The sequence below is a fragment of the Tuber melanosporum genome (genome assembly GCF_000151645.1).
Source record: "Tuber melanosporum whole genome shotgun sequence assembly, scaffold_41, strain Mel28".
Lineage (NCBI taxonomy): Eukaryota > Fungi > Ascomycota > Pezizomycetes > Pezizales > Tuberaceae > Tuber > Tuber melanosporum.
The window spans coordinates 611,340-665,078 of NW_003299086.1; the positions used below are offsets into that span (position 1 = coordinate 611,340).

Below are 53,739 nucleotides of genomic sequence, written 5' to 3' on the forward strand. Positions count from 1 at the left end.
ACGCCCACAGTTCAATAGCCCTCCCGCCCCGCGCTTGTCGCGCCAGGATAGAGACAAAGATAGCTATCAGACAACCAGAAGGCACCTATAGTCGAATTGTGCCGCATGGTCGATTATCTATCCAGGATAATCTTATAGTCAATGCCGAAGTTATCGATGCTGACTATACAGGTAAGATCAAGGTAGTATTGGTCAACTTAAACAATAGGGAGTATACGCTATCTAAAGGAGATTAGATTGCTTAGTTGATTATCAAGAATATCAACCATGAAAAACTCTAAGAAGTTAACAACTTCAAAGATATGAAAAGAGAGAACATGAAATTCTGGTCAATAAACATATACAAAGAACCTAAAGATCAGTAGGACAGAAATCAGATATGAGAAATTATGGCAGAAGTATTTTGTGAGGACTATAGGGAAGGATCCTATACCAGAATACTCAGGTGAAACCTAAGCCTGCAATAACTAGAACAGGCTGAAATCAATATCAGCACTGCGTTGGCCATACAAGACAAGTTACAACAGAGACAATAAGGCTGAAAGGTTGACATACTAATACAATACCATAAGTTGTATGACCTATTCAGAGAAGCAACTGTGATCAAACTACTATCACACATACAAGAGACTGGCCTAGCAATTGACCTAAAACTCAATAAAGACAGATCAATAAACCGAGATATACCATGAACAACAGTCAATGGGCTAAGTGAAAGCAAGTTGGGTAAACTATGAATTGATAATGAAACCAATCTAGACAGAAGATTGATAAGGGAAATCAAAAGAGCATAGAGGTTTCAAATAATATTCGTTAAAAAAAAAGATAGTAAAGTAAGGCTACATGTAGACTACCAAGCACTCAGCTCAATTATGAGGAAAAATCAATATCTGCTTTCCTTGATAGGTGAAGTCATAGATAAACTGAGAACAGCATAATATTTCATAAAACTTGACATCAAATATACATACCATAACATTAGGATCAAGAAAGAAGAGAAATAGAAGACAACTTTTGCATCCAAATACAGGTTGTATGAGTATCTGGTCATGCTGTTCAGACTGACCAATACACAGGCAGCTTTCAAAGATGGATCAACCAAGTGTTAAGGAGATGTCTAGATAGATGTTGTATTATCTACCTAGATAATATACTCATATATTCAGATACTATTGACCAACATATCAAGGACCTCAGTAAGACTATAAAATCCATCCAAGAATCAGGAATAAAGATCAAACCTATAAAATATGAATTCAACAAGGAAGAACCAGAGTACCTAGAATTCATTATCAACAGTCTAGGAGTTAAGGTGGACCCTGTCAAGATGAACATAATATAGAAATAGAAGGTACTAGGAACCAGAAAAGATATCCAATACTTTATTAGATTTTGCAACCTCTACTACAGGTTCATAGAAGGATTTAGCAGGATTGCAAAACCTCTCTATAACCTCACCAAAAAGGACAATAAATAGAGATAGAACAAAGAAGAACAAGAAGCATTTAATGGCATAAGACGAAGGCTGGTGAGAATATCAATACTAGTTCATTACAATTCCGAATGAGAACTAGTAATCAAAACCGACATGTCCAAATATGTGTGCTCAGGAAGGCACCGACAGAAGTGAACAGATGGTCAATAGTGACTGATTGCATACCACTCGAAGAAGATGACACTGGCAGAATACAACTACAATGTGCATGACAAAAAGCTATTAGCCATTGTTTAGTCCATTAAGAAATGAAGACGATATGTCTGCAACACTAAAAGCAAAGTGAAAGGACTATCAGACCATAAGAATTTAGTACTCTTCATGAAAAACAAGGTACTAAATGACTGACAAATGCTATGGATAGAACTGAGCCGGTTCAAATTCTGAATTAAATACTAATCAGGAAAGAAAGGCGGGAAACTCAATGCCCTTATACTATTATTGAGTGACAAACTGCAGGATGACAAAGACAAACAGATTACCAGAAAAATTCTAACCTTACTACCGAAGGATAAATATTTCGAACTAGGTTGATTCGAAATAATAGAACTTATCAAATTTCCCTTGAATAAAGAAAATACTATTGAAAGGATAAACAAAGAAGACAAGACAATTAAGGCAATAAAGGAAGAGTTAAACAAAGAAAAGAAAGAGCTAAAAGGGATAATACTGAGTCTATACCAGCAGAACACGGAAACATGTGGTACCATGGCAAACAATCAATCCCGAAAGAAGAAGACATAAGAATAAACATTATACGACAACAACACGATATCCCAACAGTAGAACATGGCAGAATAGCTAAAACTATACAACTCATCACATGATCATTCAATGGGCTCATATTTTACAACAATGTCAAGATATATGTCAAAAATTACCACATATGCCAACGGACTAAAACAGCTAACCATGCACCATATGGAATTTTCAAATCAAGCAAAGTACCAGGACTGCCCTGCGAAACAATGACTATGAACTGCATGATAGACCTATTTTGATCGGAAAAATACAATAGCATTTTGGTTATAGCAGATTACCTAACCAAAATAAGCCATTTTGTGCTGGTTAAGAAGGAAATAATAACCAAGGTCTTTATCTGGATATTCTTCCAAGAAATCTTCTGATTACACAAACTTCTGAAGAACATAATTACGGATCGAGGATTTCTATTTACCTCACAAGTATGGAGAAAGATAATGAGAGAAATGCGGTTACAAAACCAGCTGAGTATCATATTTGATGAGTAAACTGACGAACAAATAGAAAGGTTATATGCAATGCTGAAACAATATCTACACATATACGTCAACTATTAACAAGATAACTGGCACAAATTATTGCTGATAGCCAAATTTGCCTACAATAATGGAAAACAAGAAAGGATAGGTACAATACCATTCTTCATGAACTATGGACAATACTCAATAAATCAGACCATAAATCATATGACTAGTGAAATAATTTTAGGCAAGACAGAGATGAAACAATTAGATGACATGCTACGATACGAGATAGATTATGTACAACAATAGCTAAAGGAACAATACGACAAACACTGAAGACCTGATCTGAACCTACAATCTAGAGATATCTTGTGGTTGTTACTATATAATATCAAGACTATTGTCACGAACGTGGCTTAGCATGAAAAAGGTTTTCACGTGACACATGGTTATGAGTCACAGGTAAGTTATTACTTCACACATATGACTCATTCGAGTCATATGATTTGTTCTATGTGGGATTTGTGATACTTTCGCACATGGCTTAAATATGAGTCATAGGACGTGCGCCTGGTAAGTATGCCTTGCGAGTGTGCCTTGTGGGTAAGCTTTACACATGATTTATGTTTCACACATGACCTCGTTATGAGGTCATGGGTTTTATGTATATGACTCAGTCGAGTCATATGACTTGTTTATTGCGTTATGATTGGTTTATGAGTTTTCGCACGTGACCTCACTATGAGGTCATGGGTTTTGAGTATGTGACGACTTTGGTCACATGACTAGTTTGTTATGATTTGGTTTTGCACATGTGACCACTTTGGGTCACATGACTATGGGCGGGAAGAATACTATATAAGGAGGCCGATGCGGCCGAGGAGGATAGGTTCTTCACGCTTTGTTCTAAGTACTTTTCCTACTTATTGCTTTAACGAATATAAAATACCTTTACGATCTTTATCTTTATTGCAACGTTATTGTTACACTAAGGAAATTTCTTCACGAAGAAGAGTTAGAGAAAGCTTATAATAGGCGTCTCCGATAGAAGACAAAGGTCTTGTACTATCGGTAACGTAGGCAGAGGCCTAGCGCTATCATAAGACGAAGGAAGAAGAAGTAAGAAAAGAGAAGTATCGTTCCCTATCGCCAAGAACTAACCATCCGAGAAGGGATTGTTACAACTATACAACCCTTTAAGAAATTAAAATCTAAGAAAATCAGGCCATTTCAGATACTAGAAAGTTCTGAGATGAGAATTGAAGCTTGTAATGTATTTGCAAGGTGCTAATCACATTTCAAGATAAGGTACGATAGTTAACAGGTCACCTGCTATACTGAAGAGATGGTAGAATATGCGAACTAAAGCACGTTTCAAAGGTGTACTGGGAAAACTAAGATGTAACAGTTCAACCAAGTATATTGAAATACTGTTTGTCGAAGTCTGCCTTTCCATTGTAGAATCAGGCAGTCTTAAATACACAATTCTCTTCATTCTAGTATGAATGAAACTAATCAAAGGTATCAACTAATACTCTTTGGTAAAACAACTGAAGTATTAAAAAGATACTTAAAACATAATTATAAAACAAAACCAAGTATCAAATGATATTTAAAACAAAACATAAAAACAAAACCAAGTATTAAATAATACTTAAAACAAACCAAGTATTAAAGCAATACTTAATATCAAGCTTAAAACAAAACCCTTAACCAAGTACCAATGCTGGTTACAAGTCAGATAATTTGTTTATGTTATAATTTGTTATGTTTTAGACATGACTCTATTATAAGTCATGGGTTTTGTGCATATGACTCACTTGAGTCATATGACCTGTTTATGTTATAATTTATTATGTTTTGCACATTACTTCATTATGAGTCATGAGTCTCATGCATATGACTTACTTTAGTCATATAATCTGTTCATATTATGATTTCTTATATTTTGCATATGACTCAATTTATAAGTTATGGATTTTGCACACATAACTCACTCATGTCATATGACCTATTTATGAAGTTTTACATGACTCTAGTTATGAGTCATTAAGGTTAAAATTAACAAGGAGAGCACTATATAAAGAGGCCAGTACTGCCAAGGAAGATAGGCTCTCCACACTTTGTTTTAAGTAATTTTCTTACTTATTACTTATAAGAATTTAAATCATCTTTATATTTTTTATTCTCTTTATCCTTCATGAGCCTAAGGGTGATATCTTTATCTGTTTACAATGATAGATATTACCCAAGTAAATTTTAGTAATATATGCCAAAGGGTCTAAAAACTATCAAAGAAAAAGTGTTAAAATATATATATATATATATATATAGAAAGGTACTGTTGCCTGTCGCTATATATATTATCAAGGATTTAGGAATATTACATCAACTGTCAAACATTGTCTTCCCCTCTGAGCCGGCACCCTACTACTGGCTAGTATCCTACTGTTTTTCTTTCCTCATCTCTGAGCTATGGACCCTTCATTCTAGTACACTTTAGAGGATAGTCAAGGCTTCTTCATACTGCCATGTACTCATCACTTCATCTTGAAAAAAGGTCTCTCCCTACTTCCTAGTTTCCATTGCCCCTACTGCTGGACTATATATTTATTAATATATTTATTCAACTTAGTTCTTGGAATTGGCTTTTGATGGGTTTTTGGAACTATGTGTGATCAGTTACCTTAACTTATAGTTTTAGACACATGTCCTTAGGTTATAAGAGTTCCTATATTCTGGAGCTTTTATTCCCTTTATGTTGAGAGGTGTTATCTGTCGGAGTAGGAGATTTTCTTGGTTTTGAATCCTTAGATCTCATTTTCTTGCTATGTGTACTACGCATTACTGTTCAGGTGAGACTTTTCTCTCTACTTACTTTAGTAGTATAATTTTTCTTCTGGCTGTTGGGAACTAAACAGGTGTGGTGCCATAGTATAAGTCTATTTATTTTCTGCTAACGTGAACTAGATACTTTAGCTTGTCTTAGAATATAAATGAAACTAGATCAAAAAAAATCAAAAAAACACTGTTACTTTATATTTCTCTTAACTTTTCTATCTATATAGAAGAATTTTCATATCAGCTTTATATCTAATTCTAACAGTATTTGATAATTTCTCAGAGACTTTCGCAATTCTTAGAGGTTATATAGACTAATACAGATAATATATATAGTATTATAATATAATTCTTATTAAGATAACCTTAAAGTCTAGGAATACATTTATATTAAATCTCGTTAAAGTATAAATTTTCCTCATCAGAGCCTTATAAGTAGGTGTTAATTATTTGAAAAATTAGTATTTGTCTATTATTACTTTATACAGGCCTGTATACAGTAGTAACTGATAAGTCCTTGTATAATTATACAAATTATGTTTTATTTCTTACCTAATTAAGTCTCTGTTTAGCACGCCAGAAATACTATTGTATTTTCATTTTTATGACAGATTTTGTACAGTATTTTTATTTTAGTTTGATCTAGTGTTTGACAATCCATAAATACTAGAGTATTTTTCTAACAATACTCTCAAATTCTTTTACTATGGAATTTTTATATAAATATATATGTATATAGACTTTGTTATATTATATGAAATAATATAAGCTGTAGTGTTTAATTCTAGTTGATCTAATTTAAATTTTATTAACTCTGAGTACTTTATTTTATATGATCAAGCCTTTAAATATCTCATATACAAAGAAGAATTCTTTAGATTTAATACTTCCCTTCAGTACCAATTGATTATAGACAACAATCAGGACACTATGGATTACAACAAGCTACCTATAGCTCTTTTGTTTAATAACCACTTTCTGTTTAATATTACTATAGCAGTATTCCAAGTACCAGGCTCCAATACCTAGGAACCACTCTAAGTAGGGTAACTCCACTTGGAATTGGAATCTCTGGTCTCCAACATCCTCCTCCAGCCCTCTTATGAGGCCCACATGTCATTATACATATCTATCTCAGTTGTGTCCTGTGACTATAATGTAACAGAAGTGAAGGTGTGAGAATAACATTGTCTACATCATTACTGTCTGTCTGATCAGATCCTCTTCGCAGGATATATGAGAGGGAACCTTCGGCTAGGTCTGGGAAGTGGAACAGAGTATATCTGTCAACTACTCAGAGAGTTGCTAGGCTTCAAATATAGGTTATTCTTGGCATATATTGCAAGTAACAAGAGGTTTACATACAAAGACATGACATTGAAAGTTAGAGAAACTTTACAATGAATTAATACATTCACATCAATGCTATAATATTTAGTGAGACTAGAACTCCTATGTGATACTACTAAAGAAGTCAATAGACTTTGTAGAGTGTTACAACTAAGTCACAGGATGGGTCATGGTTGCAAGAATTATCCCCAATACCAAACAACTACTAAAGCAGTATTATGTAGAACGACTATGAGTTACTGATCAAGGGATTATCTGCCAATTCGTAGAATAGCTTCCTGTAAATCAGTAGGAAGTTATACAGAGGATATCAGTAGATTGGATTAGAGGCTGTAGAGGTTTAATGTCAGCAACCTAGGAAGGTTACATCTACGACTACTCCAGTAGACAAGATCTGCAGATGAAACTAATCATTTTATCTATAGGGGAGACAATTGGTGCCAACCCAGTTTGACTTGAAAACTCAGCCATAAGTCTAATAACTCAGAAGATCGAATAATTACTATTGGAAACAGTACAGTTCCCAATTGGCCAAATAGTAATTACTGAAGAGGATGTGATGGTTGTCAGGGCCTTCTGGTGTTTGCACTTCAGGAGAATAACTGCTATTGGGAGTTATAGTTAAAGAAGTATATAATTTGTATGAGAGATAGATGTAGTCTGTAAACACTCAAACACAGATCATAAATATCGAAGTGCCTCTCAAGCTTTTAGACATTATCAAGTAGTAGAGAAGGGACCTTAATAATGTAATATTGTTCACATGATTCTATTCTACCTTACTTTGCTCTTCGTAGTTATAAATTAAACTAGTAACTCTTTGAGCCTTTCTAGACAAAATCTCTGTCTACAAAATAAATCTCGATTGGCCTAGACAAATCTTAGTCTATACAAAATGTCTTTACCTAATAAGCAGTTACCAAGGTTGCTGGTATATAATATGAGGTTTAGCCATGTTGACACTCTGTACCAAGTACCAAAGATTATATTAATGAGCTGCTTGTCCCATTAACTATTGCAGAATGATTCATGGAGGTATCAAAAATAAATCTTTTTTTTTTTCATGCAGTATTTCTTCAGCTCTACAAATGCTTGAAAAAAGAGAACTTCTGACTTCAACTAAATTTATTAAAGTTGAAAAATAAGTTGTAATATTTATTGGAATAGTTGAATGAAATGTCTTTAATCAGGATGTTCAAGAGAGGTTTCAGTATAGTGATAACACTATTAATAGGTAAACTTCATTGTCAGTTTTTAATATACTTTATTAAGATTCATTCTAATTAACTATTACATTAATAGTTATTTCAATCTTGTACTAAATAGTTTAATAAAGCTTTATACAAGCTTGATTATATTGTCAGCTAATGTGTCTCTATGTGAAGTAGAAAGAAACTCCAAATTTTACTCCTAGTTCAAGAATACACTGTGTGCTATTGATGAACTCTGTATCTTAGCTCATATACCAGGAGAACATCAGGGACTATTTTGAAATCATAAGGGTCAAAAAATGCAAAATGTGATAACTCCTGTACATTTAACCTCCAGTTTTACTATATATTAGATGACTGGAAAAGATAAGCAAATGATAGCAAAGTTTTAAATGATGCATTAATCAAGGGATTTGTAATTTCAAAGAGAAAAGTACTATCTGTGTAATGCTTGTATAATACTGGTTTTGTATTAAGGAAAAAATATTTGACATCCTATTGTAGAGTTCAATAGCATCATTATAAGTAGTAAACTAATTATATAACAGATATGATTTATCTAGTATTTTATTCTTTCACAATTTTCTCTCCTATGAGTTGCTACATAGCAAGTAAAGTAGATTTATTATAGGTAATAGATAAATTCATTATATATCTTAGACTGTGAAACAAGGAAGAGTTAGACAATTTATATTATTCTCAACTGAAAAACTCAGTACTAGAACAAATATTTGGTATACTGAAGTGTAGGTTTCCTATTTTGAAAACTGCACTGGAGTATATATTTCAAAGTTATATCAAATTGTTCTTATTTGACAGCTTTGTATAACTTTATTAAAATCAATGAAGCAATCTATGAATTAAATTTAAAAGAAAATATAGAAGATATAATTAGTAGGAATGAAGATCATAGTGAGGAGTTATTATCACAAGTAAGGATTGGAACAAGAAGAAGTAATTCAGATATATATTCAAAATTTGTATATGATTACTATGTTAACAATAAAAAAATTCCAGTATTTGAGAAATCAGGACAGATATTCTGCAAATAACAATAGATATGAGTTTGAATAAGGAGGAAGAATAGAAGATAATGAGGACTTAGGAAGTAGAGGAGGTAGAAATCATAACCTGGTAATTATACAAGACCAGGTTGTACCAGAGATGTGACATGATTATTAATTGTATTTAGGTAGATATCAAGTAATGTAATTTAAGTGATTTTTTAATCAAAATTATTTATGGTTAATTAATTGAATATTAGAAATTCTAGAGTCAAATCTCAAGTAATAGATATTTACAGCTACTACATATATTAAGAGTTAAGCTGTCTTGTAATCTAATTGGTTCTAATACTAAAATAGGAAACAATTGCTAAAAAGCCAATTGTATTTTTTTTCTCTTACAGGATAAGTACAAGCTTTAGAATTTCTGATTTAGTATACTCATTGGACTCTATATATATAGCTCAAGAAGCTTGTTAATTATCTTCTTCTCTGCACTAGTCTGACTCTGCAATCATTGTTTAATAGCCTTATCACAAGTGACTAAAAGGGTATTTATAAGAGCTTATTACAGAGCATAGTACAAATGAATACTCTGATTACAGTGATCAACTTCTAGTCTATCTTGTGAGTCCTGACCACTTTTATCAGAAATCCCACTATGACTATAAGTCAGAGTCCTAGGACCTTAGCTACTTGAAGAAGCCTCAATTGGAGTACCTTTAATAGCACTCTTGAATAAAATAGTCATACTAGTACCTGCTATTCTATTAACTCCAGAGTCTAGTTCAGCCTAACTACTACTAGTTTTCCCATCCTCATAGATACTAGCCAAACTCCTCACTCATAATTTTAATTGTAAAGCTTCATCTAATTCTGTTTCGAACTTAATTTCTCCAGTTTATAGGAGGTATTTAGGAATAGCAATACCAATAAATAGTTCTTCAAGGAGCTCACAGTTGGGCGATTCTTTATGGTAATACTTTGCTACTTCTTTATCTGCCTATTAATATATTTTTTTGAAACTCTATTAGCTTCTATTTTAAAACTTACTATTTACTTACAATTAATCAATAAACTTACAGTGGTATACTCTTTTTAGATAGAGGCTAGAGCAGTTGGAATGCTTTTAAGAAAATCCCATCCAAATTCTGAGTTTGCTCTAATCTTACATACAACTTCAAACTCCTACTTTACATATTTAAGATTGATTTTCATAATAAGCAACTGAACTTTACATCTATTATATTTAGATAATTATAAAGATACTACTTTATGATCAAAGTTAAAATACTTACAATAACTTCCTTATTCTTAACTTGTATAACAGTGATAGGCTTGGAAAACTCTTCTACAAATACTACATTGAGCATAGCAATAATTTTAGTTTAAACAACCTTTTTGAAATCATTTTCTGCACACTCACCTTACTGAATATGCTTTAGAAGAGCCTTAAACAGAAACCTCTTAGAGGTAGAGATCTAAATGCTGTTTCCTATTTTGACTTAAAAATTATTAAATGCTAACGCTAAATTAGCTATACCTTATCCAATTCTGTAGAATACTTATAACCTATGCTCAAATGATTTCTTAGAAATACAGAAAAAGTGAACATAGTAACAAACAGCCATGTCAAGCAAGGAATAGAAGTAGGTGGAAAATCAGAATTGGAATACCAGTGTTAAGAATATTTTGAGACAAACAAATACAGAAATTCTTACTTATACTATAGTCTAGTATATTGATATATTACTCTGCTAGTATAAGATTCAATATTGATTAGATAATATATTATAAATTAAGAAAATAGAATTACAATATAATTATAAGGCCTGATGAGCCCAAAACAGACATGACTAAGAAACACAGAAAATGCCAAGGTAGTTATATAATCAGAAAAGAAAAGACCAAAGTGAACAGGATTTAGGGTATAGACTACAAAACTTATAGAGGCTAAACCATAAAGGATTAATTGTAAGATGAAAGTTATAGCATACTGGAGGTTGAAGTTAAAATAAATAAAGAAAGAAATACTTAGGTAATATGGAGATAGATTAAAACTAAATATTTAAAGAATAAGAGGACACTATGTAGCAGGAGTAAGCAGAGTGGAAATACTATGTAAAATAAAGAAATAGAAAATATGCTGAAATAGAAATAGAAAATTAGGATAAGAAAAATATTTTTAGTATTACAAAATAGAAAGTAATCTAGAGATAATAGCTAGAAGAAACTATAGAAAATAGTAGTCATGTACTACAATGAAAATAAATCTTTTAACAAAAATAAAATTCACATAAATTAATTTAAATGATTTAGCTACTGAATCTGGATTTTTTCAAATCTTTTTCTTTCTACCATCTTCACTCTCCTCTTCTTCTTTTAGTTAAACTTGGTTACATACAAGATTGATACTTCGTAAATATTAATCTCAACTCCTCTCGAAAATACAATATGAAATTTACTACAGCAACTACTACCCAGTAATGAATGATCTTTCTTACCACTATGAGTACAATTTCAAATACCTTTAATTGACCCCTCACCATTTGTCACAAAATAACTTTATTTCCAAATGCTAATTTAAAAAGGCTATTGGTTCAAGCTGCTCAATATGAGGCAACGGCTAGTATTGAAGAAGGAGAATTGACAGAAGTGCAAGAAGCAGCTTTAGTTGAAGTTTGGACTCTGTGACTGATCCTTGGTGGTGTTTCACCAATAATCAACAATGTGGAAATTCTTACTGTATTTACCAACCCGCTTTGGAATGCAATTAAACAGCAGGAAGAAAAGCTGGTCATTTGGCACACTTATACCATCTACTTCCAGCATAGTATTCTTGCCAAATACAATCCAAACTACGTTTATGGAACAGACCAGCTGTCAGCTTACAAAGCAATTGCTTTAGTAAATGAATTGGTGAAGGAGTTTAAAGGCAAAAGAAACAATCAAAAGTTTCATGAGGTTTGGATTGGTGGGAGAGGAATACAGGTGTTAGCTATTAGGAAGTAACACACTGGTAGATTGAGGAGGAGATTACTATAAAACAGGTACAAGAGTTGGGAAATTGGGAGAAACAAACAAGATGGATTAAGCTTCACTTTTAGCCAATCTTTGTAATATAAAAGCTAATTAAATTAATTATATCAAGTCTTGAAAGTCTCAAATAATCAAACAGCTACTTTAAGTAAATTTCAAGATTACTGTTGTTCAACTATAGACAAGCGAAATACAAGCCTTAAGGTCTAGAGGGAGCTTTTGCTAATATTCTTATATTTCAAGGATCTTTGTATATTTAGGATGATTATCCTATCAGATATCTAATAAATTCAAATTAAGTGCTTCTACTAGATATAGTAAATATTTAGTAAACCTATTTTATATTAGCTTATCATATTAAAACAAGAGTAGAAATATGTTCTCACCCACATAGTTCACATACAGGCAACTACTTATAGTAAATATATGGTACTACTGAACAGGTCTATTAATGAAAATACCATGGTATTTTGATTTAGCTTATAAGTTATTTTCAGGAAATATAATAATATTTATTTATTGGTATATGCTGAACAGGACCTAAGTGAATAGTCTCATCTAATCATAGTCCAATAACAAACTTAATGAACATGTAAAAACTGAAACAGAGAAATTTAGAACTCTTATAAGTATACTGATATAAGGTAGGATAAAAATTTTAACTTAAAGTTGATAAAAACTCAGAAGTTAACCATTTCTTCAGTGGTAGTGTAAGTTGGTATTTTTAAATGTGATACTCATAGCATACTTAGATCTATTTGGTCAATAAACAAAGATTATTTTAGAGAATAAGAAAGAAGGAAAAGAAAAATAAATTGGTAAAGATAGAGAAAAATTATATAAGAGCTTAGAAGTGAGTGGTTTGAATAGATAGGATAATAAATATGTCCTAAATTCAGTATGTAGAAAGGTTAGACTTAAACCTAATGATAAGTTAGAAGGAAAAAACTTAAAATTTAACTTTAAGTCAGAATACACCAATATAAATATGTATGCTATAATTATATATGCAGAGAGGATTGAGTTAATTCTTAAGATAGTAAGGTCTGAGAAGGAAAGAACCAGCAAAGCAGTAAGACTTGACCTTAATATCTACCAATAAGCAATTGAGATTCACTAGTCATATCTTATACCCTTCTTAGAAGTAATAAACAGAGCTCTTAAAACTATCCAATTGGTTATCAATAATATACCATAATATGGTAGGTTAGAAAATAAGAATTTGTATAAGTAGTACTACTATAATAGATTGCCTTGATCTTCCAATTCTCTAGATCTCAATCCAGTTGAAAACTCTGAGGGACTTGTCAAAGAAACTCTCAGAAAATAATTCTCCATGGAGGAAAAAAGGCCTCATATTGCTGAATTATTTCAGACAGCAAGGGAAGAATGTTAATAGGATTTGCTTTCCCAAGAAACATTTAGTGGATCGATTGTGAGGATGCCTAAAAGACTTCAGACTCCACTGCAGGAAAATAGAGGTCATACAAAATGATACTATTGTTAGATTGCTATTTTTTATTTCTTCTTTACTCTTTGGTGTCGTGGTGTTGTTGCCGGGGACTGTACGAGGACTTCTTAGACACGAGTGTATTTAAGTGTACTTTTTAAGATTCCTATATGGCCAACATTCACAGTTTATAAATATTTTGAAAATGCATAGGCATATACCGGCACATTTACTCATTTTTCACCTCCTAACCTATTCTAATTTAAGCAACCCAATTGTTAGCCAATGATATATCATATGTAAGGAAAGGTTCGTCATATGATTGGGCTTCACCGAAGATTTGAAAAACAATCTCCCTACTTCTCCTCTAGCCTCCACACATATCCACTGCCTTTATCATTCACCCGTGCAAGTTTTCCTTTTCCTTCACACACTTACTTGCTAACAAACAACAGGACAAAACAGGAACAATCTCTACAAAAGCTTCTCCCATTGCCGAACGACTCCTATCGCGATACCATTCCTACTGCCACACTACTTCCAGCAGTGGAGTGGTATAGCGTCGACTACCACGCTATCCGGCTGGCGTATCTCTCCCATTGGTCCGGTGCTCCCAAAAGCATGCCCCAGACATCTCTGATAAGAGGGAAACCAGAAAGTAAAGAAACAGACAAGCGGATGACCGGACAAACAGACAAACGAACAACTAGGCGGACTTATAGCAAATATTAAATGGCGAACTAGAAGGCAAAGGATGAAGACGGAATGCTTGCACGTCGAGTATGTTCTGGGCATGCCGTGCATGTTGTATTAATTATGAGCATCCGGAGCAGCATCTGCAGTTTCTTGCAATTTTCAACATGTATATCTTTAATTTAGTACTGAGTTGCGCATGTCTTCTGCCCAAGCGACTATTCTATGACTCTAATTTTCCATTACCCCAATCCCTTCTACCAAACATCTACCCAATCAATAGCATTTGGGCCTTCCTGACAACTTCTCCTGTCTCTCAACAGGTATGATACTTACGCGGGTGTGATGGCCGATGCCTCGGTGGTATATGCGGACCAAGCCGTTTTTACAACCACTAGGCACTAAATTATCACCGTACTTTTGCTTATCAGACTTTACCTGACGGATATATCTAGCTGCCCGGCTTGTCCGCATTTGGAGTATCGGTACCCTCAAACCTAGCTCCTCTCTGCACTAGCCAATCACATCTCACTACTAAGCATCCACCCCACTGCCCAGGAGTTTAATAATCCCGAGAGGGAATCAGCCAATTTCCTCTGTCTTTGCGGTATCACTACTCACCGATTTTAGTGTCTTGTCACGACTCCAACAGACCGCGACCTCTTTCTGCCCTTTGCGCCAAACAATAACGGCCAATACATAATATCCCTAACGTGAAGAAGCCTAATGGTCAAATTGCGTAATAAATCTTGGAATCCACTATCAGATTGTCAGAAGAAATCAGCCCGTCAGCCCACGAATAATTTACTTGACCATTCATATAATATTCGGATGCATTGGCGCTAAGGTATACCAACGGGGACGTAAAAGGAAATGTGGAATCTTGGTGCTAAGGCATATGAATACCGTATCAATAGTCAAGTACGAGTAGTTTGAACACATCCAATGGGCCAAGCTTATACCGTGTCGGGAAAAGGCCAAGTCAATCCTTCTGAGGGGCCGCACATCGTTGTTTATATAGATGATACTAACTTTAGGTGAATGGCTATTCTTAACCCGGGACTGCACAACATTTTAGATAAATTTTCCAACCAGTAAAGTTTTTTATATTGAGAATATCTGCCAATCCAATCCTTGAGCATATACAAGTATGAATATCTTAAAGTAGGATGATACTTGCCTACCTAAGTAAAAAAAAAAAAATTCTTTTTTTGTGATTTTTATAAAAACTACACTAACTACTTACAGGAGTGATTTAGTGCACTTGGCAGGGTAATCACAGCTTTCAGGATCCTCCAGTTCATATTCGGGCTTCTCATGCCGGGGACCTGTGCACAATAGATATTAACTTCACAGATTTTGAGTACTGTAAAAGACTCTTGTGATTTGCTAGCTCCATAATCTGCTGATCAATGAAAATTAGCTAGTCTACACAATCACCAACTATTTTTGGCCAATAATCAGTGATGATAAAAATTGTACTGTACATATTGACTTTTCAACCAGAGGTTATTTGGAAACTGAGTATCTCGGGATACTCACTATAGTATGGAATATATTGTACAAGTTTATGACTATATACAATTTCAACAAGATAATTGTTATTATAAATATCAGAAATGTTAGCTGTTTTATCAGTAGTCCTATAATCCTTTCTAGTATATTAATTACTAAGATGTGAGTTAGAAAATCTCTCAACATCTAGTTCAAAACCACAAGAGTCAGTGAAACCCATATTGAGAGATTGGCATGCCGACCCCTTGGTAAAACATACCCTATTTTAACCACTCAGCACACCGTCCAATTATTCCATTTCTTACGGTATTCCTTCCCTGAGCGCTTCGTCACTCATCTAGGGGATCCGAGCCCGGTCCTTAACCCCGTTTTGAAACAAAAAGCCTCCCTAACAGCGCAGTAATTTAGTCAACAAAAAATGAGTTAGTTAGGAGGGAGATGGTGCTACCTTCAGTTTGCTAGCCTAACAGTGGCACACACGATCTAACTATTCCTTTTTTATCGACCAATAGGTTTTTTGGGGGGAATCATTTGCCCTGGCGCGGAGGTCAGAACTTTACACGGATATTCAATTTATTCTGTTGATACGGTCTGACACCAGCAACATCTTACTGTACCCCAGCCGAGTGCAACGTTTCGCTCACGGCACTTAAAATTGGATGATAAATCTCCCCTCCAGGAAAACCCTGGAGGTTCCCACCCCGCTAAGCTGTGTCAAACAATGCTTATTACCGTAAGAACCCAAATGAACGATCCTTGCGCTAGGTATTTAACTTACTGCAGTCCAAGATTTCCTCCTCTGGAAAACGGGCGAAAGAATATAGTAAAAGACCTGCTCTCCAAGACAAGTGAAAAAGAAGAATAAAAAACACTCGAACTTACTAAGAGATGCAAGTCCACCGTCCCAGCACAAGGATCGTTTATCCGAGTTCACATGGTTTGGTACTGTACCTTGTTTGGCGCCCGGGGAATCCAATCACATTTTCACTGCCTAACATCTCTCCTGGAATTTAAAAGGAAAAAAGGAAAAAAAGCACCAATAAATACACCCGGACCTGGCGTATTCGAATCAGATATTTTGATTTTTTATGATTTTTTATGATGCCTAGAAGTTGAAGTATCATTCTCCGGTCGAAACGTCGCATTCTGTGGGGACAAAAAAACGTCCCAGGTACCATATTCTGCAGGGAGGAGTCAGGGATCGTCTAGTACCGGTACTGTAATAGAGTAGGTTTTCTCATCAAAACTTGAATACTCGAGTGCATTCGTAGAAGATAAGCGCTCCAGGACTTTATATTCCCACTGTACTGTACAGTACCCGTACTCCACAGTAGTCGCCTCTCCCAGTTCGTAGAGGCGCCAAGTAAGTTATATTCCTTTTTCTTTGTCTCACCAAAGGGCGAGTTTGCCATGTTTCCCTTCCTCCCTTCCTCCTTTCTAGCCGAGAAGGGAAATTCCAACGTCCCCGCATTGATCTTCTATCATATCGTACTATTCGAGTTCTTCGCGGCGCCCGTAGCCCGTGGGGGGGGCGAGAAGGTTACTCGTACACGATATCAGTGATTTTGCAAAAACCACTATCTGGCCCACTATCTGGCAGGAGAATCCGTGCATATATGAGCGCTCACATAATCTCTCTCTTCACCCCTGCTATCATATATGAACAATTTCGGAGTCGTGGTGACAACCTTTTTGCAATAGAACTGCCCTACGGCAGGACCGGCTCATATTTTGAAAAGGCCCGTGGCGGACCCGCTCACGAGAAGCAATAGCCAGAAACAAGCGCAGGGAAAGGAAGGACTCAATTCTAGAGGCAGCAAGAGCGGCGGCAATAATCGCATTCCTTCGCTTAGTGATTAATACATACGATCTTTGGTGGTGTTGGCATACATTTGAAATGTCCAAAAATACCAAGCTAACCTATCCGGTCACAAACGAATACCATGCTCACTCGATCAAAATATCCGGTCCATTTACAATTAAAAGAAGAAGCCAATTAACTTACGAGGCAGTTCTATAGAAGAGTTTCCCATTTGCTAGGGGTAAGTTCGTTCCTGGCCTTCGGTCACCGGTAGTGAGGGTCCATTTCCAGCATCCAATTCGGGTTATTACGGGTGTGAATCACAACTACTTCCCAATCAATCCGCCCCCAAAAAAATACGATATGCACTGTCGACCATTATCAATCTAGCCACCCTTTTAAGCGCAGTAGAGTGCGCTACAACTACCACCACCACCACCACCACCACAATCACCTCAATTGGTGTGGCCAGACGACAGCACAGAATACCATCAAGCGATGGGACTATCCCTTTTCTGGTATCCTGGATGTAAGTGTGCAGTACAAGGGTGGTGGATCGCGAATTGAGCGTTGGAGCAGCTGCGGTTGATAGTTCCAGTCAAACAGGGGATCTAATAAGGAACTAATTTCATGGGGAATCAATATGCGGAGAATTGTTTCGTCCCTTTTCCTCTCCCTGCCTCAACCAATGGTGGAGAAAGCAGGCATCTTTTCTTCAGGCAAATAGCTATCTCGTTGTCCATTGCTACCGTATTCGGTGTGGGGCATTTTTGATAAATAAATCCTTTCTGCGGTGCAATACTGTATTGTGCGAGTACAGTACTCACGCGCCTTTTCGCAAGGGGTGTCTCCACAAGCCGAATGTTCGTGAGGACTCACAAAAAATACCGGCTCACGGAGGCACCCTGGGCAGACAGGCGTGGGAACAGTGATGAGCGATATGGCCAAGTCATGATCCATGATACCATTGCGCGTATGTAGGGCAAATCACTTCCATTGGTAACCTTACCCTATCCACACAACGCCATCAGTCCAAACCGAAATTGGTCCATCAAGCCCATCCAGTGCATCCAGCACAAGCCATCATCCGACAAAAGTGATAAGCTAGCGAAGGCAGAAGTCTGAGGTGACTACAGTGCTGGAAAAGCAGTCATGAAGGCGAAAAGGGAAAAGGAGGGGAGAATTGAATAATAGAGGGGAAAGGAAAGGAAAAAAGTGAAAAAAAGAAAAGAAAAAACATGAAGGGATGAGGGAATGAGGGGTTAGCATGTGCCAAAAGCACCTCGCCCTGCGCCCCATCATCATCACCACCCCTCTCTACGAGTGCTCGAGTCCTCCTGGCACTCAGCGCGCAGTCAGAGCAGCTCTATTGTCTACCAAGTCAGTGTCGAGCAGGTATGGTGGGTATGATAATGTAAGTTCTCGAGAAATGCAACCCCCACGAAGATAAGGTAGTACATTCCTAAACCGTGCAGCACCGTGCAACCTCCCCCCACTCATATCGGTGTCCCTCTCTCCCACCTCGCTCTCTTGCCGGTTGGCGATATGGTGGACTACTTGAGTACTCGTACTGATGATAGCGCCCGAGGACACGCGGGGCAAAAAAAACAAAATACCGGTACTGATATACCACGAAATAAAAAAAGCGAAGCCATAGTAAACCCCACGGATTAATATTATACCGCTCGTACAGCGCAGAGAGAGTCACGGATCGCCGCCACAAAAATAAGACGAAAAAACTCTCGAGTTCAACCGGTAACGGTATCACGGACGGCAACCTGGGTAGATAGATAGTCTAGTCTAGTTACCGTAGACATGATAGAATATGATACCGCTTTCAGCTACTCACCACCGTTCCAACTCCTCCGCCCCCTGCTCCATACACCATGAGGGGAAGATTACGGACGGGAACATCGAGCGGGAGGCATTCGGACCGTTGGCTTCCTGCTCACCTACCTACCCCCTTGCTTGATGCCTGTGAGTATAGTCCGACAGTGATGAAATCTTGGGGGGGGGGTTCTCACATCACATTCAACCGCGCAGCTGTCGTATCCCATCTATACAGTAAATCCCCGCGCTTTTATGATATCAGACCAACGAATTGAATGGCTGGTAAACTAACTAATCAAAGGGGATAGATACCGTGGTTGTCTATCTATCTATCTATCTATCTCTCCACCTTCCAGTCAGCCAGCAATACTTAATGAACTAGCGAACTACTGTAACTGCCGTAGCCACCTGTAAGGGTACTCACTGCACTACCATACCGCAAGCCACGACACGCCCGGGCAGGGGATTACGGTATTGGGCGGGAGGATGATGAAATGAGGGAGTGAGGCAGTGAGGGTGGGATAGCAGCAGGTAGGCAAGCACCCATTGACCACCCATCAAGCAAATTAAGGAAAGGACGGAAGAGTGAATGGATGAATGGATGAGCGAGAGATTTGCGTGAACGGGAGAAAAAATTGAGACATCATATTCCGTTGTTGAGCCGTTTTGACTGTATCGCGTTGTTGATCAATCGTTACGGTATATTACTCCTACCTACCCACCTTCCTATCTGCCGTACCTACCGTACCGCACTCCACCACACTAGACAACCTGATACCTTACTCACCTACATGGCTGCCTGTCTGCCCCCTCCCCCCCCGCCTGTTTGTTGTGCCCCGCAATTTTCATCTTATTTTTCCTCCCTGGGGATTTGGACGGGGTGAACTACTGGTTGGAAAGAGGAATGAGAGGAGAGAAGCGGGGGATTCGATAGATATTAAGGGGGGGTTCGCTCAAGCATCAAAGTGCGGTACTCTGGTATGCACGGTAGTAGGCCTGATAGATAGATAAGTAGATAGATAGGTGGTGGTGGATAGATTGATAGATAGGGAATAAGAGATTAACTACGGTGCGGTATGATACAGTAATGGTGTAGTACTCGAGATAGCATTTGCAAAAATAGGAGCTGAGTACTGTGAACCACCGGTAATGCTTTTTGATCGCCCACTTGTTCGCTAGTTAAGCAGGGAGCAGGAGAACATGAAGCGAAAGTGATAGCCCTTGCGGTTTGCGCCATTCGGTGATTGTCTCATTGACTCTAGGCAAGCCTAGCTAAGCGGGCTCACGGTAGTTGGCAGCATGAAGTTAAACTACATTACGCGGGAAAAAAAGAGGAGGAAGTGAAGGAAGGGAAGGGAAGGGAAAGAAAACACCAAAGAACGCACGGGGAAGGGAGTGTTAGTGGGAAGGGGGGAGGAGCTTAGGGAGAAAAGTAAGATAAAGTCGACTTTACCGGTACTTGTGCGAAAATGAAAATGGAGAAAGGGAAAAAAGCCTAACCCACCAATCATACCCCCTGATCTACACACCCACCACGCAGAAAAAAAGGAAAAAGAGGAAAAAAATAACACCCCCTCCTCCCAATAAAAATCAATCACTCCACCAGCGCGGGTCTATCTTCGTCCGATTTTAGAAATCCGTCCGGCACTCCTTTCGCGGCGACATTGGGTGCACCGACGTATGCTCCCAATAGACAACTCCATTGGATTTCTCCCCGGAGTATTTTTTGAATCTCTCTATAAGCATGGAGAGATGCATAAGACATCCCCGTGGCCGGATCACGAAACTTCGCCGGCTGATGCGTGATGACACAAAGTGGTTTATGAGTTTCTGCTTTATAAAATTTACCCTCCAAGGTACGTAGAGGATAAGTGAGGTTTGATTAGTAAATGGTGTCAAACGCAAGAACCCGAGGGAAATTTTCCAATATATGGCAAGGGATTCAAATCCCAGTTCGATCGAGCAAGCAAGGCACAGAAAGGTAAGCCCGCAGCCCACAGTTGCGCCAGGAAAATCTGCGATACTCGCACAAAGGCGGTAACGCCAGCCCGAGGCGTGCTCGAAGTGGACAAGGGGGGGTTAAAGGGGAAAGGAAAAAGAAAGAAACGAGTCAGGGGTCGAGTCAAGCTTCAGGGTCAAGGGAAAGAGAGAAGGCTCAAAGGCCGAGTGCTTTATCAGCCAACCCAGAAAGCTCCTTTCCAAGCCAAACCTTGGGATGACACTCGGGCCGGATCGCGAGGTGCAAACCGGGGAATTGGCGAGGTGCATGCAGTAAAGGCCATGTAATATATATCCTTGATGACCTAACCCCCAAAGCGACACATAGGGTATGGGGATGAGACCAATTGCCTCAAAAACGGAATAAGTGGAATAGGGTGAAGGATAAAATTATTATGACGGGCAGAAAAAGATTAAGAGGAAAGAAGGGAAGGGTGAAAAAGAAGAGAAAAAGCAACATACGCCAGGTTCTCTTTGGATCGCTTGGGAATAACACCTTGACTAACCCTTCTCGGGTCTGAACAGCCACCGGGTCAAAATTTTCCAGCACTACGAGATTCCGACTCGAGTGCTCGGTCTTTGGTTTAGCTGTTTCTGATGTGACATGCGGGGATGTACAAGGTGATATTTCGCCCCTCTGCATATCCGGTGGGTCTTTCTCGCGCCCCGGAGAGGGTTCCGGTAGAGCCGCATAATCCAATATCCCTTCCAAGAGAATAGGGATTGGTCCGTGGTCCCGGTGAAGTACCTCCTGCGTGGAGGATGATGGCTGCGGATTCGCATTGGACGGGGTATTTGACGATGCATTGATTATATTGTCGGAAGTCAATATTGCATTTGATTTTGCATTTGCAGCTTCATCAGATTGGGTTGGGCCACTCGGAGGTAGTTGTGGGGATTCAATGTTTGAGTTAGACGCATTTTCTCGTCGCCCATCAATTGTCTGGTGCAGCTGGGGCAGCTGGACCGCCTCCTTGCTGTCATCTCCGTTGCCGTCGGTAATTGATTTTTCTTTATCTTTACTTTTGACCGCTGCCGCCTTTGCTCCCTTGCTCTTCCTCCCTTTAGCCTTCTTCCCCCCTCCTTTCTCCCCATCCTCGCTGTTGTCAAGAATTTCCACCAATCCCTTCCCAACCCTCACAAGTTTTCCCTCACCGTTCCACTCGGCAGTTCCACTCCACCACGTAATCACAGGCCCTACCAACTTGCGGTTTTGCAGGGCTGCAAGTTTTTTCCGTTGCTCCTCTAACCTAACCGCCTCGCTTTCTTCCCATTTGTTCAAGCTTTTCAAGTTCCGCTCCTCGGTGAGCTTTGCCTCCTTCAAACGCTCCACCTGCGTCATTTCTTTGCGAGGATTCTCTTTATCTTTTTTCGCAGCTGCAGCCTCCATCAACTTGATGGTATGCAGCCGGCGCTTCTCGGACTCTTGTAGCCTCTTCATTGTTTCCGTCCTGTTTTGTAATGATAGGGTTCGGCTTGAGGCCCTTGTAGCTGTAAACTCGGGAATCCATGAAACCCTCTCCGACTTCTTTCTAGGCCTCGGAGGAGACCCCCGGGATGGGGACGTTGCCGTTGTTTGTGCGGCCGTAGCCGTGGTCGTAGTAGAGCTTCCGTCCTGAATTGTGACTCGCTTTCTCGTCGATACCCTCGGTTTCAAGAATGCTTCGGCAGCCTTCCGCTTCTTCGCTGCTCGCTCCTCCTTTGCTTGTTGCTGTAGTTCCCTCTCGCCCTCGAGATCCTCCTCGCCTTGTCCGCCCTCTTTTCCGTCGACACCACCACCCCCATTGTACTCATCCTCGTCGTCAGAGGACTCCAGGAGCACATCCGAGAGCTCCTCCACATCCCTGGCCTCGAATTCGACATCGTCCTCGTCTTCGAGGAAGAGGGTATCCTCGGTGTCAGCTTCTTGATGTAATAGCGACGCAAGTCGGTTTCCCGCTGTCGAACGTCTCTCTCTGCCGGCGACAAGAGATTCCACGACACTGTTGCCCATGTTGTTGTTGTCGTAAATCGCGTTGAAAAGAAGGAAGGTGTTCGTCTAGATCGAAATCAGGGTGACGCGCCGCATCACCGATCAAATCGGGATTATATAAGCAACCCCTGATAACGTGATCCGCGCCGATCCGAAGCATAACACCCCAGGCACGGGCCCCACTGGAGGGGGTTTAGAAAAAAGGGCTGCAAACTGCATGATGCCGGTATCGCTACCACTGTCGTGGGATTCCCTGCTGTTGGTCGTCGGTGCTTCGTCGCACTATCCAGGCGTGTTTAGGATCATATTAAGTCACTCGGGCGTTCACATATTTTGGGACAGCCCCGACCACGGACTCGCTGTGACCAACGGCGGTGACTCGGATTTGGGCTCTAGGGGGTACCGACAGTGCCCACAGGTTCTATAAGGTATTGGGACTGTTTCCCTTCTTGCTTTCCCTCACTGATTCAGAGTTGGGGCTTCACTGCGGTACCGTCCGGTGGGAGTGTACTAGTAGTCTGTGTCTGTACTATGCATGAGAATACGGTGCGGTCAACCCGCAAGATATGTGCCTTTCCGGATAGGTGCCCGTCGTGGAAACAGTAGTTTTTCGAAACCTATCCGACGCCATTTCGTTACAATTACATGGTAACCTTTTGTACATTTTGCCCTGGTAGACGCGTTTTGAGCACTTGTTTCAAACTCTGCTCGGTACTATATTGGAGCTGTCGGAGGTACCCAGGGTGTCACAGCTGACTGTGGGAGGTTGGGGGATGTTATGGATCGTTCTGTGGTAGTCGTGATGTACGGAGTAATAAAGAGGAATGGGGACGTATAGTACGCGGAGGCACGGAGCAAAGTGGAGCGATCCACGGAGGGGGAGCGAGGTAACGAAGTTTATGCTCATATCATATCTTTCCTGTCTTTCCCACACTCTCTCTAAGTGGCAAGCGAACCCGCTCATTCTATTGCTACAACATTTATAGATACACAAGCAGATCTGTTGTTAGGGTCAGTAATACCGTACTAGCATATTACACACACCAATGCATTGAGGACATTTAATGATTACCTACCCGTTATGTCTTGTCCTTCCCTCACATGGTTTTCATATGTTTCTTGTTAGAAACCATCTATATTTATGTTTGTGACCACCGGATATCACTCGGTATCGGATTCGATGAATCCGGGCATGTCCACCATCGTTGACTCCCGAACCATGGAGAAACTCTTCGCTCCGATACATGCACTGCTTTCGGTATCAGAAGGGGCGGCTCTGTGGCTGTTGATCGATATCTGTCAACCCCCGGGAGGCCACTCTTGGGCAGGATCCTGAAAGCCAATGGATGTGCGATAGATCTATCGCGCATTTGTGAAGTGTGCGGAATATTCAAATTTGAGGACGTTTTTACCAGGATAATTCCCGGTAAAATAAAAAAAAAGAGATAAGGCAACTCTGTTTGTAGATTTCCTATTTATGTCAATTCGTAAGTTTAGAGTGAGTTGAAGCTCTCCTATTTTTAGATGGAATCTTTGTTCAACCCCAGATTTTTCGCATAAAAAAACACCTCTTCCACCATATGATACCGCACACATGAACATAAAAGCATAGAGCTGCACCACCTGTTGGTAACGGCCTTCAACGAGATTTCACTCCTTACTTTGGGTATCAACATACCATAATAATCTCTGATTAGTTGGTAAGGGAACTTCTTTGCTGTTCCGGATGTCTACGTGTTTGCACACGGCCAGAGGGCAGTGGATCGGAGAGCGAACGGCTGCATAATAAGCGTTTAATTCTATCTACTCTTACAAATTGAGCATGGCGGCAGGTGCATTCGACGCAATATATTGGCTGTTGAAGCACAGAGGCCACTGCGCCCCCAACAACCACCAATTTTGAATGACTCCAAAACCAAATTAAGTGTAACGCGAGGCCCGACACTACGCACATAGATGCCGTAGGCACTCGCGGACTCACGCGGCCGATGTGTCAATTCTTTCCAGCCCTCCCGCAACACATCCTCACGTGCCCACCGTCGACTGCCTCTCTTCCGACACCCAGGGCTGCCCCGACTTTGGGTGGACACTACGGCCTCGTGGGTGGGATCTGGGTCCACTTCATATCTCCCATACACCCGTACATATACAAAGGTCACATGCAATCATAGTAGTAGCCTGCAAACAGATGGAGTCTTATGTGAAATGGCAAAGTACAGCATGTGTATTGCCCAATAGGAATAACTGATCAGCCAGCATACCGCGACCAAAATAACAGGTAAAGCTAAAATTGCAAATCCAAACAACTCCTATGATCACAGTTTATGATAATTATCAAACCCTGCCATTCCCACTTCTCCACCCATGGCTCCGGTTCCTAGCTCCTCGCTATGCAAGGGGATTCAGTTGTTGGGTGACTCTAGAGGGTCGTATTATATCTTGTGTATGATAATTATCTGTGGTTTACCAAAGCTCCATGTTTATTTGCATAATAGTCTAGAGTTGCGGACTAATTACACAGTTAACTGTCGTCTTTTTACTTCTTCCCACTTCACGGCACCTGGCCATGTACTTTGAAGCTTCAAGAAGGCGACCAGGGCCGCCACTTCATTTACCGTGTGGTCTTCACGGTAAATCCTGATCGGGGCCATATTCCCATGGGCGTGCTTGGATACCCCATGTTACACTTGTAGGATACAACGCTCCACATCTTTTGCAACCAATTTGCGAGTTGCGATTTCCCGGGTGAGAATTCTCTTGAAGGCATCTGTTTGGGCTAGGGTGTTGAGCGCCCCCGGACACCTCCCGCACAATTCTTCTTGATTTTACCCTCGAGTTTCGCCTGATAGACAATTCTTTCTGCAGCTGAATATCAGTAATCTGTGATCTCTATGAATATAAATTAATTTACCTAGCGCTCCACGTAAATTGAAGTTACCCGTAAGTTTCAGATTTTCACAGTGAACCCAAGCGTCCAGTCCGTCCGTCCTTGGGTGCGGACCAGACGGACGGCAGTGCATGGGTGGATGCCGGGACGGAAGGGCATCTCGGCGTCCGTCCAGATCACTGCCCGGGACGGACGGGCGGGCCCTGGAGGTTTCTCAGGGGGCAGGATGTGCCAGGTTCCTGCGGGTGACGGCTGGGCCCTGTAGGTAATGGCCGGGCCGTGTGGGTAATCGCCGGGCCCTGCAGGTAATGACCTGGACCTGCAGATAACCGCCGGAAGATGCTATTTGCTCTAAGACTGCGGGGCCCGGGTGTCAACCCTTTGGACAGCCGTCTTTATGAAAGACGGACGCCATGCCCTGCCGTCCTCACCCACCCTGCCCGGGACGCCCGGGACTACGGCCCGCCAGGGCCCTGTAGGGCGCCCCGGACGGTTGGGAACACTGGATTTTCATCGCACGCGAGTTGGAAGGCAGACTGCATAGGTATTAGTAATTGTGAGAGGGCTATGGGACATAACACGGACATGATTGCAGTTCAAGGATCCAGGCTATGCTTTGGTGAGATCATGCAGTACATAGAGCTCGGAGGTGCTGTGTACTTTCTCTTTCTGTGCCAAAGTTCCGGTTCTCTGGGGATCGTGATTGTGGTGTCGGCGCTTGTTCGGGGTTTTGCACCTTCTGGGTAGGAGTCAGCACTAGCACGAGTGTTAGCACTGGTATATCCTCATTCCGCTCCCGCTCCCCGATAGGCCTGGTCACGGCCCCCAACCCACCATTAACTACTTCTTCCCTGCTCCGCGGCTACGTACCCCCAAACGCCCCATCCCCCCTCATCCCAATCTTCTCCGCTTCCAGCAACAAAGCCCCAAGCTCCTCCACCATACCGTTGCCCACCTGACCCGTGTTACCCGTCTCCTCGCCCCAAACTCCTACAACCCACACAGTCTCGCCCACCTGCTCCCGAAGCTCATCAGCAATCGTATATACTCTCTAAACTTCTCCGACTCGCCTGCTAAGCCCTGCCAGAACCTTGCAGCCGTCTTCTTGCGTGCCCACAAGCTCGGTGTTATCGGCCGCTTGCTCAATTTTCACGAGGACTCCCTCCAGTTGTACCGGTTATTTGCCGCCATATTGGGGCCAGGTTTGGGTGATTCTCTTGGATTTGAGGGTGGAGAAGGCCGTGCACCTCTTAATGGATTGTCTGGGGGTGCAGGCTCTGGCTCCAGAGGTTGAGATCCTCGTGGAGAGTGCAGAGATTGGGGGGTTAACTCTGAGTGGGGATTCGAATTTATTTGTCTGATGTGGAAGGGTAGATAGTCGTAGTTTGCAGAGATGGGGGGGGTTTTAGGATACCCCAGCAGACAATCAGTGAATTACGGCGGGTCAAGTAGACATCGAGTGCAAAAAGAAAAATTTTAAGCGAGAAGAAGGTTGTCTTGCTTACATAAGCAAGTTGCAGAAGAATGGAAGTGCTCGATTGATCACACTTGTACTAGTACAGTACTCGTACTGTACATCACCTCTCTAGCTAGGTAGCTAATCAAAAAAAATTTTTTTTGAGATAGAGGTCCAATATATGCATTTTAACTGGTACAGTCTCAACTGATTTAAATTATCGCTTATAATCTCACTAATAATGGCTTGTTAATTAAGTTAGTACTAGATTATCAATCTCTCTCATCTACTACTTTTACTATAAATTTAGGATATAATAAATTTAACTTTCATTTCATAGTGAATTGGCAGATATATGAAGAATCAATTCTTTACAATATATTGACCTGTCCTAATATTAACACCCTTTTTTCAATTTTTCAAATATTGATTTTCTCATATTCCAAATACAGTAACTCGGCCTTGGTGTCTCCCTTTGTTGCCACCCTCGCTTAAGTTTTTTTATTTGCACTCGAGGTATACGGTACTTGACCCGCCGTAAGTGAATGGGTAAAACTAAAAATCATTATACAGAAAGTGGAATAAATATCTAAGTAAGATCCTAGTACTGTACAGTATATTAGTCTGGGCAGTCAGAATAGGAAAAGAGGTTGTGCCAAGTTTTAATGGAGCCTCTTGGGAAGATGCACGGAGCACTACCGAGTTGACGACGGGTGTGCTGTGGCCGGGATCCCAGGCTGGAGATCCAGTCGTGTCAGATGTATCATAGATTGATTGATAGCACTGTGGGTATCCTGGTATACCACGCCCAGAACCGCTCGGCCAGTCACGAGTAAATAATATACACACGGATCTCGGAAACAGATGTCTTTTTTCTCCGGCTGGGAGTGTGAGAGGGATTGGTGAGGCATTTGAGGTAGCGGTGGAATAACACCATCTCTTCCCCAAACGAAGGTTCCGTCGGTACTATGTTTTTGTTATTATAGGGGGGATCCCGTGTCAATCACCAAACTCTAATATTGAGATCACCGAGAGCCATAATGAGTAAAGTCATCGTCAAGAAGGAATCGCCCGTGGGTACAATTCCTCGATAATAGTAGTTTAGGGAAGGTATGTTTCCGAATGAAGCAAGGTACCATCACGAGAAGCAACACGAAGTAATGTTGAGATCTCGATGCTGTATTAACATATCTTGCCACACCTTCACTAAGCCGCCCCCAAAACACACAACCCACGAACTCCAAAAGCATTTCCCCGAACCCAAGGAGAGATATTGTGGAAAGGAAATATTAATATTTATTTTATTAAAACTTTTGCGCACACTATCCCACACACTGTCTCTGTGGGGGCCTAACCTTACTCAGAAGACCTATCTCGGATAATATACCGAAACACGGACGTATCACCTCTCCCACCTCTCAACGAATGCTTTTTTCTCCCCTCGCCCACTTAAATCACCACCGCCTTTCTTCAACTCCTCCAAGCCCCCAGCAATCCCTTCCATCCTCTCAGCCACAGCGCCGACTTTACTCTCAACCTCCTCTAAGCCCTTAACTAACTCCTCGCTAATCAAACCAGCGCCCGGAAAGTCATTACCAGACCTTAATGCTGCCTCTAGCAGTCGGCTTACATTCCACATTTCTGTAAGCTCGGACTCTCCTGTTGCAAGTTCCTTCTCCTGTGCCTTGAGCTTGGAATTTTGTTGAACGATATGTTCTCTGATCTGTGATTCCTTGACCACTGGGACAGGAGGCGTTGGTGGCGCAGATTTAATCGGGGATATGAAGAGAGGAGTGATAGTTGGCGGAACAGAAATGCCCAATAGTGCCAGCATACGCAGTTCAGGGTACTCGTCCTCGTCGGGTGGAAAATCCGTGCTTCTACCACGCCTGTGCCGTGGAGGAGTGAAAGCCGGAACCGTGCGGAAGGGAAGCTTTTTGCCCGGGCTCGAGCTAGGGCTCTTGGGAGCTGGTGGGGGCGTACTTGGAGTTGTGACCTTGGGAGGCATTGTAAGCGGAGAAACAGATTCCTCTGCAATTGTTGCTAACACCGTAGAAATTGCTTTTTGCTTGGAAAGCTCTATTTTCAAACTCTGGGCGGTCGCCCTGTGGCGTTTTTGGAGATGGTGGAGGACATCACAAATCTATAATTATATCAGCAACGCTCTATAGAGCTTCATAGAGAGAACTCACATATTTTCCACCTAATCGTAGGCCCTCGCTGGCTTTCATCCGACCTTTGTGTACTTCATCCAGTACCGGTTGAAGGAACTCCTGCTCGGCGGCCATTTCTGCTACTGACGGGATTTCGGCGTATAGACTTTCAAGGTCTTTTTGGAGCTCTTCTACTTCAGGGTCACCATTCTCCGAGTTATGCGAGCCAGCTACTTCAAAGAAGATTCGATCAAGACGGGTTTTCAGTGCTGTGGCCGAAAGGGTGGATAGCCTGTGAGATGCATTAGTACCCTCCTCAAGAGGTAAAATTCAGAAGGGCTCTTGCTTTTTTACAAGCGCAGTTACTCTCTCAACAACCTCCTTCCCGTCATCACCATCGTCACCAACAATCACGCCGCCTGCAAGTCTTTCCAACCGTGCAAGTACCCTGTCATCACTCTCCAACATCTTATTCACACCTTCAACATCAATGGCAGACTCCTTCATATATTGCTTTAGGTCGATTATCTCTTCTTTTAGGATACTTAATAAATCATCAATCTATCACTGTTAGAATAGATTTCGCCATGCATGTGCCGAACTGAGCAGAAACTTACAGCCGCCTGATGGTCCTCCTTCTGAGATAGCCACTTCCTTCTCCTCCGCTCATCTAGCTTTCGCTTACGCTCCTTATCAGCTTTCGTCTTATCTTTCATAGATTTCAAGGCTGCTTTCTGTCTCCTTAGTTGGACTGTATGTTGCCTCAGTAGCTCAGTACTCTTTCGTAGCCCTTCAATCTCAAGCTCCAAGTCCTCCTCTGACCGCGGTTTGACAAACCCGAGCCCAGGGTGTGCTTTCTGCAGCTTTGATAGTGCGCCCGTCTTCTTGAGATGATTATATCTATAAATAAATGTTAATCATTGAATGACACCCCACGCTAACAATTGGGGGACCCACATCTCAAGCTCTTCTATGGAGACCAGAGTCTCCTCCGTAATGAACCGCTCAACCCATTGTGTCACCGGGGCAGCAGTTTTGGCGTTGCTGAATACCCAAAGGACATCCTCTTCCCCGAGTGGGATTTCGTGAGCTGATAACGCTTGCAGGAGCTTCTGCGAGGCTCCTGTTGAATCCATTGTAGGGGACAAAGTGCTTTGGATGGTGTAAACAAATGTCGTGGAGTCAAGCTATTGCCAAGACTTGGCGTACAGGGGCTCAGTCCGGGGTTAGGGCTGCTGGCCTGTTGGCCTGCCGCCTACCCCAGCCTGAGACCCTTAGTTGTTGCAACCATGAACCCCAGGCCAACGACATCTGAGGATTGAAAGTTGAAAGTAAAGATATGGTGAATTCTACAGTTGAATGACCTGGAGCTCCGGACGGTGGGATATCTGCTATTTTTCTATTTCACTTGTAGGTGCCCTCCTCTTATCCACCTGTATTTTCTGACATTCTCATTCCATTTCACAAATCAAATGTTACGTCCCGTGGTTGCTAAGTAGACCATCCGATCTTCATGCAGGCGTCTGGTGGGTCTGACTGGGTTGCCTAACCCTTCCATCTGGCGGCTTCCCGGGCGCCCATGGTCCTTGGCGATCGGAAATAATTTAAGCCGGACTAACTCAGGCACACCAGAATCACGGCCTGACCGGACTGGCCTCTTGGGAACACTGCCCAGCATCACAATCTCAGGAAGTCCTTGCTGTTAGCGGTGTATTTGCACAAAGGTCTTTATCCTTTGCTGCTAGAAGTCGAATTTTGGCGCTCGTTATGCTATCTTTTCGTATTCTTGGTTTCGCTTCCACATTTTACCATTTCTTCGCCCACCGCCCCTCCGCCCAGCCTTTACTCTTTCGGACGGTGGCACGAACCTAGCTGCAGTCCACTGCACAACTTCAGATATCCCCGTGTCCTCATCGGCTATCCAGCTGTAGACAAAAGTGGGGGTATCTCTCAGAATTTTTAGGCGGGGCAATTACTGACTACTTTAATGCAGTACTGGGAAATGTTTGTGGATTGAGATGGTGGTAGTGGGTGCTTAGGCCCGTACTGGTATGGAGAAGGACTTAGGTTCATCGTTCAAATACCATGCCATTATTTTTACCATTATTCCATCATCGCCTGTGCTACCCGGCATAAGGGAGACAACTATGATAGGACCACCCTAAAGAGCAAAACAGCCCATGAATTTGTTGTTGCGACACCACCCTGTCCATCATATTAACATACATAGGACTATACCATAAAACCCACCCCGACAAGAAAACAGTCTCACCGGGCAGTGGCCACACCACACAGGCTTGATATTTTTCCAAGAGAATAATATTTTTTAATGGCAAGATGGCCGAGTTGGTTATGGCGCCAGGTTAGGGTTATCTTAACATGCACCCTGGTTCGGGAAACTGAGCGTGGGTTCAAGTACCACTCTTGTCACATCTTTTTTCTTCTCCTCATTGGTTATCATAGATGGGTTGAGATTACCATATTATGTGAAAACAATATCCCCCAAGTGTTCTTGTAGAGGTGTAACAACCCAATCACTAGAGGCTGTTATACTTGCGCAAATCTCGAGCCCGTTGGTTTGGGGTTTGGCTCAATCTTGTTTCCACCAAGAGCACGGTGAGGTTTAGTCTTTTGGAACCTAGCGAGGAAGAATTAACACGTAATAACTTATATGACAAGCTTGTATTAATATATCTCACGGAATTCAAGGTTATTGTACTGAAGATATCATAGCACTTTCTTCGTTTAGTGTGACAGCATGCAGACACAACCCACTACCCAAAGTGAAAGAGGACTACCACCTAAGCACTTCACCACAGGGAAAATACCAGGACCAATTTTCACCTAATATCAAATTAAATCCATACCGTTTAGCCCTCTCAAAGTCTAAGTTTTAATAGTCCCAGCGCAGTCTAGTCACCTCTTCACCTCTTCTCTTCATAACCAATCACTCGCCCTAAGTAGAAAGGTATCTGTTGTGAGAATATTGGATAGAACGATGATACGAGATGTGAAGAAATGATCAATTGCTTGAGAAACTTGAATGCTTAACACTTTCAAAGGGAAGAGCTGAAGACCCTGACTATCTACTGTTTTGGAGCAAGACAAATAGCTTGAGCGAACAATAACAATAAGAAGAAAAGAGGTGTGTGAGAAAGGCAAGGAGGTATCTTCAATAGTCTAGGATGTCTAGATGCGCCATCAGGTTTAATGCAAGGAGAAAGTATTAGTAGTAGGAATAACACTGCAGTAGTGCGAGAAGTATGTTTCAACAGTGTCCTACTAGCCCACTTAACTTGTGCTTGACTCTCAACTTTTTCAACTCTTTTCAAAGTCTGCACCTCCGGTCTGACTCTTGGGGGCTAATAGAGCCTATTGCAGCCCAGTTAAAATTGAAGCATGAATTCATTAGGAATGGGTTTGTGTTTTAATTTTGAGGAAGATATTGTTGCTTAAGATCCTGGCTGGGGCGGATGGGGAGAAGGTGTAGGTTATTTATTTCTTGTCTTTTTTGCTATAAATTGGGATGTTCCATCCTACTGATAGTCGGGTGCTGTGTGCAAGAGATTTGATTAAGAAAATTACGGCATCTGGTGTGTATCTTTAGAATTCGGCACGAGGATCCATGTGGGGAGTCGGGAGTTGATAGGGAACTCCTCGCCTCGTTGGTGAGTTGGACTCGTAGTCCCCGAGGATTGCAAAATCAGCCTTGAGGCTGGTTTCAATTCAAACCAAGGCTCTGGTATATCGGTCATTTTTTAATTTCTGAAAAAATGAGGTATGATGATTCGGGAAACTCTGCCGATTTCATAACATGTCCTCAGAGATAAATACCTCTTCCACATTCACCTCCCTATATTCATTATCAGCTTGGCGAGAGAGATACCTGAACTCACAACTGGAAATAACACGAAAAAAGTGTTTGTAGAGAAATACCCGGCCTCGACAGCATTATTTGGGGCTCGTGACATGTCGTATCTTATTCTCCGGCGTGATCATTTATCTTATTAGGCGAAGCCAATCGACGCAGGATCCGTCTCTTACACATCCACTAGGACTTGCAATGTCAGTATCAAGTGGAAAAAAAAAGAAAGATGGAAGCCACACCCGGTCAATTTACTCTATTGACGACTTATTAATTCCTCTAAAACAGCCCCCTTCCCCTACGGGTGTATTTGTACTAACCCAATTTTATTAGAACGGGTGCACCTCTTGCCGGTAAAAAAAAATTATTTTCGTGTAAGGACAATTAATGAGTGGTAGATATAACATCTATGCATAATTGTTTTTACAAAATGACTAATTGATTGTCCACCGGGCTGTGGAAACATAAAAAACTGGAAAGGCGATCTCTTCATTTTGCCCTATTCTTTCTACGAGTAGTGCGCCAACGATGAAGCATGGCCGAAATGGCATGAAACGAATACGGGCAGAGTGAAAACAGAGTCAACAAATAACCCTAACAATGGAAAACACCGGAAACAGCAAAATCGCCACGTCGAGCCAACACCTACAGGAACAAACGCCAACCCTCGAGGTCTCGGGTCTTGCTAGTTTTAGTATTGAGGCTTGAATGGAGGAGCATTCAACATGGTGATCCTCTGGCGAGATCAGCTAACGGCGCTCACCCTGATTAGATAAGATCGTGGCAACCAGATGCAGATTAGATCAAGACTGCTGTCGCCGCATCAGATAACTTTGTCTCGTAAGTGCGCCAAGACACTATTTACGGAGTATGTAGCCGCGTTTGCATTTGCAACCAACTTTTGGGGGTTACACGATGTGGCCATCGGAGCTGATTTTGACCTTTTCAACTCTTTAGCCTTCCTTCACTTCACCCCCAACATAACAAAATCTCTTTGCCTTGAAGCTTCTTTTCGCACACCCACTCCGGTATCTTGAAAACCCCTTTCCCTCTTTCCTCCCTTTTTATACTCCTCAATAGATGGCCAGTAGTTCTACCCGGCAAGCACCGGGATTCTATCCGACACCGTCGAAAAGCACGGTCGCACCGCCGGCGGTGGACACAGATACACTGGAGCTCAAGGATATGATTGCAAGCTCTCCGCCGCCTGAGTTGGAGCTTAAGGATGATATTATCAAGCTGAGTGTCAACGGTGACGAGGTCGCTGTTCGTGCATTACTCGATAGTGGGAAGGTTACTGCGGACTGGTTGGGCGAGGATGGGGTCGGGCCGTTACATGTACCTTAGCCCCTCATTTTTCCCACCCTTTTTAGCTTATCTGATCTTCCCAAGCTTGCGCCCTTCATCTAAGAGGCTAACTGAGGTAGTGGGCAGCGATCAACAATCGGTACGCAATTTGCAAGCTCCTGGTAGAGCGAGGAGCAGCTGTGAATGCCGCTGGAGGCGAATCTAATGCTACCCCTATAATGTGGGCTGCGCAGCGTGGACACTACTACCTCGTTAACCTTCTGCTGAAGCACGGCGCCGACCCTTGTATGAAAGACATTCATGGATACAATGCACTTCACTTAACTACGTTTGAGGGGAACATGTTCCTGTTGGTGTTGTTATTGCATAATGGGATTCCTGTGGACATTCCAGATTCGAACCAACACACTTCGTTAATGTGGGCAGCTTACAAAGGATATTCAAGTGCTGTGGATCTCTTTCTACGCTGGGGGGCAGATGTTCGTGCTGTTGATGATATGGGTTTTACTGCATTGCACTGGGCATTGGTACGGGGAAACTTTGGTTGTGTACAGAAGCTCGTTGAGTACGGAGCCGACAGATTCGCAAAAACCAATGAGGGGAAAAGTCCGGCGACAGTGGCGGAAGAACTGAAGACACAGAGAGTTTGGTGGGATGCTTTAGAGGATTGCGGCTATGGCAAGGATGGGAACCCGTTACATCCTAATGGGACAATCTTGGGGGTACGAGTAGCGGACAAAACCACTGTGCTCAACAGATTCTTTCTTTGTTGGCCGACCCTAATCATATGGGCCATGATAATGTGTTTAACTTATCTCTCTTGGATTCCGGGTATCCTTTCGGCGGTCATTTCCGGATTAGGCTTACACTGGATTGCTATCAGAGCGGGCAATTATGCGGAGGGTGATCAGAAAGTAATAAACAATACACCATATCTAGCAGGAATATTTGTGGGGACCATATTCTGGACTGCGGAACGATGGTTGTTTCACATTCTGCCGAGTAAGTCTCCCCCTCACCCCAATTGTACCCAACCCTAGCCCAACAGCCAATAGTGGGTAGAGTACTCACAATTTGTTCAAAGACACCTTTAGTTCGGCTCCTTTCAGCAATATGTTTTTCGCAGTAACATTCTCGTCTTGCATCTACTTTTACACTATATGCATGATTTACCACCCAGGCTATATACCCAAGCTTTCCAGTGTAACAGAGCAGAAAGCGGTTATAGAAGAGCTCCTGGCTTTGTGGAAATTTGATGACTACAATTTCTGTGTTGAATGCATGGTTCGTATGCCACTACGGAGCAAGCACTGCCGCAAATGCCGCAGGTGTGTTGCCAAGCATGATCAGTAAGTCCCTTATTTTTTTCCCGCATGTTTTTTGATAGCGCGTTCCTAACACCAACCTAGTCATTGCCCTTGGGTCTTCAACTGTATCGGCGTCAGAAATCTTAGGCAGTTCTTCCTTTACGTGCTTAGTCTTGAGATAGGCATCTTTATGCTCGTCCGTCTGGCTATCATTCACTACACAGTTCTTGGCCTCATCCCGAAAGCGGAATGCAGCATCCTAGCAGAGCCATTCTGCTCAGCCGTGCTCCAGGACCCTTTCACGGCTTACATATTTGTTTGGGGCGTGCTCCAAGCCTCATGGGTGACCATGCTCCTTTTAGTGCAACTAGTCCAGATAGCCCGTGCGCAGACAACCTGGGAATCCATGACCTCCGGCCGCCACCACCGCGGCCACGGCAAAAAAATCACCTCAGCCGTAGCATCCACCATCGCTACCAGCGGAGCTAGAATGGAAGGCGTCCAATTACTCCCCACGTCCCGGCGTCCCGAGCCGTCCGCAGAAGCCAGCGGAGGACACCACCATCCAAATTATCACCACCACCACCGCCGCGGCGCTAATGGCACCTGTTTCTCACGGGCGAAGAAACTCCTCGGTGTAGACGTCCTCGTCCATACCGCCCAGGACGCCAGTAACCCTGCCCGCCGCCGTCGCGGTAACCCATTCTCCCGAGGAATTCTCACAAATTGCAAAGACTTCTGGTGTGATCCCGCACCCGTATTCAAAGATAACGTTATCAATGATGGGGAAGCACTCCTCGGCGGTGCCCCGGTGGACTACTATAGGATGTATGAGACTCCCCCCCGTGTGCGTGCTTGTAGAGGTGACGCTACGAGATATCAGCGGATCGCGGAAGAAGAGGAGAATGTTTAGACCTCGGGTCGTTTCGTGTTTTCTTTTGCTTCAGCTACGATTTTCTCTTTTCTCTTTTCTCTTTCCTGTTCACGCTGGCTGGCTGCTTGGGTTGGGTTCATCGGTGCGGTAAAAAGTAATATGAGGGTTTATGATATCCGATATATGTACTGTTTAGCTACGGGCCGTATAAATAATATTTACTTGTACTGTAAACTGTCTTGTTCTTATAGCTCCCGAGGAAACTCTCCCGGAATGCCGCTCTATGGATGCCTGCGGACTCAAGAGTTTCCTATTCTTCCCTTCTTGTACGAGGCCGACCTTTGGCAAAGGTAGAGTCTGTTCCCATGCGCTGGATAGCAAAGCTCGCTTTTGCTTGGGAGGCAAAGATTCTTGAGCTTACAACAGAATTTTACGACTATCATACTACACAGTAAACGTCATGGCCCCAGAATTTTAAAACGGTTCTCCATGTAACCCCCCTCTCTGGAGCGGTAGAGGCTAGGTACAGTACTAGATCATACTTTATCACAGTGCTTTTATTCGTGGACAGGACATAAGGAGCTGTGTTTGTACGCTACCTATGGGGTATGGGAGGCCAAGCGTTTCCCCTCCCCTAAGCTTTTTAATTTTTTCTTCAGCCCTTTCACTCTTCTATTTTCACTAACTGATATCTGGCTATGCTTCCTTCTTTCGGAATCCATTGAAGCGCATAAAGTTCGTCATACACAATCACTCGTGTCTGGCAGTACGAGTAGTGCTCAAACAGTAATTTTACAAAGAGTCATCATACAATACGATAATACAGTCTGGCGCCAGAAGTGGTATGGGGGGAGGTGTAACTTTGATCTCTTCAATCGGTAGAGGATACAAGTAGTAAATTAGGGCATTTTATTGTTCAGAGTCACAATAAATTCAATATTTGCACCCCCCCATGGCTTCCGGCACTACATCATACGATAACTCACTGTCGAACACACTGATGACTGTGTCGTAGATTACGACCAAAGAATGCCGTCTCCACGTATTTAGGCCCGTTGGTTTCTCACGGCTCTTATCGAGAATGTCGCCCCTATCCCGCCCCGCCTCACGCGAGAGGTCTCCTACAATGAGACAAGTGCAATCAGTTCATCAACTCTTCGATATTTTTAATCTATTTCTTTAAGCTCGCGGAAGTCGTATTCGGGTAGAAGTGAAAAAAATAAAGGGTTTTGTAGAATCAAGAACGAAAATGCGGGATAATGGGAGAGTCTGTGGCATCTTTGGATATAATGAAGTCAAAGGGGTAAGCGGACGAACTCTCGTATAATCTTCTACCTGCGTCAGATCTGGAACCTCGTTTTTCTCCGAGGCCAGAAAGCCCTAAGAGGATTAATGCTTTCCTCGCACAGTAAAGCCTGAGCATTATAAGTGTGTTTGATCTCATAAATTGGTAATCGCGTTTCTGGGAGCCTGTCGAAATAAACCTATATTGTGTCCATTCCACAATTCCCGCTGATGATCTGATGGTGGATTATGAGATTTTTACGACAGCTGGAGCTGCGGATGTTTATTATAGCTTAGTAATCTTGCTGATGTGCTCGGCGCGGGCTTATTACAAGTTAACTTAAAAGGAAATTACCTATGTGAGCTACGTGGGGGTAGTAACCGATTGTATTGGGAATAGATGATTATTATATTATACTAAGAATGAGATATAGATTCAAATCTACAAAAGTTGCAAGCTGTTAAAAAAGATCAAGATAGTCATACCGGTATATTGAATTGAGTAACTGACCGCTATGGGGTAGAAGGATACCCGAGTAGCATATTACTGTACTTGTATAGTGCAGTACAGTACAATCGTGTCCGTTTAATAATTATACCTGTAATGGTCGAGACAGACAAGAGGTGGTCAAGGGGTATCGGTGAGAGCCAGGATGCCGGAACACGGAGACAGGGTATTAAGAGAAACAAAGGGAGACTGAGAAGCAAACAGGAGTTGCAAGTCGAACTAGGACACGGAGAACAGACACGGATGATACCGAGGACGCAATGTTGAAACCAAAAGGAAACAGTGACTGCCAGTGCCTAATGACGTAACGTAGTGGAGGGAGAGAAAATATCTTTGAATGGTGGAAATACAAAGATACAAACTAGAGAGAGAAGAAAGAGAGGAAAGGAAAATACATGAGCAGGTATAAATAGAAAACAACTACACAACCCCACTTTCAGGGTATGTACCACATCAGGCACTAACGTAACCCTTAAAATTATACAAACAAGAAGATAATCTAACTCAGTTAACTTATACTGTTATCCCATAACCGTAACAATACCCCTCCATCGCAACCGATCTAGCACACACCCTCTCATACTATTAAAGCATATAACGGACTAAGTTTTGATATTGTTCAAAAGATAGTAGGCTTGCTGTGGCTTATGATGAATTGTACGGTGCTCGGGTGTATAACAATCGGAAAAGTGTTTGTCGGAATTTGTTGTGACAAGGAGAGGATGATGACTGAAGATTGGAGGCTAGAAATTTGGCAGAGAGAGAAACAACTGGAGGGGGGGGGGTTCGACCATGATATTGGTATTAACAACCTAATAATCATAAGCGGGAGGTTAAAACATGGGTCTCAAATACCTACCCGAGTAGAAACTTGAATAATTGAACAGTGTACTAGTACAATGTCGTTAGGCTTTCCTCTCTCAGTAAGGCCGAGAAAGGGAAGAAGTTCTGTCTCGGAAGGGGGATAGGGGTGTGTTTTTTGTCCCCTCTCCCGAGAATTTTGGATCTCATGCATGCGCTTCAATTATTCAAGTTCTTACGACAGTCCGGCCCTGGGGATTTACTACTCGTACACTTTTAATGATACTTCTAACCCTTTCAGTGATAGAATGATATGGGTGAAACTTCAAGGTAACTAACTAAAGTTACTCGCAGTCCTGGTTTTTCTAGTCGTTGTCGCCCGGTCCCTCTGTTTTGCCACGGCTGATAGACCGCAGGTGCTCGAGCACGGTACCCGTATATGGATGAGGCTCAAAAATTCAAACACCAGCCTCAACGCCAAGCCAAACTCTTATCTAATCACCCGCAAAAAGCAAACCTAAGTCACGTTGTCGATCCGCACACCTGAACACAGTTTAAATTTACAGCTAGAACTAGCTACAATAGCTGTCGAAACTCTGCGCCTTTCCCTAGCTCCCTGCAGCAACCAATCTCCATAAATCAATGTTCCTTTATTCAATCCCGAACCCTCTCTCCCCCCTCTATCAGAGCGGCTTCTTGCAGAGTGTAGAGTGGACGCTCTCTGAATGCCCACCACTGTGGTCCAAAATCGCCGTTATTACCGGAGGACAGAGCGGGATTGGGGCTGAGATCGTCAAGCAGCTACTCCTACATGATATCGGACATGTCGTCGTTCTCGCACGGAGTCGGGAGAAGTTTGAGATTGCGAGAGAGGAGTGGGGGAAGATTACATGCCATGAGGAGGTGGCTGAAAGGGTCGAGTTTGTGGAGTGCGATCTTACGGATTTAAGGGTTGTGGATAGGGTTGGGAAGGAGCTGCTTAGGCGATTGGGGAGGTTGGATATGCTGTTTTTGAACGCTGGTTTGTATTTCCTTTTCTTCTAGTTGATGGAAACGGAAGGGACTGGTGGTGCTAATCGACCCACGGGATATAGGCATTCCGAACATACCAAACTACGAACTCTCCCCACAGGGTGTAGAAACCATATTCGCAGCAAATCACCTGGGGCACTTCCACCTGGTAAACACCCTCCTCCCGCTAATACTCTCAACCCCCAAAACCCACTCTGTCTCATCAACCCGAATAATCGTCTCTTCGTCATCTCTCCACCACCTCTGCGGATCCATTGACGTCCAATCCCTCACCTCCCCTACCCCCCCTTCCTCCAAATTAGGTACTGCCTACGCCTCGCTCTACCGCTACGCCCGCTCGAAGCTAGCGAATATACTCTTCGCCAAAGCCCTCTCCCGAAGATTGGAGAACGAGAAGGTCTTTGTCAACGCCTACTTCCCCGGGAACATACCTACCTCTTCCATGGACACTTGGAAGGAGCATTTCGGGAATGCCTTCGGAAGCGTGTTTTCCGAGTTTTTCAGGTGGATAGGGCAGACTTTGGAGGATGGTGCGACGACAGGTGTGTTCTTAGCGGCCGCGAAGGAGGTCGAGACTGGTGGCTGTAGGGGCGAGTACTGGGTTCCGATTGCGCGGAAGGAGAGTTGTAGCACGGCCGCTGGTGATGAGAGGCTGGCGGAGAGGCTATGGGTTTGGAGTGAGGGTTTTGTGAAGGGGGCTCTGCAGAGTGGGCGTGAAGTAGCTGTTGGTGCTTCTGTTGATGCTGATGTCGATGTCGATGCTGATACCTGAGGGGGAGTAATTGCGGCAATTCCCTTATTCACCTTTTTCACGTTTCCGGGTAACCTATCTTTTTTGTTTCGCTTGTTGGACGGGGCCCATCATTTCACAGCCCTTGCTTCGGACCACAAAATATCTACATTTGGTTAGGGTTCTTAAGGATAACATGGCCAGAAAAAAAAGGTAGAAACTAAAAACACCCTCCCAAATTATGTAATTCATGACAAATTAATTTAGTAGAGTCCTATTAACTATCAGCTGTATTCCAAATTACCGTGCAAAGCCTCATCATCTCACTGTCCTTGCTACAAGTTAGATATGATATCTTTGGTATGTTAAGGTTCCCAATTACTACTGTACCCTTCAATCATATCAATAAATCAAGGGCGGTATAAATATGAGTGACGGGACGGTAGAGGAGGGCCCCCTAAACAGTTTGTCCGTGATACATAAGGTTTAAGTTTATCAAAATTGACTTTTAAAAATTGGTAACTGTTAGTACATTTTTCTCCACTTCCACAACTCCAAACTTATACATTTCACCAGATGTGTCTGAGAATGCGGTATGCATCGTGGCACACTCAACCGGAGTTTCCGTGAAACATTAGCCGTGTACTCGAGTACAGTGGAACCTCCGATACTTCCCGCCTCCCAAACTTCCAACCCTCTATTACTTCCAGGCCCCGGGGATTTACACTACTCGAGCTATGAGGATTCCCTCCAACAATTCCATGTTTCTTATAGTTACCAATTCCAGTTCATTCCCATACTCTTAATTCCGGAAAACCCCTGTCAGAGAAAAAAATTTGTAAAAGATTGGCGTGAAAAAAAGGGGGGGGGGAAGGTTGAGCGGGAAGAGAATAAACAAACAAACAAATGAGAAGAAATAGAAGGGAAGACTGTGACAGTATTTAAAAAAAATATAAACTAATAATAAATGCCATTGCCAGCTGTAGCACCTCTCAAAGTCTCAGCAGCAAAGATTCCGAGTCCATGACAGTGCCATCAAGACGAGTAACAAGTGTTCAACAACGGGTAAATCGGGAACGCGGCCTCCGAACCAAGCGTCAAAATCTCACGAACCTGGCTAAATTTCAACTCTATAAAGAGAAATTTCCATCGGACGGCGGCAAAAGACCATCGAATGCATCACTTGCAGCATCCTATCATATTGACAGCAAAACGGTTACAAACATTCTCTCAAAAGGCTATGACCATTGGGCATGAATGACTGAAAACGAACTTGGTCATAAAAGAATCTCCCACGTTAAGCTCCTACAAGTGGAAGAGATGCTAAAGCTTTGGGTTCAGCAAAGTGAGGGGAAAGGTATATTATACTTGTCCTTATTTCCGAGTTACTATTCATTAATACTAAATTTAATACTCTGTGGAAGCTCTCAGGACTATAATAATAATAACTAACTAATGATATTATATAATAAGTATCATAGTTACTAAGAATATCATCAAAGTAAAAGCAAAAAGGTTTGCGAGTTAGAAGATATACCAGAATTTGACTGTCCAAAATGGAGCCATGGCTGGCTAGCAAAGTTCAAGCTCTGTACTGGCTTAAAGAGAAGAATATTTTATGGAGAAGGAAACTGTAACATGTTCACAAGGTACTAATCATGTTATCGTGGTAAGGTACAATAGTTAACAGGTGGTCTACTCTACCAGAAAGGAGATGAGAGCTGCGAATTAAAGGAGGCTTCAAAGGTGTACTGAAAAAACTAAAGAATAACCATTCAACCAAGTATATTGAAATACTGTCCGTCAAAGTCTGCCTTTTCTATCGTGGAATTAAGCAGTCTTTAAATACACAAATCTGGTCTTGTCTAGCATGAACAAAACTAATCAAAGGTATCAAGTGATACACTTTAGTAAAACCACTTCAGTATCAAAACGATACCTAAACAAAATAGAAAACAAAACCAAGTATCACACAATACTTAAAACAAACCAGGTATCAAAGCGATACTTAAAACAAAACATAAAATAAAACTAAGTATCAAACTATACTTAAAATAAACTAAGTATCAAAGCAATACTTAAAACAAAACATAAAATAAAATCTCCAACCAAGTACCAGTACAGGTTATAGTGAAAAAATAAGCCTGTTTCATTGAAATTATACTGATTATCTTTTGTATACTTATTACAGGCTGTGTTAATTTCATCGATCCAATCAATGTAATCACCAAGATTAACTGAGTTGCTGTAACCGGTATGGATACTCGGTTAATGGTTTTGTTTTACATTTTGTTTTAAGTATTACTTTGATACTTGATTTGGTTTAAGTATTGTTTGATATGTGGTTTTGTTTTATATTTTGTTTTAACTATCGTTTTGATACTTAAGTGGTTTTACCAAAGTGTATCACTTGATACCTTTGATTAGTTTCATTCATGCTAGAGATGACCCGATTTGTGTATTTAGAGACTGCCTTATTCTACAATAGAAAAGGTACACTTCAACAGACAGTATTTCAGTATACTTGGTTGAATGGTTACTCTTTAGTTTTCCCAGTACACATTCAAAGCCTCCTTTAGTTCTCAGCTCTCACTTCCTTTCTGGTAGAGCAGGCTACCTGCTAACTATTGTACTTTAACCCGAAATGTGATTAGCACATTGTGAACATGTTATAATTGCATACCTCACTCAATTGGTCTTACTACATAGCAGAGTCATGGCTCCAAGGCTGATAAAACCCAACTTACTGTCACGAACGTGGCTTAGCGAGGAAAGGGTTTTTCACGTGACACATGGTTATGAGTCACAGGTATGTTATTGTTTCACGCATATGACCTATTTGGGTTATATGATTAGTTATGTGTGGGATTTGTGATGCTTTTACACATGGCTCAAGTATGAGTCATGGGACATGCGCCTGACGAGTATGCCTTACGAGTGTGCTGTATGGGCAAGCCTTGTGCATATGATTTATGTTTCGCACATGACCTCATGATGATTTCATGGATTTTGTGCATATGACTCAGTGGAGTCATATGACTTGTTTATTGCGTTATGATTGGTTTATGAGTTTCGCACATGACCTCGCTATGAGGTCAGGGGTTTTGAGCATGTGATCACTTTGGTCATATGATTAGTTTGTTATGATTTAGTTTCGCACATGTGACCACTTTAGGTCACATGACTAAAAGCGGAAAGAACACTATATAAGGAGGCCGATGCGGCCGAGGAAAATAGGTTCTTCACACTTTGTTCTAAGTACTTTTCCTACTTATTACTTTAACGAATATAAAACACCCTTACGATCTTTACCTTTATTGCAACGTTATCGTTACGCCAAGGAAGGAGCTTTACGAAGAAGAATTAGAGAAAGCTTACGATAGGCGCTCCTGGTAGAAGACAAGGGTCTTGTACTATCTGCAACATAGGCAGAAGCCTAGAGCTATCGTAAGACAGGAAGAGAAGTATCGTTCCCCGTCGCCAAGCACTAACTATCCAAAGAGGGATCATTACATTACAAAGCGTCACCTAGTGCGACGCCAAACGATACAAGATGGCATCCTTCAACCCAGACCGGGAAGGAGATATTGACATCGACGATCAAAATCTTAATCTAGGAGGATTCAGAGACGCCCTAGATCACATCTCAACAGAACCCTCGAGAGCAGCAAGCCCAGTAACCCCAGAGAAAGGATCACCAGTTGATAGCTCTCCTGCTGGAAAGCCATGACCCGAGAGAATGTCGGGATCCGCAGTACCTGGGCCACCGGCCCCAGGCGCTCTGGCACCAGAAACCAGCATACTTGGAATGACTGAAAATCAGTTTCAGGCATTTCTTGCAGCCACGCGAAATACAGGGCAAGGAAATGTCCAACGACCAAAAGTAAAAAAGCCTGACACATACGAAGGAGCCGAAGATAAGCTACGAATATTCTTAGCGCAATGCGAGGGATATTTTGCAGTTAAGGGATACGGAGATCACCATGATGAAATTAAGATTCCATATGTGGAATCTCTACTCAGAGGACTCGCGGGACAATGGATCATGCCCTTCCAAGATGGATGGAAACAGAGGGAATGGGTCACGTACGAAGAGTTCAAGGCGACACTCTTTGAACAATTTGGAGACCCCAACACCAAAGAAACAGCAAGACGAAAGCTAGAAAAACTCCAACAAGGAAAACAAATATTCTCAGTATACTGGAACGAATGTCGACTGTTGGAATATGAGGCCGAGTTTGATGATGCGACTCTCTACATCATCCTCCTGAGAAACTGCAGTGAGAGACTCCGAGAGGCATGGGGAATCTCTGACCTGCGCTATACGACAGCCGAACGATTTGCAAGATGGGCAATCGACAAAGAAAGTAAATTAAACATGGTCTGGAGCAACTCGGAAAATACTATAGCACATAGGGTGGTCCAATCATCCAGGAATGTGGATGGGACCTTCAGACCGCAAGCACCTCGAGGAGAAAGTCGAACATTACCACCAGGCGAACCGATAGAATTGGAAAAGTCAAGAGCAGGGCCTGCTCTGAATCTGTCTAAGGAAGAATACACCAGAAGGATGAATGGGAAACTATGCCTACGGTGTGGAAAAGCAGGGCATCGGATACGAGAATGCAGAAGCCGACTGGACAACGGATACCAGGGAAACAGAGCTACTGGAAATAATCGTTTCCAAAATCAGAAAAGAAGTAACATCCGCGAAATGATAGCGGAGGATTCACTGGTAGAAAACGAAGAGGGTCTCCAGTAAACGGTGGTCTGGGAGACCCAAGATGTAGACCTGGAAAACCCATCAAATTAGCGAACTACTATACGGTACTACACACGCAAAGAGGAGAAGAAGATGGAGATCATGTGATGATCAAAACGAAGATATACAACAGAGAAAGCGAAGAAACAACAATATATGCAATGCTCGACTTGGGGGCCACTGAAGACTTCATCGACAAAGAAATATGTGACAAATACGGCCTCCACACCAAACAAGCGAAGAAAGCAAGACCGGTCTACTTAGCGGATGGAAAGCCAAGCGCTATGGGTGCTATAACCCATACGGCGATGGTACCTATGGACATTGACAGCCATAGGGAAATGGCAACCTTTCAAGTGGCAGATCTGAAGAACCATGAGATAATCATAGGGATGCCATGGTTACGGAAGGATAATCCGACGATCGATTGGAATGAGAACAAGATGACCTTTACAAGTGAACTATGTGCGACACGATGTCTCAACAGTTCACCTGTGGTCAACTCAATACCGATACGAGAAGTGGAGGAAGAAACTTTGCATGCAAAGTTTGCCGAGATGCGGCAAGACAAGAGGGTCCCGATACAAAGACTGGACCAAGAGGCAAAAGTGCCTACAAAGGATTCCAAAGGGGCAGCAGGACACGACCTATATGCAAACGAAGGAATCAAGATACCGGCCAACGGGCAGGCAATGATAGCGACGGGAATAGCCATTGGACGCCCTGAAGGCACCTATGGACGAATAGCACTCCGCAGTGGTCTAGCAGTCAAACACTGACTCATGACCATGGCAGGGGTGATCGACGTCGACTATAGCGGTGAAATCAAAATGGTCCTGGCCAACCTAGCTCAAGAGGACTACCAAGTCCAGAAAGGCGATCGAATCGCACAGTTGATAATTGAAAAGATCAACAATGAGGATCTGCATGAAGTAGATCAACTGGAAGAAACCATAAGAGGAAACAAGGGATTTGGAAGTACGGACCAAAACCAGCATGATACAACAAAAAGAATTGAGATCAAAGAAATCACAGCACAAGCCTTTGGACGATATTATCGAAGAGGAGATACAACAGGAATTCTCAAATGGACATACGAAGACGAAAAAGCGGTTCTAGCAAAAATCAACATTAGCACAGAGCTAGCAATCCAGGACAAGAAATACCAAAGCAAAAAAGGGTGGAAAGAATTGGTTCCAAAAGAATATCACCAATTCACAAATCTATTCCAAGAAGAGGAAGGTACGGAGCTACCACCTCGAAGACCAGGAATCAACCACGAAATTCACCAGGACAAAGACGAAAAAACGGGAAAGACAAAAGAGATTCCCTATAAGAAGTTATACCCCCTAGGGGAAGCAGAGCTCGAAGAACTTAGGAAGTACATCGAGCAAAACCTAAAGAGAGGATGGATCTGAGACTCTTTCGCGTCAGGAGGATCCCCAATACTATTTGTCAAAAAGAAAGACAGAAAAATGAGACTATGCATTGACTACAGAGCCCTCAATTCGGTTACCAAGAAGGACCGATATCCACTACCCTTAATTGGGGAAGCACTGGACAGACTACGATCAGCAAAATACTTCACCAAACTCGACATCAAAGACGCATACCACAATATACGCATCAAGGCAGGAGACGAATGGAAGACTACATTTACCTCAAGATACGGAATGTTCGAATACTTGGTTATGCCCTTCGGGCTAACCAACGCACCAGCTTCATTCCAGAGATGGATCAACAAGGTACTTAATAAGTACCTCGACAAATGTTGCATCGTATACTTGGACGATGTACTCATATACTCGGAAAATATACAACAATACCAAAAAGATATCAGCAATATCATGGCGGCAATAAAAGGATCAGGAATGAAGATCAAACCAACAAAATGCGAATTCCATAAGGAAGAAACAGAATACCTTGGATTTATCATCAATCGAAGTGGGGTCAAGGTCGACCCTGTTAAAACAGCAGCCATATGGGATTGGGCCAAACCAAACAACAAAACAGATGTCCAATGCTTTATGGGATTCTGCAACTTTTATTGAAGGTTCATAGAGGGGTTTAGCACACTTGCAAAACCACTCTATAACCTAACGAAAAAAGACAAGAAATGGGCTTGGAGAGAAACGGAACAAAAGGCATATGATGCAATACGAACGCATCTAACATCGGCACCCATATTGGTCCATTTCAACCCAAACCGAAGGACAATGATTGAAACGGACGCCTCAAAATATGTATGCTCAGGCATACTATCGCAACAATGCGATGATGGAAAATGGAGGCGAGTGTCCTATCAATTCAAGACAATGACCCCCACAGAGTGCAACTACGATGTTGCAAACAAAGAACTATTAGCAATAGTTCAAGCATTAAAAGAATGGAGAAGATACGTTTCGAACAACGACCATCCAGTCTGAGTTCTAACCGACCACAAGAACCTGGTGCTGTTCATGACTACGAAGGAACTGAACGACCGCCAGATAAGATGGACGGAACATCTTAGCAAATACAACTTCAAAATCGAATACCGACCAGGCAAAGAAAGTGGAAAGCCAGATGCTCTCACAAGGATTGCAAGCGACAAACCACAAACGAAAGAAGACGAAAGGATCAAACAAAAAACACGGACCCTATTACCAAAAACCTACTTCGAGGCAATGGAGGTTATCCAATTCACATCAAAGGAAGAAAGAAGAATTGAGAATGCAAACAAGAAAGACAAAACAATTCAGGCAATAAGAGAAGCCTTAGAAGAAGGAAAAAAGGAGATGAAAGGAATTGCACTGGGGTTATGCCAATGGAAGGACGGAAATATGTGGTACGATGGAAAACAATGGATCCCGGAAGAAGAGGAGATAAGGACAGACATCATACGACAACACCACGATATCCAAACGGCAGGACACGGAGGGACGGCTAAAACTACAGAATTCATCACGAGGTCATTCTATTGGCCAGGACTGTGCGAAGATGTCAAACGATATGTCAAAAACTGTGACATATGCCAGAGGACGAAAACAGCTAAACACGCACCATATGGATTACTAAAATCAAAGAAAGTCCCCAAACAACCCTGGGAAACAATTACTATGGATTTCATCACGGACATACCAACATTGGAAAATTGCGATAGCATCTTGGTTGTGGTGGATCGCCTGACCAAAATGAGTCATTTCATTCCGGTTAGAAAAGACATCAACATGAGGGATTTTATACAAACATTCTTCCGAGAGGTCTTTCGACTTCACAGCCTCTCAAAGAATATCATTACCGATCGATGAACACTATTCACATCTGGACTATGGAAGAAAGTAACCGGAGAAATGGGAATACAAAACAGAATGAGCACAGCGTTCCACCCACAAACGGATGGACAAACGGAACAGGTAAATGCGATACTCGAACAATATTTAAGGGCCTATGTCAACTATCAGCAAGATGAGTTGTACAAGCTGTTATTTATGGCCGAATTCGCATACAACAATGGAAAGCAAGAAACAATTGGCACGACACCCTTCTTCGCAAACTACGGACAACATCCACAATGTCAGACCATATATCATACGATTAATGATGTGATACCGGATAAAACCGATATGAGGAAACTACACGAAACATTACAATACGAAATGAGTCAAGCACAACAACGACAGAAGGAACAATATGATAAGCACCGAAGACCAGATCCGAACATATGACCAAGAGATATGGTATGGCTAACACCATGCAATATTCATACAACGCGACCATCAAAGAAATTGGACTACAAGAAAATAGGACCATTCCGGATACTGGAAAAAGTGGGCAGCCGAGCTTATAAACTCGACCTTCCCCCCTCAATGCGAATACACAATACATTCCACATCTCACTCCTCGAACTACACAACGACAATAAGTTTCCTTCACAAACACTTATTCCTCCTCCTCCAATCGAACTCGATGGAGAACCAGAATACGAGCTCGACGAAATAGTCGATTCCCGCTTCTTCTACGGTCACCTCCAATACCGAGCCAAGTGGACAGGATATTCTCCTGAACACGATAAAACTTGGCACTTCGCACACAACTTCGAAAATGCACAAGATGCCATCACAACCTTGCACCAGCGATACCCAGGCAAGCCCGGCCCAGGTGACAATCACGTTCTACCAAGACAAAGGAGAGGGAAAGACTCCCGCGCCATTGCAGCAACACGAGGGCTGGGGCGATAGCCCCCACCAAACCACACCCACCAGCCCCGAATACTCATTCATGGGGCCAACCGACGAAGAACTCAAGGAAAGGGAAAGACAAGCACAGCATAATGCCATGTCATGGACGGTATGCCACAATAACGGTTGCCAAACACACTTTGGCGACAAGGAAGGCTCCGGATGGTTCCCGAGGGAATGTCGAAAGCATGGCTCACGCCCAGACCACGTCCTGAAGCATTGGCAACAATGCTTCAGAAATGGGTGCAGAATGCACAGGGCACAAAAAATATCTGCGGGTTTCTACCCGCAGAAGGATGGAAGCCGAAAAGAGTTGGAAGGAGAAGATGCCTAAAAGGCATGGGCTGTGAGGACGCGGTTCAAGGAGGGAGGGGCCCAAAATTCCTCGGCAGACACGGAACCGGATGTCCGCAGCCTACACAGGCCGATCCGGGGACTCCGAGAACAACTGGGCCAAGCCAAGGCCACAATTTCGGCCAACGACAAAACGATTGCGGAGCTTAGATAGCTGAACGACAATCAGCGGCACATGATCGAGATGCCGAATCTGACTCTGGACTCGGTAAGGGTCAGATGGAGGATGGCAGACGAAATGTTCCACAAGCTGAGAAGGACCATGCGCTCGGCAGGACGGGAACTATTGAAACTGGGAGAAAAAGCCAGATGGGACTCAGGCTTAGGGGGAGGGGAGCTAATGTCACGAACGTTGCTTAGTGAGGAAAGGGTTTTTCATGTGACATATGGTTATGAGTCACAGGTATGTTATTGTTTCACGCATATGACCTATTGGGGTTATATGATTAGTTATGTGTGGGATTTGTGATGCTTTCGCACATGGCTCAAGTATGAGTCATGGGACATGCGCCTGACGAGTATGCCTTACGAGTGTGCCTTACGGGCAAGCCTTGCATATATGATTTATGTTTCGCACATGACCTCATTATGATGTCATGGGTTTCGTGCATATGACTCAGTCGAGTCATATGACTTGTTTATTGCGTTATAATTGGTTTATGAGTTTTGCACATGACCTTGCTATGAGGTCATGGGTTTTGAGCATGTGATCACTTTGGTCATATGATTAGTTTGTTATGATTTAGTTTTGCACATGTGACCACTTTAGGTCACATGACTAAAAGTGGGAAGAACACTATATAAGGAGGCCGATGCGGCCGAGGAAGATAGGTTCTTCATGCTTTGTTCTAAGTACTTTTCCTACTTATTACTTTAACGAATATAAAACACCCTTACGATCTTTACCTTTATTGCAACGTTATCGTTATGCCAAGGAAGGAGCTTTATGAAGAAGAATTAGAGAAAGCTTATGATAGGCGCTCCTGGTTGAAGACAAGGGTCTTGTACTATCTGCAACATAGGCAGAAGCCTAGAGCTATCGTAAGACAGGAAGAGAAGTATCGTTCCCCATCGCCAAGCACTAACTATCCAAAGAGGGATCGTTACACTTACTTATGGCTTTTATGTTAATGCGCGTGGTACAGATAAGTGAATACCTTTAATTATAAGTTATACTCATTGCCCCAGGTGCTTTGGTCACAGAAGTGGAGGCAATTTAAGTTATAATTTTAATTATAGTAATAAGTAGGCTTGGATAACTGGAGTTATTTGTTTAGACTAGCTAAGAAAATTTAATGAAGAGTTGGAAAGGCAAAAGTGTCAGATAATCCTACTGGTTAATAATTGCTTATCTCATATTGAACCAGAATCTGGTTTAAAAGCCATTCGACTAGAGTTTCTTCTACCTAATACAATGGCATAGTTTCAGCTACTTGATGCTAGAGTTATATAAATATTTAAAGCATATTATTGTCATCAGTTTCTCCATTTAGTAATTCTACGAGATAAAGAAAATGTTAACAGGAATCTCTTTAAAATCAACTAACTAGAGGCAATTATTAGGTAGAGATGATCTATATAGACTTAGAATCATCCTGGGCGATCAAGATTTATTTGTAGATCAATATTTTGTCTAGAAAGGCTCAAGGGATTACTCGTTTCATTTATAACTACTAGGAGTCAAGTAAAATAAGTTTGAATAATAAAACAATATTATATTACTAAGGTCTCTTCTTCATTGCTTGCTGATGTCTAAATGCTCAGGAGGCGCTTTGATATTTATATTCTGCGTCTGAGTGTTCGCAGACTACATCTATCCCTTATACAAATTATGTACCTTTTTAACTTTAACTTATAATATCAGGTATTCTCCTAGAGTACGAACACTGAGAGACTCTGAAAACCATTACACCCTCTTTGACAATTACTATTTTGTCAGTTGGGAACCATTCTTTTTCCAATAGTAATTATCCGATCTTTAGAGTTATTAAACTTATAGCCTCATTTTCAAGTTGAACTATATTGGCTCCAATTGTTATCCCTCATTGTGAAATGATTAGTTTCATTCATGGGTCATATCTGTAGGAGTAGTTGTAGATGCAACCTTCAGAGGCCATTGACTTTAAACTTCTATCACTCCTAATCCAACTAACAGATATCTTCTGAATAACTTCCTGCTAATTGGTGAAAAGTGTTAGGCTGTCAGGAACATGGCTTAGCATGGAAAAGGTTTTCACGTGACACATGGGTATGAGTCACAGGTATGTTATTGTTTTGCGCATATAACTCATTCGGGTTATATGAGTTGGTTTGTGTGGGATTTGTGATGCTTTCGCACATGGCTCAAGTATGAGTCATAGGACGTGTGCCTGGCAAGTATACCTTGCGAGTGTGCCTTGCGGGTAAGCCTTGCACAGATGATTTATGTTTCGCACATGACCTCACTATGAGGTCATGGGTTTCGCACATAGGACTCAGTTGAGTTATATGATTGGTTTATTGTGTTATGATTGGTTTATGAGTTTTGTGCATGACCTCGCCATGAGGTCATGGGTTTTTAGCATGTGATCACTTTGGTCACATGACTAGTTTGTTATGATTTGGTTTCGCACATGTGACCACTTTAGGTCACATGACTACGGGCGGGAAGAATACTATATAAGGAGGCCGATGCGGCAGAGGAAGATAGGTTCTTCAAGCTTTGTTCTAAGTACTTTTCCTACTTATTACTTTAACGAATATAAAAACATCTTTACGATAATTATCATTTATA

The 53,739-nt window shown here is 42.1% G+C and overlaps 3 protein-coding genes; 2 read left to right on the top strand and 1 right to left on the bottom strand.

Moving 5' to 3' along the window:
* Positions 1-20,671: 20,671 nt before the first annotated feature.
* On the bottom strand, positions 20,672-23,446 carry GSTUM_00008061001 (uncharacterized protein; the record flags this gene model as incomplete). XM_002839830.2 has 2 exons in its annotated part: positions 20,672-21,191; positions 21,916-23,446. 2 exons carry the CDS (start codon positions 23,444-23,446, stop codon positions 21,085-21,087), a joined length of 1,638 nt encoding a protein of 545 aa, XP_002839876.1. The 3' UTR covers positions 20,672-21,084.
* Positions 23,447-29,022: 5,576 nt separating this feature from the next.
* GSTUM_00008063001 (uncharacterized protein) lies at positions 29,023-30,497 on the top strand. XM_052355800.1 has 1 exon: positions 29,023-30,497. The coding sequence occupies exon 1, from the start codon at positions 29,550-29,552 to the stop codon at positions 29,937-29,939; it is 390 nt and encodes a 129-aa protein (XP_052211765.1). The 5' UTR covers positions 29,023-29,549; the 3' UTR covers positions 29,940-30,497.
* A 9,969-nt stretch (positions 30,498-40,466) lies between these two features.
* On the top strand, positions 40,467-41,741 carry GSTUM_00008065001 (uncharacterized protein). XM_002839832.2 has 2 exons: positions 40,467-40,889; positions 40,963-41,741. Exons 1-2 carry the CDS (start codon positions 40,511-40,513, stop codon positions 41,670-41,672), a joined length of 1,089 nt encoding a protein of 362 aa, XP_002839878.1. The 5' UTR covers positions 40,467-40,510; the 3' UTR covers positions 41,673-41,741.
* Positions 41,742-53,739: the final 11,998 nt, after the last annotated feature.

Bases quoted from the DNA above. Each gene is read 5' to 3' on its own strand.
- GSTUM_00008063001 (XM_052355800.1), top strand. From the start codon at position 29,550: ATGAAGAGAGGAGTGATAGTTGGCGGAACAGAAATGCCCAATAGTGCC.
- GSTUM_00008065001 (XM_002839832.2), top strand. From the start codon at position 40,511: ATGTTCCTTTATTCAATCCCGAACCCTCTCTCCCCCCTCTATCAGAGC. The intron at 40,890-40,962 runs GTTTGTATTTCC...CACGGGATATAG, and splicing joins TATGCTGTTTTTGAACGCTG to GCATTCCGAACATACCAAAC.